The following is a 72,089-nucleotide window of genomic DNA, read 5'->3' on the forward strand; positions in this document are numbered from 1 at the left end:
TCACACACAACCATGCCTGGCTTCAGGTTCAGCGGTGCCAGCCACAGATCAGTCTGCGCCGTGATGCCCTGTAATAGTTCTTGGGTGGTGTGCCTTTTATCGCCTAGGCTCAGCAGTTTGAGCACCGCCTGCTGTCGCTTAGCGACGGCACTGCTGCTGTGCCTAGAGCTAGCGACTGATGGCGCCATGCCCACGGATGGTAGTTCGGAGGAGGAGGTGGAGGAGGGGTGGGAGGAGGAGGAGGCATAGTAGGCCTTTGAGACCTGGACCGAGGTAGGCCCCGCAATCCTCGGCGTCGGCAGTATATGACCAGCCCCAGGGTCAGACTCGGTCCCAGCCTCCACCAAGTTAACCCAATGTGCCGTCAGCGATATATAGTGGCCCTGCCCGGCAGCACTCGTCCACGTGTCCGTGGTCAGGTGGACCTTGTCAGAAACGGCGTTGGTCAGGGCACGGATGATGTTGTCTGACACGTGCTGGTGCAGGGCTGGGACGGCACATCGGGAAAAGTAGTGGCGGCTGGGGACCGAATACCGAGGGGCGGCCGCCGCCATGAGGTTGCGAAAGGCCTCGGTCTCTACTAGCCTATAGGGCAGCATCTCCAGGCTAAGCAATCTGGAGATGTGGACTTTAAGGGCTTGGGCATGCGGGTGGGTTGCACTATATTTTCTTTTCCGCTCCAGCGTCTGGGGTATGGAGAGCTGAACGCTGGTGGATGCTGTGGAGGATCGTGGAGGCGACGATGGGGTTTTTGTGCCAGGGTCCTGGGCAGGGGGCTGACTATCAGCTGACACAGGGGAAGGAGCAGTGGTGTGCACGGCCGGAGGTGAACGGGCTTGGTGCCACTGATTCGGGTGTTTAGCATTCATATGCCTGCGCATACTGGTGGTAGTTAAGCTAGTAGTGGTGGAACCCCTGCTGATCCTGGTTTGGCAAAGGTTGCACACCACAGTCCGTCGGTCATCCGGTGTTTCCTTAAAGAACCTCCAGACTTCTGAAAATCTAGCCCTCGCCGCGGGAGCCCTTGCCACGGGAGCTTCACTACGTGACACATTTGGCGCTGATGCACCTGCTCTGGCCCTGCCTCTCTGTCTGGCCCCACCACTGCCTCTTCCAACCTGTTCTGGTCGAGGACTCTCCTCCGTCTCAGAAGCACTGTGTTCACCCGGCCTCTCAACCCAGCTTGGGTCTGTCACCTCATCATCCTCCGATCCCTCAGTCTGCTCCCCCCTCGGACTTCCTGCCCTGACAACAACTTCACCACTGTCTGACAACCGTGTCTCCTCATCGTCGGACACCTCTTTACACACTTCTTCCACTACGTCAAGAAGGTCATCATCACCCACAGACTGCGACTGGTGGAAAACCTGGGCATCGGAAAATTGCTCAGCAGCAACCGGACAAGTGGTTTGTGACTGTGGGAAGGGTCCAAAAAACAGTTCCTCCAGAGTATGCCGGTTCAAATGCCAAATTTTCCTGGGAGGGGGCAGACTGGGGGGGAGGAGGCTGAGGTGCAGGAGCTGTAGGAGTGCCGATTTCGGTGACATGGGTGGACTGCGTGGAAGACTGACTGGTGGACAAATTGCTTGAATCATTGTCGGCAATCCACGACATCACCTGTTCGCACTGTTCTGGCCTCAACAGTGCTCTACCACGAGTCCCAGTAACTTGAGACATGATGAAGCTAGGGAGTGTAGCTCTGCGGCGTTCCCCTGCTCCCTCATCAGCAGGTGGTGTCTCACCCCACCCAGGACCACGGCCTCTGACCCCTGCAGTAGATGGACGCCCACGTCCCCGCCCTCGTCCTCGTCCTCTACCCCTAGCCCTCGGGTTAAACATTTTGAAAATGAAAGTTATATAACTTTAATTTTTTTTTTAACTTTTTTTTGTGTTTTTTAGTTTTTTTTTGTGTGTTTTAGTTTTTAAAACCAAACAATGCTATCCTATTGCTATGGCTATTTTCTAGCCAAGTATGAAAGCACACTGCTATGCCAGATGAGATGACGCTGAGTTATGAAAAAATAAACGTAAAATAAAAAGGAAATGGCAGACTGTGCCTAATTGAAATTCAACCCCTAATAAATTTTCCCACTTCGGTCTTTGCGATGGATATGTGCGTCACTAAGCGCTAAACACAGCGGTCGCAGGTCTCACTCCAAATTCCTCACAATTGGCTAGTATATGCACTGCAGCAAGGACAGCCACCAGCAGATCAACCAGAAATAAAATATATATAACGCTATTGTAGGCGTAAGTAAGCCGTTTGGATTCTCCTTTGGCTATTTTCTAGCCAAGTATGAAAGCACACTGATGAGATGACGCTGAGTTATGAAAAAATAAACGTAAAATAAAAAGGAAATGGCAGAATGTGCCTAATTGAAATCCAACCCCTAATAAATTTTCCTACTTCGGTCTTTGCGATGGATATGTGCGTCACTAAGCGCTAAACACAGCGGTCGCAAGTCTCACTCCAAATTCCTCACAATTGGCTAGTATATGCACTGCAGCAAGGACAGCCACCAGCAGATCAACCAGAAATAAAATATATATAACGCTATTGTAGGCGTAAGTAAGCCGTTTGGATTCTCCTTTGGCTATTTTCTAGCCAAGTATGAAAGCACACTGATGAGATGACGCTGAGTTATGAAAAAATAAACGTAAAATAAAAAGAAACTGCCAGACTGTGCCTAATTGAAATCCAACCCCTAATAAATTATCCCACTTCGGTCTTTGCGATGGATATGTGCGTCACTAAGCGCTAAACACAGCGGTCGCAAGTCTCACTCCAAATTCCTCACAATTGGCTAGTATATGCACTGCAGCAAGGACAGCCACCAGCAGATCAACCAGAAATAAAATATATATAACGCTATTGTAGGCGTAAGTAAGCCGTTTGGATTCTCCTTTGGCTATTTTCTAGCCAAGTATGAAACCACACTGATGAGATGACGCTGAGTTATGAAAAAATAAACGTAACATAAAAAGAAACTGGCAGACTGTGCCTAATTGAAATCAAACCCCTAATAAATTTTCCCACTTTGGTGTTTGAGGTGGATATGTGTGTCACTAAGAGCTAAACACAACGGTAGCAAGTCCCCCTGCAAATTCCTCACAATATGGTACTAGCTGCACTACTAGTGCCAGCAAGCCCAGCCACAAGCAAACAAAAAAAAAAAAGTATAACGTTATTGTAGCCCTAAGAAGGGCTGTTGGGTTCTTGTAGAATCACTCCTGCCTAACACTATTCTAATAGAACACCCTAACGCTTTCCCTGACCAGCAGCAGCTCTCTCCCTAGCGGCATCCAGACACAGAATGATCCGAGCAGCGCGGGCAGCGGCTAGTCTATCCCAGGGTCACCTGATCTGGCCAGCCAACCACTGCTATCGACGTGTAAGGGTACCACGTCATGCTGGGTGGAGTGCAGAGTCTCCTGGCTTGTGATTGGCTCTGTTTCTGGCCGCCAAAAAGCAAAACGGCGGGAGCTGCCATTTTCTCGAGCGGGCGAAGTATTCGTCCGAGCAACGAGCAGTTTCGAGTACGCTAATGCTCGAACGAGCATCAAGCTCGGACGAGTATGTTCGCTCATCTCTAGCGTGCATACTTCTTCATATTTTCATAAGTTACAAAAACATGATGCTGATACTATAAAATGTATTGGCCAAGTGAGTTTGAACAGCTTATCAGAAATTCTACATATACATATTTGTACACATACTCATATATACACACATTTATATACTTGTCTAAACAAACATGGGGCACATTTACTAAGGGCCGTGCACTAGTTTTCTGTCGGACTTTACACATTCAGGTGCAAACTGCTTGCACAGGTATTTAAGAAGTGTCGCATGTAACCGTTTTGTGGCGCAACTGCACCAGTCTTTATATGACACACATTAGGGGGCGTTCCGGAGTTCAGTCGGACAGTATGGCAAATTTAACATGCAAAATCTGACAGAATTGTGTTGCACGCCCCATTATAAAGGTGGTGCACTCAGCCGGAAGAGTGCAGGGAACACCAGATTCAAGAAAAACGGGCGCCGGAAATCCTGAATCAGGCACCCCCTGCACTATACACAGGCAAACTGTTTTTGGTAAATGTGCCCCATAAAGTTCCACACTCATTCACACACTTTTATATACTCTTAGACACAAACATACATGTATACATTCATACGCACACATTTATGTACTCATGTATACATACAGCATATACAAACTCATACAGTATAAACACTGTATAGCAAATAAACACATATATACAGTATATACTGCATATGTACACACATACAATATATACCCTCATACAGCAAAAACACACATACAGCATATACATTATTTATATATTACCGTATGTACTCGTGTATAAGCCGAGTTTTTCAGCACCAAAATTGTTGGTGCGGGTCCCGATCTTCACCGCGAGGCTCCTGATCTTCGGTGCGGTTCCCGGCGGCTCCTCTTCTCTCTTCTTTCTCCTCTAGCTGGCAGAGTCACGTCCATGCGATCTGCCGGTGGGCACACACTATAATGCGGCAGTGCTGCCACTGATGACGTCATCCCCGGCGACACCGCTACATTATAGTGTGTGCCTGCCGGTAGATCTCATGGACGTGACTCTGCTGGCTAGAGAAGAAAGAAGAAAAGAGGAGCCGTCGGGAACCGCGCCGAAGATCGGGAGCCTCGCGATGAAGATCGGGACCTGCGCCAACGATCTGGACACCAGAGGGTGAGTATTAAGTTTTTTATTTTTTATGCGCTTGGCAGGGGGCTGGCTGTATACTACTTGGTGGCTGGCTGTATACTCTATGGGGGTTGGCTGTATTTTATATGGAGGCTGGCTGTATAGTACATGGGGGTTGGCTGTATACTACATGGGGCTGGCTATATACTACTTGGGGCTGGCTGTATACTACATTGGGGCTGGGTAGCTGTATACTACTACTCGAGTCAATAGGTTTTTCGAGTTTTTACCGCCACACAGTGAGGAACACTACCTCCATACAGTGAGGAACACTACCTCCATACAGCGCAGAATACAGCCATACAGTGAGTAACATAACCCCCACACAGTGAGGGACACTATGGCCACACAGTGAGGAAAACTACTGCCACACAGTAAAGGACACTACCGCCACACAGTGAGGGACACTACCGTCACACAGTGAGGAACACTACCACCACACAGTAAAGGACACTACCGCTACACAGTGAGGGACACTACTGCCACACAGTGAGGGACACTACCCCCAGACAGTGAGGGACACTACCGCCATACAGTAAAGGACACTACCGCCACACAGTGAACACTACCGCCATATAGTGAGGAACACTACCACCATACAGTGAGGAACACTACAGCCATACAGTGAGGAACACCACCACCATACAGTGAGGAACACTACCGCCATACAGTTGGGAACACTACCCCCATACAGTGAGGAACACTACCCCCATACAATGAGGAACACTACCGCCATATAGTGAGGAACACTACCGCCATACAGTGAGGAACACTACAGCCATACAGTGAGGAACACCACCCCCATACAGTGAGGAACACTACCGCCATACAGTTGGGAACACTACCCGATACAGTGAAGAACACTACCGCCATACAGTGAGGAACACTACCCCCATACAGTGAGGAACACTGCCGCCATACAGTGAGGAACACTGCCGCCATACAGTGAGGAACACTACCCCATACAGTGAGGAACACTATCGCCACACAGTGAGGAACACTACAGCCATACAGTGAGGAACACTACTGTCATATAGTGAGGAACACTACCCCCATACAGTGAGGAACACTACCACCACACAGTGAGGAACACTACCGCCATACAGTGAGGAACACTACCGCCACACAGTGAGGGACACTTCCTACATACAGTGAGGAATACAACCCCCATACAGTGAGGAACACTACCCCCATACAGTGAGGAACACTACCACCACACAGTGAGGAACACTACCCCCATACAGTGAGGAACACTATCGCCACACAGTGAGGAACACTACAGCCATACAGTGAGGAACACTACTGCCATACAGTGAGGAACACTACCGCCATACAGTGAGGGACACTACCCCCATACAGTGAGGAATACTACTCCCATACAGTGAGGAACACTACCGTCACAAAGTGAGGGACACTACTGCCACACAGTGAGGAATACAGCCATACAGTGAGGAACCCTATCGCCATACAGTTAGGAACACTACCGCCATACAGTGAGGAACACTACCGCCATGTAGTGAGGAACACTACCGCTATACAGGGAGAAACACTACTGCCATACAGTGAGGGACACTACCACCATATAGTGAGGATCACTACTGCCATACAGTGAGGGACATTACCATCATACAGTACGGAACACTACCACCATACAGTGAGGAACAGTACCGCCATGTTCCTTTCTTCTTGCCAGAGTTCTTTGCCCCATGTAACACATTGTGCTTGCGGCCATTTTGCTACTAAAGGAAAGATATATACATACTATTTAAAGATACATCCATTTTTGGTGGGCTGGCGGGTAGCTCTGCTGGCTGCTGTAGCATGCAGGTGAGAGGCTCTGCAGGTTGGTGTGCTGTGCAGGCAGGTGAGCGGATGGATCTTCAGGGGTCTTTCCATGCAGGCGAGGGGCTCAGTGGGAGGCCGTGCCCACAGTTCAGTGGGCAGCATTGCCTGCCGCTCGGTGGGAGGCTGTGCTCACAGCTCAGCAGGTGGCAGTTCCCATGGCTTAGCTTGCAGATAGGCAGGTGTGTTGTGGGGGTGGGCAACGGGCTGGCCAAGCGGACAAATATGCTGAGCAGGCAAATGTGCTTTGCAGGCGGGTGGATGGGAGGGGTTGCTGTGTGAGCAGGCAGTGGGCCCCTGTTACTGCTGGGCTGTGATGGGCCGGGAGAATGGCATTAATACATTTTTGCTCCGCTGTCCATCCTGGGCCCCTTGGCAACGCAGGGCTGTTGTTACGCCACTGGAATGATGCTTTTATTCCCTCTTAGTTCTGTATGTATATAAAGTTTCCAAATGCTAGCATCACTACTATGTGAAAATTGCTAAATCCTCTTGACTTTGGCTTTAGAGTCTTGATTATCTTCCCCTTTACGCTACATCCATGCCAAGTGAACATGAAGGGGGGCACAGACGTCGGCGGGTTAACAATTGCTGGTTAAGAGTTGAAATCTATGCCAGGGATTAGTCGTATATTGACTACAAGAAGATGCTACACTTTACAGATCATGAAAGATCATAAGGAATCCCTGATATGTGACATATCACATAACTATAACATATTATATAACATAACACATATTCTATAACAATGAAAGTCCCCAGTGTGAATATGGAGATTCCAACAACTGGTTTATTATTGTATTTTACACAACATGAATACCCAATTTTAAGAGTTAAATAATAGTTGTGTTCAATTTTACTTGTTGTGTACATTATTAGGCTGGAATTATTCAGGGGCACAAGGTGCCTTTATTGTCTGTAAGGTTAAATGTGCATCCTGACCTTCTCAAGACACTTGGTGAAAGATGATTCAGCAGTAGAGCTTTGTTGATAATCAGGGGCTATGTGCATACTTAAAAATAGCTTGCCTCTTGTGTAGAGCAGGAGGTCAAACTTTGATGAGCGGCCCCAGCTGTCCAACCGTCTGCATCATCCAAATACAAAGGTCATGGCAACAGTTGCTAGTATCATATTCATGGAAGGGACCAACATGTGATGTCTAATATTGATGTGGAACAGTATGCTGCTGATCTCATACTTCCAGCTAGCAAAAATTCATGTCAAATAATACATTCTAATATTAACATTCTAATAATACATTCTAAGTATCATGACATTCTTTTTTTCATTTTACCATTTGATTTTTAATTTTAATTATATGTAATTTCCTGCTGTCTTAAAGGGATTTGATGTAATCTATATATCCATTTTATTTATCTGCGCTTACTCTTATAACTAGCCATAGTGTATATTACTCAATTTCTGCAATAGAATATCAATATATCAATATACTGTTAGTACTGTATATTAATATTACAAATTCACTTTACCTAACATTTGCCATATGTTGCTTATTGGGGAAATGTGATGCCTCCTAAAAGAATTTACTGTATATGAAGTACAAATTGATCTCTATTTTGGACTTTGTGTATAGACCATGATAGACATTGGATGGGCTGCTACAATATTTGCTGTGTACATTTACCATTCGAACCCTTTAATGAATGGGTTATCCCAAATTTATATGTATCCCAATCCACAGGATAGGATATAACTTGCTGATGGTTGGTAGTCTGGTTGGTAGATGGTTGAAACTGAACACTAGAATGGTGGTCCCATTCTTGTATTTAATGTAGTTCTGGAAGAAACATGCTCCTATATTTACTGACTTCACTTTACTGAGTGCTGTACTCCATTATCTCCAGTAGTGTCATAGAGAATGATTAGAGCAGAAAATTACAAGCTTTGTTACTCCATTTTTTTACTTTATTAAGTTTCGCTATTCACAATTCTAGTGAAAATTTTAGTGGTAGTGGGTGCATTAGCATAATTCCCTATCCCCTAACTTGCAACAAATGTTTAATCACATGCAGATGGTCAACACGCAGGATAACATTTGTACAAAAATTTGTCTAAAACTGATTTACAAGAGAACTCACAATTAAAACGAAAAGATGTACAGTACATGAATGGTTCCTGGATCTAAATTTTAAGTGCCTGCCATTGTCGACCTTCATTGTCGTCCAGATAAATGGTAACAACTACTTCAATGGAACCTGTCACCAGATTTTACCGCATTAAACTACTAGCACCTAAAAGTAGGGTATGAACTGCCTGAGATGAGTACTGTTTAGAGGTTATTGGGGCAGCATCACTTCAGACACTATTATCTTGGTCCTGTAGTACCTAGAATTATACTTTGGTTGTCATATTAAATAGTAGGCTTGTGGTTCTGCGATCTACGGAACAGGAGACGCAGGCAGTTAAAGACATGAAAATCCAATTTGTATCTATGGTTCTGTAGCTTCAAGAACTACAACCATGTGCAATCTGAAAGATTGGATTCTTATTTTTAATATGACACCAAAATCATGTTTCCAGGTATATAACTTAAAATAAACCACTGAGATTTTAAATAAAAATTGAATTCGAGAAAGGACATTTCATACCCTTTCTGAGTGGGCTAGTATTTTAATGTGGTAAAAGTTGGTGACAGGTTCCCTTTAAGAGTGACATTTTATACAGTTCTTTTTTTGCATTAAAAGTATAATACTGTCTATATCCTAAATTATAATGTATATCACTGATCATTTCAGTTGTAGGCATAACACTACACAATTTCTATTTGATTTTTTATTGAAATGTAACATAGACAGAAATGTTTTCATGACAAAGCAACACTAATAAATTAAAAAATATCAAAGAAATATGTAGAACATGCGCCAGTTCATTAACTTGTAGCACCTAAATAATCATCTAAACATTAAAATATGTGAAACTGTCTAACCTGTTTACTTTCAATCATTCATCAAAGTAATCTAGCACATTTACTTTTAAGGAATATGAAAAATGATAGCCATCCTTGTGATTGTAAGATCATTATAATTAGTTTTTTCTAAGGTACTGTTTTCTGGTGCACTTGTAAAAATGTATTTCTCCTGATCCCTGCTGGTCCACCTAAAATAATTAAATGATTTACATGATGAAGAGCGGCATTAAGAAAGCTATTTTTGAAAGAAAGTCATGAGACGTCCTGTCTGCAGTTTGTAGTTTATATAGGGGACATAGAAAACATACGGAGGAAGATGCTCTGGTCAGATGAGACCAAAATATAACTTTTAGACCACAATTCCAAAGCCTATGTGTGGGGGAAAGTCAATACTGCACTTCACCTATTTTATTTTGGCAATGGGAAGTTGGTCGGAGTAAATATGAAGATGGATGTTGCTAAATATGAAGATGGATGGTGCTGAATACAAGGCAATCCTGTAAGAAGCCGCTTAAAGACTGCAAAAGATTTCAAAGTCGGGCATAGGTTCATCTTCCGGCAGGACATCAACCCTAAACATACAGCCAAAGCTAAATTGGAATGGTTTAATTCAAAGCATATTCAAATGGACCAGTCCAGACCCAAATCCCAGAATGTGTGGCTTGATTTCATTGAATTCTCTGACCAATATGACTTCACTATATGAGCTAAAATTCCAGCATCTAGATATGCAAAACTGGTATCCCAACAAATTTGCAGGTAGCATGGCAGCAAAAGGTGGAGGCTGAATAGATTTGCATGACACACTTATCAGTTTTTTTAATTTGCAAAAATTTGCAAAAGCACATTCACAAATACTTGATATTTTATGTGATAGAACAACACAAAGGGGGTAATTTATCTTATCTCAGTTTTTTGGCTACTTTTTGCCTGTCTTTTTGCAACTTTGGTAGTTTATCAATCTCATTGTTTCTTTGTGTTAAATGGGTTTATTTATTCAGATCTCTTTTTGAGACATTTGTTACAAATGTCGCAAGTCATTTCTTTACATTTTCTAAGTTTTCCTTAAGTATGGTTTTGTCTGGAGTTTTTTGTGCCAAAATATGTTGCAAATATAAGACAACTTGAAATGATAAATGTCATTTGCGCCATTTAGCACATCTGGAATAGATGATAAATGTGTCTTACTGATAAAAAACAAATGTCCGGCAGACCTTTCAAAATGTCCCCAAAAAGGCGCAAAAATTGCAATGCGCCAAAAATGTCTCAAAAAAAGACAGAAAAAACAGAAAAATAAATATAAATGACCCTCAAAATATTAATACATTTTAGTTTGTGGTTGTAAAATTTAGGAAACGTTTAAGGGATATTACTACTTTTTCAATACACTGTTCCTTTATAACACTAAGACAAACAGCAGGTGAACATGGTCATATTTTGTAGCATGAATCTTCCAAATGTCATTGATTTATTTCTGTGAATGTGATGGGCCTGCAGATGGATGAAGGGAGTATTTTAGTACCATACAGTAAAGATAACTTTAACTATAGACATTGAATAATGTTTTAGAATGGTGTTTATTCTAAGCCACTTTTCTAAAGTGTTTGCTTTCGGTTGTTCTGCTTTTCCTCTGTCCAATATGTCAAAATTCGTCATGGCTGTTGAATTTTGTCTCATCAGTTTAAGGCTTCATGCTCATGACCGTATATGGTGGTTGTGAGCTAGCCGCACAATGATGCACTGAAGCTGCTGATTTTCCCTGCAACATGACCAAGCCAGACGGCCAATTGTGGAGCCGGTCCTATTCCTGCCAATGTAGCAGCTTTTCGGATCCTCCCCCAAACGCTCTTATCTTCATCTGATCAAATTGGACTGCAAACATTCCCCTGTTGTGTGCATGAGGCCTAAGAGTAATGCACATTTTAAAATTGGACTGCAAACATTCCCCTGTTGTATGCATGATGCTTAAGAGTAATGCACATTTTAAAACTGACCACACTGAACAAGTGGGGCAGAGAGTCTTATTTACTAACTGTGGATGTCTTGCATTTTTTGTGTGTCAATTTTTGGTTCTTCACTTTCCAAAGGTTGTGTCAGTGTTTAATATTCCATGTCATGTAAACCTGTAAAAGAATTCCAAATTTGGTGAAACTGGCGAAAAAAACCCCTTATTTGCAAAATCTTTGTGCAGGCTCCATTTTTTACTATTTTCACCCAATGCTCCCCTTTTATTCTTTGCGTCAGTACAATATTTTGTACAAAAAAAAAAATCAGTTTCACCATATTTGAAGACCATACCTCAGTGAGGTGTAATTTTTTGTTGGACAAGTTGTCACCATTTTGTAGACTGTACAACCTTTTTTTTCATTTTTATTCCAAATTTTATTGGAATTAACTTTTTCCATTTAAATTTTTACTATTTTTAGGCACCCTAGTGTACTTCAACCCTATGGAGTCTAATCACTCTAATCACTAGTACAACAGTATTGAAGTATATGGCAATTTTACTGATAATCTGTGATGTGGGCACTCTTCATACCACCTACCCAACACTGCGCCATAATAGTACATCACATAGTTAGAAGGGGTTAAAGCCAAGTGTTTTTTTATGTGCTTTTGGAACTTTTTGTGTAACTTTTCAAAGTGTTGCAAATCGTAAATCAAACTCTAAGCAGATTGCAACACAAACCCTACCCACAAAACACACAAAATAAAAAAAATATTTAAATGGCGTGAAAATACCAATAACTTGCTGAAAGCAATAATAAATCAGACAAATAAAATTAAATAGGTGTGAAAACAGCCAAAACACTCATTTAACTCTAAGATTGATACATCAGCTCCATTATTTTATGGCGTCTTCAATTTTTTGCCCAACAATACAGTTTTCTCTTGATTCCTGCATGTGGCTCCTTGTCTCTTGGTAGTTGCATATCATATTGTATAAAAAGCACCAGGATTGCAAAATTGCAAACCTTTGCTTAAAAGTAAAATAAACAATAATGTAGTTTTAGGTGTTGGTAAACTAGACAGCCTCTTTAACTGAACCAAAACATTTAACCTCATGACTTATATTAAAAGAAGAAACAGCAGTTTGACATAAATCATTCTCTCACAGAAGAAAATATACCATTATTAAATATGTAACAAAACACTTATTGTAAAAGTTTTTCTTATTCAGCAAAAAAAGCGTTTTGTTGACTATGTTCTTCAGGTTATTTCAACTTGATTTTAGGAAATTGTTAGACATTATTGCTACAAATGGATCTGACTAAAGGAAATTACAGTATGTGAGAAGGAAATAAAGGTGGTGTTCACAGAACTCATTTAAGTGGAATTTCATTTTGAATTTTGGATTTCTTTAATTAACAAGATATCACTGGGTCCAGGACCATAGTATAGATGCTGTTTTTTTTGTAACACAAACTATAAAAGTTTTAGCTGGTTCCTTTGACCAATACCTTTTATGTTCTGTGTATTAGAAATAACTGTATTTTGTTTTTTTGCAATTTAAAATATGAAATGTTTTTCATATTCACTTTACATATAAACAAAAACATTGAGTAAATGTCCCAGATATTTTCAGATACAAGTTCTTAACAATTCCAGGTATTGCTCTCATATGGTCCTATCTCAAATAACAATCGAAGCTTTCAATAAGTATGTAACTCTAATAAGGTCCACTTGTCACTTGATGTCTCTTTGTTAAACTTTTGAAAAACATTGTCACTCCTTTCTAACAGAATTTTTATTTTTGCCACCCTCCCAGTATAACCAGTATAATGAGAAAAGGTAGAGGGCAAAACACACCAGAAAATCAAAATGATACATGAGGCCAGCAAACACCACAAACATTATAAAGCATAAGACCTTGGATTTTACATGGCCAATACCTATGGACTCTGTTGGCATTGTACCAGTCTCAGTCTGCTGGTCAGGACATGTTGTGTTATCATGGTGATAATAATGCTGTAAATCCTCAAACATACTATGTTCTTCATCTGAGCATTGAGCTTCCCCTTCATCATCTGGTTCACTGATTAGAATAGATGGGCTTGCATATTCCTCTTTATTTGGCTGTACATTACCACATTTTTTATCCTCTGGTTTATGCAGATGTGAAAGATCTGTGACATCATTAGTTTCTTTTTCAGATGCCATATCATCCTTTGATGTTAAAAGCCGATCCTGCCCTAGTTGTGTAAAGCTATTACTTGACTGGATAATTTTAGCATCATTTTCTGCATTGCTTTCTCTAATTAATTCTTCTGAGCTGCCTTCATAATGTTCTACTCCATATCGGCTTTTGTAGTTGTATACACAACCCCCTTCTGTAGATAAATGTGGAATTTTACTGGTGTTTAACTTCTCTGTAAAATCTGCAACCTCTTTGTTAACAGATTGAGTATTTTCAATAGGGAGCTCAATGTTCTTCGCTGAAGTCTCATCAATCTCTTGTTGCAATCTAACATTCTCATTCTTACCAATATCCACATAGGAACTCTTGTTACCCTGTCTATCTTGAACACTTTTTTGACTTTGACCTTTTTCTTCTGTTATCTTAGCAATGATGACCTTGTATTCCGGTGTCTGCTCACTTGGAAGACTTCCCAGCATTGCATTCCGTTCATGAAATGTGCCCTGGACAACAGTTTCAGCTGTAGTGTGAGCTTTTGAGCAGTCGACCACTGATGATTCTTTTTCTGAACAATAAATTCTATGTGCACTTCTTTTATCATCTGTTTTCGATACCACATCTTTATCATCAATAACCTGTATTTTCTTATGTATCTGATCTAAGTGAATACCCTGGACTGTAAGATCATATTGTTTGGACAAAGCAGGTACAATGTCAGAATCAGAGAATTCGTCTTCCTTAGCAGTAGTAATATATTGTTTGTCTGCTGATACGTCAGTGACATCATATCTATGTTTTGTATTTTTGCACAAAGAAGGAATAATATTTGTATTTTCAGTTTCCTTTTCTTCTCCTTTGTCCTCAACTTGTCCCTCACTAAACAGACAAGTTTCCCCTGAAGATATAATGCTATAGACCTTTTCATTTGGTTCAGTATTTTCCTTTTCAAGGACACTGCTACCAGAAGATTTACATTTATATAAAAGATCCTGAAAGTCTTCATGCTGTAAAAATAACATGGGATGTTTTGGCTCTGTATGTTCTTTTGTTGTTAGCAGTAGTGTGTCATCCTCAATTGTTTCAGTTTCACTTTTCTTACTTTGCTCATCTTTTATTCCCTTTGTATCATATGTTGAAAAGTGTGGCAAAGTACTTGTGCTTTGGCTGTAATTTGGATTGGCATTATCATCCAAAAATTCTATTATTTCTGTTAACTGCGTGGTGTCAGGCGGTACAGTACATGGAGTTTCAGAAAATTTTAGGCAGCTGTCACTTATGGGGTCTTCACATTCCTCTTCAGTTGATGACCATTGACATGATTCCCCATGTGATGCTTCATCTATAATCACTGGTGAGATTTTGTCTTGTTCACTTAATCCAGAGTCCTGTAAATATATATCAGCTTTTTCACTCTCTTCCAAACTTTGATGTGTTTTTGTGACTGCTCCTTGATGTTCTGAATGATCAGCACTACTTAGCAAAGAGCTAAAGTCCTTGGTGTCCCCAGATGGGATGACCTCATTGATAGGTCTATATTCCCTACTATAATCACATTCTTCTAATTGTTGTGAATATTCTGATACTTCAGAATAAGTATTTGGTAAATATTTAATTCCTTCATTCAGCTGTTGATCATTTGGTGAAATAATTTCGTTAGAATGTCCTGTGCTGTATTTTTCTTCAGAAGAAGTGATTCTTGCATTCATGAGACGCTGGCTTAACTAAAATATATAAAAAACAAAAATAAAAAAGTATAAAATATTTAATCAATGGTATTTCTTCTAAATGTTGATATAAAAAACAAGCACAATCATGTTGTAGATACTGTACACTGTGCAATGTAAATTTGTAAAGAGGTACAACCATGCTCCAGTGCTTTACAAAATAGGGTAAGAATCAAGCAGTTAGATACATTTTTTTCTAGCAGGATGCAATGATTATGTGATAGTTATGTTCACATTCACTGTTCTTCAGTGACCTATACATAACAAGCAAGTTAATGTTTATCAATAAATTCCTGTAGGTAATAGGTAATACCCAGAATCATACCTGTCATTATATCCCAGGCACTCTGAATGTTGCCCTTGGTGCGTGTAGGAGAAGTTTTGCAGCTCATAGAAGTAAGGGCAGCATTTGCCTGGGCTGGATAGCTGAGGGAATTGAATGCACTTGGCTTAATGGAATATAGATGTAAGCAATATTAAAATATGTGTTACTATAAGCCACATGCATATATTAAGGTAAATACTTTTTTTAATGATGTCTTTCATAAAATTATATTTGACTCATACATTAACAAAAAAAACTATATTTTTTGTGTATTATAATGGTACATATAGTATTGGGCATCATACTTATAGGTAAGAAAAAGGTGTAAATGCAAAGACAGGATGATTCTGTAAACTAAGCTGTCATAGCGACAGCCCGATCTTACCAGCATTTTGTAAGATAATTATATCACTACTAATGAGTAAATGTTTTTTCACATTTCTAAATAAAAAGGAAAACCATAAAAACAAAAATAAAATGAATCAAATGCCTAAAATATACAATAGATTCCCCTATAATAAGGTTCTTTGTTTTAGTTCATAAGTATTGCTTCAGGCATAAAACCAGCATATTACATCAAGTCATCAAAAATCTATTTGTACTAACTTTCTGTAATATGCTGGTTTTATGGACTGATGACCTGCATGCTTTCAAGAAACTTTGTAGAAAGTTTTAGGCTTACCGGTGAAAAAAACTTAACGCGTATCAATTCTACTGATAACTGTGCATGTGGAAAACAGTAATCCATTCAATTTATAGCTAATGATATACTTTTTAAGCTATTGACCTAGTCTCTTTTAGATAGTGTTAGGTCCAAAAATATGTGGACTTAGAAAACAAATATTATTCTAATTTTGGTGGACACAGACAACATTTTCTAATTTTGTTAATGTACAATTCAGATGCAGTAAAAGTTCAGACTTCCAGGTTTAATTCATCCCTTAATTTCAGGTGCTTAAAAGTAATTTGACAAATGAAATAATTGACTGTCTGAAGTCTTGAACTCATCACCAAACGCTGTATGACTGACCTTGTGATTCAAGAATATTACAGTTCTTTGCTTTAATAAATTTCTGGGTTGCTTTGGCTTTATGTTTTGGGTCATTGTCCATCTGTATTATAAAATGATGACCCATCAGTTTGGTCGAATTTGCATGTCTCTGAATACCTCAGAATTCATCTTGCTGCTTCTGTTCTGGGTCACACCTTCAATAAATACTAGTGGGAGAGATTTATCACTTCTTTTTGGTGTAGAAGCAGTGAAATAATGGCAAATTCTTGCACAGTGCAAGATTTGCGATTACAATAGCAACTATACCACTTCCATATCAAGTTCCTGCCCCCTGCCTGCGTTCTTTTGAAAAACCTGGCGCAGTTTTGCTCGGCGGCCATGGCGTGACAAGGAGTGGGGCATAGACGCAATCATACACCAGTGCAGGAGCACTGGCATATGATAAATCTTCCCCTAGTGACTCTATACAACTGTCAGCCATGAATGCCCATGCCTATTACACTACCTCTGCCATGTTTTAAAGATGATGGATGACTTGTTCATCTACATAGACAGCGCATGCTTTCCATGCATGTTTTTTTTTTTACAACAAAATCTTCCAAATGCAAGCATCACACCTAAAATGAACTTTAGACTTTTTATCTGCTTCATTGAGAATGACATAATGAAGGAATTGCCCACACCTGCCCATAAAACAGCCTTTGAGTCAATTGGTCAATCACTTTTGGTCCCTTCAAAAAACAAGGTGGCACAGGTCAGGGGGCTTAAACTCCTAAACCCTTCATCCATTTTTAATGGACCCTCAAGTAGCGAAAAGTCTGGATTCTACATTGATGTCCATTCTAAAACTTGAATATGCTTTATAAACAGGTAAAAAAAGTATTTGTGTCTGTGTCTAAATATTTCTGAATCTAACTGTACTATATATGAAACCTCAGATAGTTCTAGAACAAATCTGTAATGTCTTAACATTTCTTTTGTTGTAAAGAATTAAAATTATTAATTAAAATAAGCAATTGTGATTCATAGTATGTTTATCATTCTTTTTACATACCATCTACAGTATGTGATTATAAAAAAATACAAAATTATCTATAAATACATTCTACAAGGTGCACAGAGATAATTCTCATAGCCTTTTGCTGTGACCTCTCTTTTAATGCACAGTATTTTTAAACCATTTACCCCTTGTATGAACTAAGGTTGGTATTATGTACTATAATACTTAATTGTATAATAAAACAATATTTGATAATTTTGTTTTAACAATAATTAAAACTAGATTTCACAGGAGACTTTCTGAGACTAAATAACGCAATTAAGCTACTCTATTTTTCATTTCCAGCCAGATATTATTTTGGCTACTTGTGTTGCTTCTACAGTACATGAAAACTGGGAATAAAAATGTTTAAATACTTCATTTGTTCAACATTTTCATTTCTTGGTCTTATTGCAGAAAAGCAATGTAGATTTATCTTCAGTTATACAACTATATGCATGTAAAACAATAATTGAAGAATAAAGTACACTATTTTAAATGTGAGGTATAAGAATACATAACTGGTTAAAATTTTCAATGAGATAATTGTGTTTTGTTTCCAATTTTGCTTTACATGCTAATATTTTGTGTTGAAGTAATCATCTCCTGCTCGTAAAATAAAAAAGAAATCAGCTCAGTCAGAGAGTGATTCAGAAGCTATTAGTTTGTTTTTTGCTCAGATAACTTACTATCTTGTGGCTATGCAGGTTATTGCCAAAAAGAGGTGTGTTAAACTGAATCAACCAATATGTTTAGCTATACATTCATGAATTTATTTAAAAAATTCTTAGATTTGTAGACATTTTTGAGTTAAATGAGTTACAATCAAAGCAGCCAACTTACTATTAAACATATCTCGGCCTTTAGCTCTAATGTAAAAAATCTGTAGACATCAGTACACGTAATATCACAAATGAGAATTCTAAATAAAAATGGTTTATTATGCATTATACATACATCTATGATAATTTTCTTAACAACACAGATTATAGAGATAACTATAATGCTATGAATATAATGTGACATTTGGAATCTTTTATGTTTCTTAATTTATAAAGGAAAACAAGAGTAATAAATAATATTACTTTAACAAGAAATTAACTGTATTAGTTCCTTTTCTGTATATTTTTTATTGTATATTTATCAAGAATATCTGCACTTGCGAAATGATCTTGTTATAGCCTAATGACACTCACTTTCTGTACTATTTTGCTTGTTTTGGTTTTTTAATGTATTGAATTCTTAACAGGTATTCATGAGTCAGAGATGATTCTAAATTCCTGCTTTTTCCAATGTGTTGCCTTAATTTTAAGAAGTTTTGCCAACTACTATTTTTTTCTCTATTTTTTCAATAGCTTTTGTTGGTATTCATATGGAGGCAGTTAATTTTGTCATTCCAATGGAAAATCTCCAATCATTTCGGTCTTTTTTGTCTCAAATGTCAGAACCATCATTTCGATCTCAACTTTATGCATACGTACTGTATATTGATAGCTTCTTTCAAATCAATTAAAAAAGGCTCAATGTCCCCATACTTCTCCATGCAATTTTTATGTGGAAGCCCACTACAACTTATCGTGCTAGTATGTTTTCTGGAAACTCTCAGCCAACTATAAATAGCAAACTATCACTCAAAGAAAAGTGAGAGTGTTAATGTATCTGCAAATTCTGTTTTAATGACCTTCTGCCAACTAGTACTCAAATGCATTTGAGCTTTTCAGTGATGCCAACTGTCAGGATTTAACAGTGAAATGCCTGTGTTTTTTTATATTCATAACTGACATTTGCATGATCTCAGTAATTATATGCAAATCTTACAATTTCTTCTTTTTCTAACATAAGGTTCATGCTACTTGTCAACTGCTCAGCTGTCTAGTGAGCTAATGCCTGTGGGTTTCAACCATCCTAGATGGCTGTATTTCAAGGTCTTATATTGCTTCATTGTTTAAGTCATTAAAGTGTTGGAAGTACAGATCTAAATTACAAATATCTAAAGAATATACCTCTAGGAAATCAAATGAGATGGTCAAAATTTGCTTTATTACCTCATTTAAACCATATATGCTACAGAATATGTATTGATAACTTCCTTTGGCAAAGTAATGTCACATAGTATATATGATTATCATTGGAGTTTAAACATTTTTTTAAATAGGTGAAACAGAGGTAAAACATGAATATAGCATATCTGACTATAGGATATCTTAAGGGAAGTTAACTAAATCTCACTTGACTTTATAAAGTCTTATAGTCAAAATTATAACATTTAGTAAATTAATGTGTAGTAATTTAATAAATAATTGTACAGACTTCTGCTGCATGATTTTACACTCTTACCTTACCCAACATAAAATAACATGAACTAAGTAGTGATTTCAGACACAGCTCATAAAAATAATTGATTTTTTATTTAGAATTTTTCACCCCCATTTGCCATTTTTTAAGTGGGTTTAGTAGGGCTTGGAGAGGAGTGGCTGAAGATAATCTGGCCTGACAAATTTAGGCTCAGTTCACACTACGGTTGTGCTTTCCATTTCTAGTATCTGGCTAGAAAAGTAAAAAACTGAAAGAGAACGGATCAGTGTTGAATCCCATTGAAATCAATGTAAATTTTTATGTCATCCGTTGTCATTAGTTGTATAGTGATCTAAAAAATATTTTTTTTCCATAAAAAAAAACTGATTCAAAACTGATGGTGCCAAATTGACCACAACGGATGACATTATTTTTTTTTACATTGAAGTCAATAGCACAGATTGTAAGTGTCAGTTTTTACGCTTTTTTTATAGATGAAGAAATAGACAGATACACACAGAAATAGTTAATAGTTAATAAACAGTTAATATTAGCTATATAGATATAAAAATAGATGATGGATAGATCAAGGTGAGGTATAGAAAGAAAGGTAGGTAGGCAAATAGAAATAAGAGATCAATAGGTAGATAGAAATGAGAGATCGATAAGTCGGAAGGTAGGTGGATAAGTAGGTAGATAGATAGGTCGATAGTTAGGGAGATGGAAAGAAAAGCTAGCTACCTAGATAGATAGAAGATAGATAGAAAAGCTAGATAGACAGAAAGATAGAGATGGATAGGTAGGTACAATTAGACATTTATAGATGGCAACTATTATGAGGCATAGATAGATTTGTTTGAGGGATGGATAGATAGATATGTAGTTATAGGAAAGGCAGCAGCACTCCAATTAGTCTGCCTTTCCTATAACTATCATTAGATCCTTTGCCACATATTTACAGATTTTGCACCCAGATACACAGGTTGTGCTGCCTTGGACTTTCTTATTTTAGATAGATATATAGATAGATATAGAAGCTATAGATCAATGTATTGAAAGTGAAAAAGTGTAATTAAAAAAACAGATTCTTCAAAAAAAAACAGATACTAACTTAGATTTACTGAAAGACAAGTGTCCATTTTTTATCAGTATCCGTAAAATAAATGGACACAATGTCATCAGTTACTACTGTCAGTTTATCTACCTTTATTTATCACCAGTTTTTTTTTAAATGGACATAAAGAACAGATATGCTGACGGTAGTGTGAACTTAGCCTTAGGCATCTTTCACACTTGCGTTGCAGATATGTCAGAATCTGATCAGAGAGCAACTAGGGTTTGGTCAGTGAAAAACTAACATTTTTCATCAGAGTTTTAATCAGTTTTCAGTCAGAGTTTGTTCAGTGTCTCATTTTTTTTTGTGTTTTCAATGCTTTTTCAAAATGCTTTTGGCATTTAACAGATTAACACCAGCAATCAGTGCCAGCTGTTTGAAGCGGGCAATTATCATAGTATATGCATGAATGTTACAATATGTTGCAGTGGGTTAGCCACCAGTAATTCTGCTGTGGCAAACCTACGTGTGTGTCATTGACCTATGCTGATTTATGTTATCATTTTAGAGCAGTGAGTACCATACACTATTCAAAGATGAGTTTCAATCTATGATATGTGATTTTGACACATTTTTTCTTTAGAAATCATTACTTCTGTGGTGTGTCTTAAGCAGTATTTTATGGCTCTAAAAATAAAACACATTCTAAATGTAGAACACAGAAACCATTTATGTCCATTGCACAGGCTGCAGTGGCTTCTCTGCTGTGTGACAGTAAGTGTAGGAGGACATGTATTCCTACTACATTCAACCTTTAAAAGAACTCTTTCTAAAACACATAAAAAAGGTCTTTTGTAGCATGCACTATAAAATAATAGAAATTAACTAATTTTATGTTAGTTTCACTTTAACATTTCAGTCATTGGTACTGAAAAACAGCAAAATAGAATAAAAATAAACTATAATTAACAAAGAACCGAACAAAAATATGAGCTGAAATACAATTATCCCTTGTGTGAATAAAAATATAAAGTGAACAATAGATCCATTCCCTATTAAACATGATAAATAGAAAGAATATATTTAAACATGCATATTATAGCCCACACAATAAAGCCAATGCTTTGTAAAGATGTAAAAAGAATCCAAGTGTACAAAATTAAATGACAATGGAATACCTTTTCAACAAAGAACGGAATGTGGTAAAAAGCATACTATCTTTATCTTTTCAAAACTACATGTATATGAAAGAAGAGTAAATTACCCCAATTTGTTAGAATTAAAACAAGAACATTGACAGATTCAATATCCACAAAAAAAGACTTACAAACAATTGCATATCACTTTCATCCTCTTTGTTCTTTTCTTTTTCTTTACTTTTATCCGCTGTTTCTTCATCATTGTTGTCTTCAGAAAACTCATCATGTGAACAAATTATTCTGGGAATATATTTCTCTGGAACATAAAGATATTTTTAAAGAATTGTATAAGTTAAAAGGGCACAGAACATATAAATGTAAGTTATGTGGTCATTTTTGGATTAAGAAGGTACCTGTTGCCGCAGGTGTTTCTGCTTGTAATATCTCAGCATCTTCATCTTCTTTGCTACATAATGATAAATAAACAGTCACTAATGTAATGCATAAGGCACAAGAGAGACAACATATATAACTATTTTACATATTTTATTTCTTTTATTCATACGAAAATCTTTCCAAGCATACATATTATTTCACTGAACTTTATATGCAATCCCAGGACTAATTTGTAGCTAAGAAACAGAACAAACATTAAAAAATAGACAGAAAGAAAATGTTACTTAAAAACTAAGGCATTTTTTCCAAATAAAGTCACACCAAATAAGTGACGCTGCTAGGAGGAAAAGCAATATCCATGGCATCTGGTAACACCCCTCAGAACAATTCAGGCTCATTAGCGTAACTTTAAAAGTTGATTTTAGAGGGAAGGAGATCATGGTTAACAAATATAGGAAGATTACCACAGTCATGATGCCTGGATCTATGAGTAAGTGGCCCTCGCTTATCAAGCTTGATTTTGATGGTATGTTTCCTTTAAGGTTAAAATGTCATCTAATGTGTTTCATGTACAGTACTCCTACATGCCCATTCTTTACCTTATATCAAATTGTGGAGCTGTTTTGTGCAAGATGGATTCCACTGTTGTTGTGGCCTCTAACCTGACTATGTTAGCTTTGGATTTGAAACATTTGCAAATTTAAATTCCATTCCAGAAATAAATAAATATATATATATATATATATATATATATATATATATATATATATATATATATATATAAGCCTTTGCAACAGTATGAGCCCATCATACTTTTGCATAGGTGCATAGGGTCTTTCCCTTTCCCTGACAAGATTGTATCTTGTACATCCTCACATGGTGGCACCTCTTTGGCCAAGGACATATGTGATATGTCCCCTCTTCAGAGAGCTATAACTTTGGATCCCTTCTATAATGTCTCATTTGATATGAATCTAAAATTGTGTTTCTAGATGCCAGAGAACTGAAGATATTCACATTTTAAGTGAGAATTTCTGGTGTGATATTTCTACATAAAAATCACTCCCAACACTACTTATTTAGTTAATATCTCTGGTTCCCTGACACCTAGAAAAACTTCATAGAGATAGAGATAGATACAACGTAAATGGATAATGTAACTAATCTTTATGTTATTAACCCTCTCCTACCCACAATAATCTGAATGTAAAAATTGCTCTGGCCAATAATGCAAAAAAAATTCCAGAAATGCCTGGAAGGGCATTAACTGATTTAATGAGCCATTTGCAGTTTCACCGTAAAGAATAGTCAGTACTTAGACATGCATGGCTTAATCTTTAAAACAAGCATATACTACTGGCAGGATCAACCGGGGAGTTCTCCCATTAATAGTTCTCGTTTTTTATTCTATCACTATTAGGTTACTAGCAGCTACCTTGATTTAGTCACATGTCCCGACACAAGGCGGAGGATTATGACTTCTCCTTCCTTTACACCAGTTGCAGTGGTTCAGCCTGTGCACTGCATATAGCCTGCACCTCAGGCTCAGACCTGGTGTTCAGGTTCAGACCTGGCGTAGAAGAGCCCTGGCAGTGCATCATTGTGCTGCACTGCTGGGATGAATCAGGAGGGCGGAACCTCCTTAAAAATCGAGTGAGTGTAGGGGACAGGGGCAGCATCATAAGCTTGCACACTTAGAGCCAGCCTATGATTAAAGTTCCCCAGTGTCTTTTGCTTAGGCAGAAAGTCAGTTTCATTATTTAGTCAGAACCTTGATGTAGTTCTTAGGGCTCTTTCACACCCATGGTTCAGTGATTCCCACAGATGCCTCACAAAGCCATTGATTACTATGGTTGTTTTTTTTACATTGCCTTGTATTTTCACTGTATTTTTAGTTTTTTTCACAGTTGAGGCTGAAAAACCAGGTGTGATGTTTGCAGTTATTTTATGGACATGGAGACTAAACGGATGCATCATGGAGAGCGGTAGAAAAATGAAGACAATACCAACAGATGCGCAACTGAAGCTGAGAACCAACGCTAATGTAAAGGGGCCCTGAGGGTGCAGTCACACATCGCAGTGAAAGAGAACCTGTCACCAGATTTTGACCACCCTGACTAACAATGCCTGCTGATAAAGGGTTACAATCCTCCCTATATCACCTAAAATTAGCTGCCAGTGAGGCACTGTACCTTAATTACAGTTGTTTTTTCTAATATGCAAATTAGCTTTTCTAGGTTATGAATCACATCCAAACTTTTAAGAATTAAACAAATATTTTTTCCCTATAACCAGTAATATTTTTGGTCTCCAGAAAGGCATCTAGGCCACTTTTGAACATGTACATAGAGTCCGCCATAACAACCTCCTGCGGCAGAGAGTTCAATAGTCTTCACAGTGGTTAAAACAAAATGGAGACTTAATTTACAAGCTGTAATTTTTTTGGACAATGTATTCATTTTGGCCAAATCCATCACAAAGTATTAAATGATGAAAAACTCCACAAAGTCTGATACCCAATTTCTCCTGAGTATGAGGATGCCCCATATGTGGTGGTAAACTGCTGTATGGGCACAAGGCCGGGCATAGAATTTTGTAATTTGGACATATGGGTATTATTTTTTGTGGATGAGATCCACTTTTCAGGTACATCATTTACGGGGGTGCTCAATAGCTAATAATCAGATTTTATTAACTCTTTCTTGGTGGTGGTTAAATAAAATCATTACTTCTTGTTTATGGTTTTTAGCATTTTTTCTGCCGGACGTTCACCATACCATAAAAATAATGTGTTAACTTTATTCTATGGGTCATCACGATTACAGCAATATCCCATTTATATGGCTTTTTTTATGGTTAACTTGTTTTGCAGAATATAGAACTCATTTTGTGAGAAATTTGTTTGTTTTTATATCGCCATGTAACAATGGGCAGAACATTTATATATTTTTGTTTACAGAGCTGGTTTAGAGCTTATTTTTTTGCGGGACAAGCTGTACTTTTTCTTGGTATCATGTTGGGGTAAATTTTACTTTTTGATCACTTTTTATGCTATTTTTATGTGGTCAGATTTTTGTGAGGTTTTTTTTGTGTATTTTTTACGGCGCTCCCCATACGGGTTCCGTGCCAATTTTATTTTATTGGTTGTTACGGACGTTGTGATACCCAATATGTTGTGTTTTTTTTAGTGATTTTCATTTTTTTAATGTTTTATTTGATTACTGCATGGGGACTTTTATTCTTTTTTAATAATTTATTTTAGTTGCACTTTTTTTTTTAACTTGTTTTTTACTGTTTTATTTTGTCCCAGGGTGGGGCATGAACAAGTGATCATTTGATCACTTGTTCATTGTAATATACTGCAATGCTAATGTATTGCAGCATATTACATAGTCAGCCTATGCAGTCAAATAGGCTGACAGCTGCACTGTTATATCGTGCACAGTGCACAATCCTAGCAGGCAGCTACCATAGGCAGCCCTGGGGTCCTTATCGGAACTCACGATTGCCATGGTAACGATCGGCACCTCTGTGCCCTGCTGTTACTGCGGGATCCCGGCTACCGCATACCGCCGGGATCCCGCGGCGACCGCCCGGGTTCAGCTTCAGCTTAGGTCGGGAACGACCCGCATCCTATGACGTAGTGTCACGTCAAGGTGCATAAAGGGGTTAAAAGATATCAAGTGCAAGACTGAAAATTTGAAGTGCAGCTAGCTTTGCTCTGCGAGTGGAAAAGTTGCAAATTTGGTGTATTTATACAAATGTTCTGATATAAGAGAAAATCCTAAGATAAGTGTCGCTCAATGGAGAAAATTTATCATTAGGCAGGCTCTTTGTGATAGTTCTATGTCTGCCTTTGGAGCCCCAATGCTCCAGATTTCTTAGAGTGGTGTTGACCTTTTAATAAATCTCTCTGGGATTTTTTTAAAATAATCTCAAAATAATCGCTAGTAGAGTAAAATAATTGCAACATCACATACGCCAGGAAGGGAGTGGAGAGACCTTCAGACTTTTTTGGAATTATTTTTAAAAAAAAAAACCATAAATCATAAATCTGGCTTTGCACTGCATTGCACTTGCAGTGATTCTATGTCAAAGGCACTATTTATGAGTGGCAGGAAAAGGCCCTTGCATTTTTTTTCCACTTTTTTACACCAAGTCAGTGATACATTTCCCCAAATGTTCATGTGCATGAGGGCTTACTCACTAACAATTCACTGATAACAATTAGGAGAGGCTGGGTCCCATGACAAACTTCTGTATGGGGCCCCCCTTCCCCTGAAAAAAATATATACATATTTGTACAAATATGTTTATACAAATCCACACATTTATTTACTTATATGGGACAGTGGTCTCCGAAGAGTGTGACGAGGCTGAAACTTTGTAGGTTGAAATTCAAAGCCAATTTTAGTTTAATTTATAGATCCCCTAACATCTCTGAGGAAATAGAGGGTCACCTATATAAACAGATGGAGCGGGCTGCGCGCGCGCGGGGGGGGGGCAGTAGTGATAATGGGAGACTTTAACTTTCCAAATATAAACTGGGGTCAGGGCTCTTCTTCATCTGTGAAGGGGAAACATCTTAACAACTTTCTGCAGGATAATTTTATAGTTCAGCTTGTAGAAATTTTTTTTATGTATATCAATGCAAAAAAAAAAAAGTGGGTCAGAGCAGTTTGGACCCCTTTATTCTGAAAATGAGGCATCGGTGACTGGAGACCAAGAAAAGATACTAAAAAGCTCCATTTATACAATAGAAGAAAGAACTTCTGATGTGGGTAGTGCCAGTGCACATATTAGTTCATACTGTAGGTTGTTAGTGTATAATAATAATAATGTACAACACAGTTTTCATAAAAAAAAAAGTTACTTGTTGTTAAGGTTATATTAAAGATATTAGCGGGTATAATACATGTCAACTTTTTATAGTTAGTTTTTAGCGACTCTTTGGGGTATGTGAAAAAAACCACAGACAACACTCTGATATGTAACTACTGCTTTTCATGCATGTGTTGCAACTACATAAGATGGTATCATCAAAGACAATATTGAATACACATGGACTTCAAAAACTAATAGTTGGATAATACTAGGATAGCACCCTGACCAAACTTCCCAAAATGAACAGGTTTGTGTGTCAACTTTTTTAAGAGTAGTCACTTTGAGGTTTTTTGTTATGCTTTGGTGCAATTTAGTGTAATGGCAGTGTGGTGTCAGAAAGCCAGAAATAGGAAACGCCTCCAAAATCCATAATGAGCTCATTCTGGCAAGAAAATGTTTTGGTATGAGTACATAAAAAGGAAAAAGGTTGTTTTTTCAATTCCACAAAAGTTAAAAAGTCCAATTTACCCAAAAGCGAATACATTTGGGGGTCAGAATTTTAAAAAGTAGTTATTTTGAGGTTGTTTCTAATTTTTTGGGGCCCTACAACATGTGTAATTACAATGCGGTGCCTGAAAATCCAGCAATAGAAAAAAAAAGCCTCCAAAATTCCTTAATAATTCAAACTATGAAATTAATGATTCAAAGTACCTTAGTACTTTTGATTTATATAGTAAGAGCATAAGGGTATGGTTTCCAAACCAATTTTTTCTCAGAATGTTTTTTTAGCACTTAAAAATACTAAAATTGGGGGGGGAAAACGAAATATACAAATGCTCCATTTCGATTATCCTGTTTTCCTTTTCTTAACTTCATTTGTTTTTCTAACTACAGATAATTTAAAATGTCAAAAAAACATGTACATAGTTTAGTCTATGCAGAGGCCTGCATTATAAATAGTCTATATGTTACTGCATAATATTTCAATCATGTTTACTGTTAATGCATTTGTGAATTACACTTACACGTACAGGCAGTACCCGGGTTACATACAAGATAGGGTCCATCGGTTTGTTCTTAAGTTGAATTTGAATGTAAGTCAAAACTGTATAATTTATAATTGTAGTTCCAAACAAAATTTTTTTGCCCCAATGACAAAATTTTATCTGCAATGGGACCAAGGATTAAAGTCATAACATCCAGAGACTTCACCAGAGGCCACAGTGGGCAGAGAGGTCGACCTGTAACTAGGGGTCGCCTGTAAGTCGGGTGTACTTAAGTAGGGGACTGTCTGTACTCTCCTTTGTTATGAATCACTACAATATTCATAACCAAACATTGGAAGTTTGTAACAGTATATGCAGCTATCTCTACTTGTTATTTTCAGGATCATTATGAGTTTGTGTGCTCACGGGATAGATTAGCAAAGAACACGTTATGAAAGCATTCTTGCTCTGTATTAAATTGTATCACATGATATCAGAAAGAAACACAACCTCCAGAAATTCAGGGCAGACAGAACAAGGGATTATCACAGTTTTATTATTAGTAATTGTCTCACTAATATGCAGCATACGCCACATTCATGAAGACAGGAGCAATTCCTTTTTCTTGGTGCACTCAGTTTAAGGGGCAGGTGGCACATTTATGTTAGACTTATGACTTACATGCGGCGTATGTTGTGAATTTGCACTGGAACAACCCTTTCTGTGCACAGTTTTGTGTTGCAAGGTGCACAGTGCAGCAGCTACACAGTACTAGCACAGACACTTCATAAATACTCGTCAACCAGTTTGCATATGTATTTATGTGCAATCTACACCAGTTGCTTCATATGTTTTAACCTAGGATTACAAAACAAATGTCAAATATCTGATGTCACTCTGACGTGATCTGCAACGCAAGTGTGGAAGGGGCCTAAGATTGAGTTGTTTTGCTTGTGCAAAACTATCCAGTTTTTCCTCTCTGCTCTTACTTTTCTCAGCTATACTGAATGTTTGACCACAAAACATGATTATGATTAAAGACTGGTCTAGGACATCTGTCCTCAGGTCTGTCACTATTTCTGTCACCTCTACCTGTTGGAGCAGCTCACAAGGATTCCATCACAGCCTTTATCTAGTCAGTTCATACATTAACCCCTTCCCGCCAATGCCCTTTTTCGTTTTGCGTTTTCATTTTTCACTCCATGTAAAGAGCTCTGTGATGGCTTATTTTCTGCATAGAAAATTACACTTCAAAATGGTGTATTTTCCCGCTTCCCCAAAATGGTGGGAAGCGGAAAAAAAATTCCAAATGCAGTGAAATTGGTAAAAAAAAACATTTGTGCCGTATTCATGTGGGCTTGGATTTCACGGATTTTAGTGTACGCCCAAAATGAAATGTCTACTTTATTCTTTGGGAGAAGCACGAAAAACATATGTCAAGCAGCCAAAAATGATAATAAGCAATATTTATTAAAGTACAAATACAAACAGGAAACTCAAATGGACAGACAATATAAAAACATTTAAAACACGAAAGTGCAGATCCACTGCCTTCTGTGATATTCATTCATGCAGTGGATCTGCACTTTCGTGTTTTAAATGTTTTTATATTGTCTGTCCATTTGAGTTTCCTGTTTGTATTTGTACTTTAATAAATATTGCTTATTATCATTTTTGGCTGCTTGACATATGTTTTTCGTGCTTCTCTCATGTGTTACTTGCATATGTGTAGCTTTACAGATCCCTCTCTCTATACCAGTTTAGGGGTCAGATTCTGCTGCCCCATCCTACTTTATTCTTTGGGTCGCTATGATTACAGGGAAAACCACATTTGTATAGGTTTTATAATGTTTTCATACATGTACAAAAATTAAAACCTGTACAAATTTTTTTTTTATGATTTTGCCATCTTCTGGCGCTAAAAACTTTTTTTTATACTTTGATATACAGAGCTTTGGGAGGTTTAATTTTTTACTACTACTACATTTACAATGTTATAATTTCTAGGACTGTACAACCTTTTGATCACTTTTAACCCCTTAACGCTCTGCGCCGTAGCTCTACGGCGCAGATGTATAAGGGATGTATGAAGAGGGCTCACGGGCTGAGTCCTCTTCATACAAAGGTGGGGGTTTTTGCATAATGCATAAAACCCCCACCGCTAATAACCGCGGTTGGTGCTAGCACCGATCGCGGCTATTAACCCCCCCGTTGCCGCCGGCAAAGTCGCCGGCGGCATTTAAAAGACGGCGGCGCGCGGGCGCCGCCATCTTTTTTTTCCATCGCCACGCCCCGAACGTCATCGGGGGGGCGGCGATCGATTGCCATGATAGCCTCGTGTCTTCTTTTGACACGAGGCTATCTGACAGCTGCAGATTCGTTACAATGAGCCAGTGGCTCATTGTAATGAATGTGCTGCAAAAATGCCATATATTGCAATACAGAAGTATTGCAGTATATGGTAGCAGCGATCTGACCATCTAGGGTTAAGAAAAAGAAAAAAAAAAGTTTAAAAAATAAAAAAAATTAATAAAATATTAAAAATTCAAATCACCCCCCTTTCCCTAGAACTGATATAAAACATAATAAACAGTAAAAATCACAGACACATTAGGTATCGCCGTGTCCCAAAATGCCCGATCTATCAAAATATAAAAACGGTTATGGCCGGCGGTGACCTCCGAGGCGGAAAATGGCGCCCAAATGTCCGAAATGCGACTTTTACACCTTTTTACATAACATAAAAAATGAAATAAAAAATGATCAAAATGTTGCACAGACCTCAAAATGATAGCAATGAAAACGTCGCTTCATTTTGCAAAAAATGACCCCTCACACATTTTCGTGCGCCAAAGTATGAAAAAGTTATTAGCATCAGAAGATGGCAAAATTTTTTTTTTCTTTTTTGTACACATTCGTTTAATTTTTGAAAATGTATTAAAACACAATAAAACCTGTATAAGTTTGGTATCACCGTGATCGCACTGAACCAAAGAATAAAGTAGGTGTGTTATTTGGAGCAAAGAGTGAAAGTCGTAAAAACTGAGCCCACAAGAACGTGACGCACGTGCGTTTTTTTTTTCAATTTTTCCACATTTGGAATTTTTTTTCAGCTTCGCAGTACACGGCATGTTAAAATAAATAACATTACGGGAAAGTAAAATTTGTTACGCACAAAATAAGCCCTCACACAGGTCTGTACACGGAAAAATGAAAAAGTTATGGATTTTTGAAGTTGGAGAGCGAGAAATGAGCCGAAAAACCCTCCATCCTTAACCCCTTAACGACTTGGCCATTTTGCACCTTCCTGACACGGCCCTTTTTTTGAAATCTGACATGTGTCAGTTTATGTGGTAATAACTTTGGAACATTTTAATATATCTGGGTGGATTTGAGATTGTTTTTTCGTGACACATTGTACTTCATGTAAGTGGATAAATTAAGGCAATATGTTTAGTATTTAGTTATAAAAAAAATGGAAATTTGGTCAAAATTTTGAAAAAAATGATGTTTTCCAAATTCAAAAATTTACACTTTTTGGAAAGTTAGTCATATCACCAAAATAACTTGATAACTAACATTTTCCATATATCTGCTATAACTTGGCATCATTTTTCAAACATTATTTCCTTTTTTTTGGATGTGAGGAGGCTTATAACGTTAGGTGCTATTTTTCAGATTTTCACAAAAATCGTCAAAACCTATTTTTGCAGTGACCAAGTTAGTTAGAAGTCACTTTTTAAGGACTTTATGATAGTACTCCCCCCACAAGTGATACCATTTTAGAAACTGCACCCCTCAAAATATTCAAAACAACCTTTGGAAAGTTAGTTAACCCTTTGAGCATTTCACGAGCGTGAATAATAAATGAACGTGAAATTACGGAAATCTAATTTTTTTTAACAATATATTCATTGAACACTAAATTTTGCGCCTTCACAAGGGGTTAAAAAGGAAAATGCATCTCAAAATGTTTGGTGCAATTCCTCCTGAGTATTCCAATACCCACTGTGTCAATATACACTGCTGTACGGGCACAGGGTGGCACTTGGTAGGGAAACAGCGCTGTTCAGTTTTTAGAGGACAAATTTTGTTGAAATACTTTCCATGTGTCAGGATACAATTGGAGAGCCCTAGTGGTACAAAACAGAGGTGAACCCCAACAAGTGACATCATTTTGGAAAGTACACCCCTTGGAGAATTTAGCAAGGTGTAATATGTGTATATACCCCTAAAGGTGTATGATCCAATCAGACCCCAAAAAGGAAAAAGGTGAAAATTTTCCCCAAAAAGTCACTTTTGCCCCAAATTATTCTAAGCCAAAAGTGTCAAAAGATGAAACAATCCCACAAAATGTGTACAACTATTTCTCCTGGATGTAGAATTGCCCCACATGTGCAGATAAAATGTTGTATGGGTACACAGTAGGGCTCAGAAGGGAAAGAGGGATGTGTGTCTTTTAGAAGCCAAATTTGACAGAAATCTTATACATGGGTTAGGATGCATTTGGAGAGCCCTAGTGGTACAAAACAGAAGGGAACCCCAACAAGTGACACCATTTTGGAAAGTACACCCCTTGGAGAATTTAGCAAGGTGTAATATGTGTATGTACCCCTAAAGGTGTAGGATCCAAACAGACCCCAAAAAGGAAAAAGGTGAAAATTTTCCCCAAAAAGTCACTTTTACCCCAAATTATTCTAAGCCAAAAGTGTCAAAAGATGAAACAATCCCACAAAATGTGTACAACTATTTCTCCTGGATGTAGAATTGCCCCACATGTGCAGATAAAATGTTGTATGGGTACACAGTAGGGCTCAGAAGGGAAAGAGGGATGTGTGTCTTTTAGAAGCCAAATTTGACAGAAATCTTATACATGGGTTAGGATGCATTTGGAGAGCCCTAGTGGTACAAAACAGAAGGGAACCCCAACAAGTGACACCATTTTGGAAAGTACACCCCTTGGAGAATTTAGCAAGGTGTAATATGTGTATGTACCCCTAAAGGTGTAGGATCCAAACAGACCCCAAAAAGGAAAAAGGTGAAAATTTTCCCCAAAAAGTCACTTTTACCCCAAATTATTCTAAGCCAAAAGTGTCAAAAGATGAAACAATCCCACAAAATGTGTACAACTATTTCTCCTGGATGTAGAATTGCCCCACATGTTCAGATAAAATGTTGTATGGGTACACAGTGGGGCTCAGAAGGGAAAGAGAGATGTGTGTCTTTTAGAAGCCAAATTTGACAGAAATCTTATACATGGGTTAAGGTGCATTTGGAGAGCCCTAGTGGTACAAAACAGAAGGGAACCCCAACAAGTGACACCATTTTGGAAAGTACACCCCTTGGAGAATTTAGCAAGGTGTAATATGTGTATGTACCCCTAAAGGTGTAGGATCCAAACAGACCCCAAAAAGGAAAAAGGTGAAAATTTTCCCCAAAAAGTCACTTTTACCCCAAATTATTCTAAGCCAAAAGTGTCAAAAGATGAAACAATCCCACAAAATGTGTACAACTATTTCTCCTGGATGTAGAATTGCCCCACATGTGCAGATAAAATGTTGTATGGGTACACAGTGGGGCTCAGAAGGGAAAGAGAGATGTGTGTCTTTTAGAAGCCAAATTTGACAGAAATCTTATACATGGGTTAGGGTGCATTTGGAGAGCCCTAGTGGTACAAAACAGAAGGGAACCCCAACAAGTGACACCATTTTGGAAAGTACACCCCTTGGAGAATTTAGCAAGGTGTAATATGTGTATGTACCCCTAAAGGTGTAGGATCCAAACAGACCCCAAAAAGGAAAAAGGTGAAAATTTTCCCCAAAAAGTCACTTTTACCCCAAATTATTCTAAGCCAAAAGTGTCAAAAGATGAAACAATCCCACAAAATGTGTACAACTATTTCTCCTGGATGTAGAATTGCCCCATATGTGCAGATAAAATGTTGTATGGGTACACAGTGGGGCTCAGAAGGGAAAGAGAGATGTGTGTCTTTTAGAAGCCAAATTTGACAGAAATCTTATACATGGGTTAGGGTGCATTTGGAGAGCCCTAGTGGTACAAAACAGAAGGGAACCCCAACAAGTGACACCATTTTGGAAAGTACACCCCTTGGAGAATTTAGCAAGGTGTAATATGTGTATGTATCCCTAAAGGTGTATGATCCAATCAGACCCCAAAAAGGAAAAAGGTGAAAATTTTCCCCAAAAAGTCACTTTTACCCCAAATTATTCTAAGCCAAAAGTGTCAAAAGATGAAACAATCCCACAAAATGTGTACAACTATTTCTCCTGGATGTAGAATTGCCCCACATGTGCAGATAAAATGTTGTATGGGTACACAGTGGGGCTCAGAAGGGAAAGAGAGATGTGTGTCTTTTAGAAGCCAAATTTGACAGAAATCTTATACATGGGTTAGGGTGCATTTGGAGAGCCCTAGTGGTACAAAACAGAAGGGAACCCCAACAAGTGACACCATTTTGGAAAGTACACCCCTTGGAGAATTTAGCAAGGTGTAATATGTGTATGTACCCCTAAAGGTGTAGGATCCAAACAGACCCCAAAAAGGAAAAAGGTGAAAATTTTCCCCAAAAAGTCACTTTTACCCCAAATTATTCTAAGCCAAAAGTGTCAAAAGATGAAACAATCCCACAAAATGTGTACAACTATTTCTCCTGGATGTAGAATTGCCCCATATGTGCAGATAAAATGTTGTATGGGTACACAGTGGGGCTCAGAAGGGAAAGAGAGATGTGTGTCTTTTAGAAGCCAAATTTGACAGAAATCTTATACATGGGTTAGGGTGCATTTGGAGAGCCCTAGTGGTACAAAACAGAGGGGAACCCCAATAAGTGACACCATTTTGGAAAGTAAACCCCTTGGAGAATTTAGCAAGGTGTAATATGTGTATGTACCCCTAAAGGTGTATGAGCCAATCAGACCCCAAAAAGGAAAAAGGTGAAAATTTTCCCCAAAAAGTCACTTTTACCCCAAATTATTCTAAGCCAAAAGTGTCAAAAGATGAAACAATCCCACAAAATGTGTACAACTATTTCTCCTGGATGTAGAATTGCCCCACATGTGCAGATAAAATGTTGTATGGGTACACAGTGGGGCTCAGAAGGGAAAGAGGGATGTGTGTCTTTTAGAAGCCAAATTTGACAGAAATCTTATACATGGGTTAGGATGCATTTGGAGAGCCCTAGTGGTATAAAACAGAAGGGAACCCCAACAAGTGACACCATTTTGGAAAGTACACCCCTTGGAGAATTTAGCAAGGTGTAATATGTGTATGTACCCCTAAAGGTGTATGATCCAATCAGACCCCAAAAAGGAATAAGGTGAAAATGTTCCCCAAAAAGTCACTTTTACCCCAAATTATTCTAAGCCAAAAGTGTCAAAAGATGAAACAATCCCACAAAATGTGTACAACTATTTCTCCTGGGTGTCGAATCGCCCCACATGTGCAGATAAAAGGTATGGGTACGATGTAGAGGGAATGGGGGATGTGTGTCTTTTAGAACCCAGAAATCTTATACATGGGTCAGAGTGCATTTGGAGAGCCCTAGTTTTACCAAAACAGAAGAGAACCCCAACAAGTGACCCCAATTTTGGAAAATACACCCTTGGAAAATGTTTCAAGGTGTAATATGTGTATGTACCCCTAAAGGTGTATGATCCAATTAGACCCCAAAAGGAAAAAGGTGAAAATTTTCCCAAAAAAGTCACTTTTACCCCAAATTATTCTAAGCCACAAGTGTCAAAAGATGAAACAACCCCACAAAATGTGTAACCATATTTCTCCTGGATATAGAATCGCCACACATGTGCAGATAAAAGGTATGGGTATGATGTAGAGGGAATGGGGGATGTGTGTCTTTTAGAACCCAGAAATCTTATACATGGGTCAGAGTGCATTTGGAGAGCCCTAGTGTTACCAAAACAGAAGAGAACCCCAACAAGTGACCCCAATTTTGGAAAATACACCCTTGGAAAATGTTTCAAGGTGTAATATGTGTATGTACCCCTAAAGGTGTATGATCCAATTAGACCCCAAAAGGAAAAAGGTGAAAATTTTCCCAAAAAAGTCACTTTTACCCCAAATTATTCTAAGCCACAAGTGTCAAAAGATGAAACAACCCCACAAAATGTGTAACCATATTTCTCCTGGATATAGAATCGCCACACATGTGCAGATAAAAGGTATGGGTATGATGTAGAGGGAATGGGGGATGTGTGTCTTTTAGAACCCAGAAATCTTATACATGGGTCAGAGTGCATTTGGAGAGCCCTAGTGTTACCAAAACAGAAGAGAACCCCAACAAGTGACCCCAATTTTGGAAGATACACCTTTGGAACATTTTTCAAGGTGTAATATGTGTATGTTCCCCTTAAGGTGTATGATCCAATTAGACCCCAAAAGGAAAAAGGTGAAAATTTTCCCCAAGTTATTTTAAGCTACAAGGGATAAAAGATGAAACAATACCCCAACATTTGTAAGACTATTTCTCCCAAATGTAGAATTGCCCCACATGTGCATATCAAATGTGATTTGGGTGCAAAGTAGAGGAAAAGAGTGATGTTTGTCTTTTAGAACCCAGAAATCCTTTACATGTGTCAGGATGCATTTGGAGAGCCCTAGTGGTACAAAACAGAGTAAAACCTAAAAAGTGACCCCTTGAAGAATTGAGCAAGGTGTAATATGTTGTGTAGTGTAATACAAGTGGTGTAGTGAGCATTTTGAACATACAGGTGGTTTTCCCAATATAATGTGCTATGGATGCCCAAGAATTTTTATTAAAATTTTATTACTCAGGAGTTGTATGGTATATCCTGAAACACTCCTTCATGCAGAGGCCAGGTTTCTCAGGGCAGGTTTCGCAATGGTATATAGTGTCTTTCCTAACCCCTCTTTTGGAACAGACTCTGCATCTTTTCTGAGTCCTTCCTTTAGATGCAGTCTGGGGCACTTCACCGGGAAAATGTTGCCCTGGAACAACACGGGGGACATCTAATCCAGAGGTACTGGGGACCTGTCCTTCCTGTCCAAATACTAATGCCTTAATCACCACCTCTTGAAAATGGAGGAATGATACAGCATGGCCTGCACATTGGAACAGCACGTAAGAGTTGTACAGTGCCATCTGTACAATGTACACAGCCAGCTTTTTGTACCATATCTTCGTTTTCCGTAGAGCACTGTACGGCTTCAGCACTTGATCTGACAGATCAACCCCACCCATGTATTTATTGTAAGCCAGGATGCAGTCTGGTTTAGGGGTAGTGGTGGTGGTACCTCGTACAGGGGTGAGGGTGCTGGAGTTCCCATGAATGGTGGTCAGAACAAGGACATCCCTTTTGTCCTTATACTTTACCAACATCATGTTCTGATTGCAGAGTGCCTTTATGTCCCCCTTTCTAAGTGGCTGCCTAACAAGGGATCCCGGGAGGCCTCTCTGGTTTTTGCGTACAGTGCCGCACGCTACAGTACCTCTGGAGTTTAGGGATTGGAAAAGTGGAATGCTGGTATAAAAGTTATCCACGTAGAGGTGGTAACCTTTATCCAGAAGTGGGTGCACCAAATCCCACACAAGCTTCCCTGTAACTCCTAGGACAGGGGGGCATTCTGGAGGGGTAATTTGGGTGTCTTTTCCCTCATAAATCCTAAACCTATGGGTGTACCCTGTGGTACTCTCACACAACTTGTACATTTTAATTCCGTACCTGGCCCTCTTGCTGGGCAGGTACTGGCGGAATTTTAACCTGCCTTTGAAATGTACCAGTGACTCGTCTACACAGATGTTTTGTAAAGGGGTGTATGCCTCGGCAAATTTTGTGCCAAAATGGTCGAGGATTGGCCGAATTTTATATAGCCGGTCAAATGATGGATCACTTTGAGGTGGACATTGTGCATTATCGTTGTAATGCAAAAATTTAAGAATTGCCTCAAAGCGTGGCCGCGTCATTACGGTGCGGTAAATTGGAGTACTGTAGAAAACATCAGTACTCCAATACTGCCTAACCTCTGGTTTTTTAACAATGCCCATGTGGAGCACAAGACCCCAAAACTTCATCATCTCTACTGCATCTACAGGGGTCCACCTAGAAAATGATGAAGTGGGGTTTTGTGCAAAAAATTGTTGGGCATATAAATTTGTCTGTGACACCATGAGATTTAGGAGGTCCTCAGAGAAAAAGAATTTGAAAAAATCTATTTCAGTGAGGCCGTCAGTGTCAAAATGAATTCCTGAGCTGCCCACGAACTCAGGAATTTGGGGCACATAATTTTCAGGGGGTGGGTTCCATGATGAATCACTTGCGGGCTGGGGAACATGCTCGGCGGTGGTCCTGGGGCGCCTTCTTGAGGGCCCCTCATCACCAGATGAAGAGGAAGGGCAGTAGGAGGAAGAGGATGAAAAATAAAGAAATGGGGCATCCTCCCCTTCTGAATCAGTCTCGGCAAGGAAGGCATAAGCCTCCATTGCTGAAAAAGATCTTTGGGATGTATTGGACATTTTTATTGGGGTGGGGTTGGGGCGTGTATAAATGTTGTGCTTTTAACACGTGTAAACTTTATTCAAGGGGGTGTGTATGTTGTGCTTCAACACGTGTGTGGCGATGAAAGAATAGACTGTAACCGTAACTAGAACTTTTACTACAGGAAAAAAAAAATTTACAACAAAAAAAGCGACAAAAAAAGGAGCAAGTGCTGAACAGTAAGATGCTACTGATCAGCGCTCAGTTGTCGCAGCGCACTCACAAGATGGATTGTGTGCGCAAAAATTATTAAAAAAAAAAACTTTTTTACAACCAAAAAAAGCGACAAAAAAAGGAGCAAGTGCTGAACAGTAAGATGCTACTGATCAGCGCTCAGATGTCGCAGCGCACTCACAAGATGGATTGTGTGCGCAAAAACTATTTTAAAAAAAAAACACTTCTTTTTTACAACCAAAAAAAGCGACAAAAAAAGGAGCAAGTGCTGAACAGTAAGATGCTACTGATCAGCGCTCGGTTGCCGCAGCACACTCACAAGATGGATTGTGTGCGCAAAAATTATTTTAAAAAAAAACCAATTCTTTTTTACAACCAAAAAAAAGCGACAAAAAAAGGAGCAAGTGCTGAACAGTAAGATGCTACTGATCAGCGCTCAGTTGTCGCAGCGCACTCACAAGATGGATTGTGTGCGCAAAAATTATTTTAAAAAAAAACTTTTTTACAACCAAAAAAAGCGACAAAAAAGGAGCAAGTGCTGAACAGTAAGATGCTACTGATCAGCGCTCAGATGTCGCAGCGCACTCACAAGATGGATTGTGTGCGCAAAAACTATTTAAAAAAAAAAAACACTTCTTTTTTACAACCAAAAAAAGCGACAAAAAAAGGAGCAAGTGCTGAACAGTAAGATGCTACTGATCAGCGCTCGGTTGCCGCAGCACACTCACAAGATGGATTGTGTGCGCAAAAATTATTTTAAAAAAAAACCTCTTCTTTTTTACAACCAAAAAAAAGCGACAAAAAAAGGCGCAAGTGCTGAACAGTAAGATGCTACTGATCAGCGCTCAGTTGTCGCAGCGCACTCACAAGATGGATTGTGTGCGCAAAAATTATTTAAAAAAAAAAACACTTGTTTTTTACAACCAAAAAAGCGACAAAAAAAGGAGCAAGTGCTGAACAGTAAGATGCTACTGATCAGCGCTCAGTTGTCGCAGCGCACTCACAAGATGGATTGTGTGTGCAAAAACTATTAAAAAATCCCTCTCTTTTTACAACCAAAAAAAGCGACAAAAAAGGAGCAAGTGCTGAACAGTAAGATGCTACTGATCAGCGCTCGGTTGTCGCAGCGCACTCACAAGATGGATTGTGTGTGCAAAAACTATTTAAAAAAAAGCAGCAGTAAAAAATTGGCACTGTGCAAGCACAAGTGCCAACCAGTGATGTGTGTCACCGATCTGCACTTGGCGGTCACAGGACACACAAAACTGAGCAAAAAACAAAAAAAAAAACCCTCCTGTATAAAAAAAAAGCTGAAGCTAAAGCTGATCAGTGATGCAAGTCACTGATCAGTGCCCAGCTTACAGGATGCAACCACGAAGGTGGTGCAGGGGAAAATAGGAGGAAAAAAAAAAAACTGCGACCAAAAAATGAGCACACGTGCTCGGCGTCGCAGGACGCACACAGGGAAGGGTGGGAAGGGATCAGGAACAGGGATTGATATAGGGAAATTAGGGATCACACAAAAAAAAAAAATAAGATCACACAGAAGTGAGATCTTACTGTAGTAGTCACAGCAGCAATTGAGGATCACACTGGTGGTGCCCAGAAAGGTGCCAGCCAGCAATTCTAGAGGGTCCAGCAACACAGGGGGGTGATATACACTGTTCTGCACGCTGTCTCACACTAGAATGAGACGTGCAGAACAGTGATCACTAATTTGAACTTCCCATCTGAAATCCGATTGGCCGATCTGTATAGATCGGCCAATCGGATGTCTATGGGAGGTGGCATGATGCCACCAGACATGCCCCCTAATGATGATGATTGGTGCTGTCCTAGACAGCACCAATCATCATCCTGTGTTAACCTACAGGACCCCCTGGTGACGTATACTGCTGCTATTGGTCGGTCGCATCGACCAGCCAATAGCAGCGATCGCGGACGAGGGGGGGGGGGGCGAAACCCCTCTGCACCACGAGGCAAGATGTCGGCTGTCAGGGACAGCCGCCATCTTGTCCCGATCGCCGTGTCTCTAGACACGGCGATCGGTAATAGCGGCATTCCAGCGCTATCGGCTGGTCTGAACTGACCAGCCGATAGCATCGATCGTGAACCGGGGGGTGCGACGAAACCCCTCTGGTCCACGAGGCAAGGTGGCTGGCTGTCAGGGACAGCCGCCATCTTGCCGCGATCACCGTGTCTGCAGACACGGTGATCGGTACATCGCGCGCCGTAGTACTACGGCGCGCGTCGGGAAGTCACTTCCCGCCGCGCCGTACTAGTACGGCGCACGTCGGGAAGGGGTTAAAGAGAACCCGTCATGCAAAATAACCCCCCTAAACTAAATATATATTCATAAACTGCCATTAGAGAGCATTGCATCTATCCCTTCATTGTCCCTCTATATGCCTGTAAACCTAAGCAATGAGGTCCTAAAGCTGTATGCAAATGACCTGTGAAATGTCCAATGAAGCATTAGCATATTCAAGCTGTCCACTCTATTCATGAGTGGGAGGCACAGCCACACCCCCAGTGCATGACTGACAGCCTGTATAATGATGTGAGGCTGTATAATGGTGTGCTTCCTGGTGCTGGTGACCACGCCCCCTGCAGCGTGTGTGTACATGTGTGTGTGTTTAGGAGAGATACAACAGCTCCAGGCAGCCATGTTACAGCAGAACATGTCAGATTCATGTGTAGCTGATGTCTGTGTCTCTCACCTGTATATTAGGAGGATGCAGAATGTCAGCAGGTACAGCACTCACACTAGCCATGCTTTACTATACATTACACACAGACATGAGCAGGGGGAGGAGTAACAGGGGTGACATCACTGCTTCTGACCATGTGACCAGCCTCATTTATATGATAAAGAAAAGATAATTTTATAATGATTAATGTATGAAATAACTAGATAAAGGCTGGGATGGGATCCTTGTGAGCTGCTCCAACAGGTAGTAGTGACAGGACAAGTGACACAGACCTGATGACAGGTGTCCTTTAAGGGGTTAAAAGAATTTTTAATATTTTTTAAAATGGCAAAAAAGTGCTATTTTCGACTTTGGACGCTATTTTCCATTAAGAAGTTAAACGCAGTGAAAAAACGTTATTATATTTTGATAGATCGGACGCGTCGATACCTAATGTGTGATTTTTACTGTTTATTTATATTTATATCAGTTCTTGGGAAAGGGGGGGAGGCTATTTGAATTTTTATGTTTTTTTTTATTATAGTTTTTTTAAACCTTTTTTTATTTTTACAAATTTTCTGATTTTCTGAATTCCCTAGGGTATTTTAACCCTAGGTGGTCTGATCGATCCTACCATATACTTTCATACTACAGTATGGCAGTATATGGGGATTTTCCTTCTCATTCATTACAATGTGCTGACAGCACATTGTAATGAAAGGGTTAACATGAAGCAGCCTCAGGTCTTCAGAAGTCACAGGGAGTGAAAATCCTTGGCGCGACCCTCGGCGCCCATGCGGTGCCGTCTTTTTTAAGCCACCGTCGGTGATTGGCGGAAAAGCACCTGTGATCGGTGCTGGCTCATGGGCTGAGCCATCTCCACAGCTGGTAAGTCTTTGCTGCATATTGCAGCAAAGAGTTACCGGTAACACCCACAATCAATGCTAGCACCAATTGCGTTTGTTCTGCTTCAAAAAGATGGCAGCGCATCAGGGAGCAGCAAATCGTTGCCATGACAGCCTCGGGTCTCCCAAAGACCCGAGGCTGTCTCATTTTAACCCTTTCAATTACAATGTGCTGTAAGCACATTGTAATGAATGATGAGGAAAATCCTACAGTAGTATGGCAGTATATGATAGGATCGATCAGACAACCTAGGGAGTCTGAAAAATAAAATAAAAATATAAAAAAAAATTAAAGAAAAAAATTATAATAAAAAATCCTAAAAATTCAAATCATCTTCTTTCCGTAGAACTGATATAAATATAAATACCGTAAACAGTAATAACACATTAGGTAACGATGCATCTGAAAGTGCCCGATCTATCAAAATATAATAATGGTTTTTCGCTGCATTTAATCCCGTAGTGGAAAATAGCGCCCAAAGTCGAAAATTGCACCTTTTTGCTATCATTTGCTATAAAAATGATATAATTGAAAACATCATTAAAAGTCGCAGAAAATGACATCATCCACAGCTCTGTACAATGAAGTTTGAAAAAGTTATTAGCGCCAGCAGATGGCAAAATAAAAAAAATAAATAATTTGTACAAGAGGTTTTAATTTTTGTAAATAAACCTATACAAGTTTGGTATCGCCGTAATCGTAGCAACCCAAAGAATAAAGTAGACATGTCAATTGGGGCACACAGTGAAATCTGTAAAATCCAAGCCCACAAGAAAACGGCGCAAATGCGTTTTTTCACCATTTTCAATGCATTTGGAATTTTTTTCCGCTTCCCAGTACACGGCATGGAATATTCAATACCATCTCTATGCAGTGCAATTTGTTATGCAGAAAACAAACCATTACAGAGCTCTTTGCATTATAGATTTTTGGTGGGGAGTGAAAAATGGAAATGAAAAAACAAAAAAGAGCCTGGTCCTTAAAAGGTTAAATAAAAGTGATTGTGAGTTCTCTATATAAAGAGCAAAAACAAATAAACTCCAATGATGTGGCAAATGGTAAAAGTATGGGCAAGTTTAAATGTTGCAGATTTTATCATTATGTTGGTACTTATGGTATTTACAGTTGAAAGAAAATGTTTTGCTGATTTGAAGCAGATCATGTATTGTATATTGTATCACTTTATGATTTGGAAAAAGTATGTAGAAAAAATTGTGTGGGCAATAAACATACTAATGAAGTGGTGACAAACATTTGAGCACTTTTAAAACTTTTAAACGTTGTATCTGACTTTACAACTAGTTAATAGTAAACTATGCAGCACTATCACCCAGTACCTTTGAGTCAGATAGAATGGGGAAATCTCTATGTTGCTTTTAACACCTACCCATCTTTTCTGGGATGTAGCATAACAGGCGATAGGTCTTTGTTTTCAACATTCAGCAGTAAGTTGTTTTCCTGATACCCTGAATAATTGGATCCTGGCTATCACTGACAGACACTTGTTAATTGGAACTTGGCTCTCAGAGACAGCTACTGTTTCAGATTCTGAGTCATTTAGCATATCTCCATTTCCCCATTTTGGAAATAATACTTCTCCCCTGTGAGTGCTATGAGAATTAAGTGATTTGGTTTAGTTTAGTTGAAACTTAAAATTAGAAAAAAAACACCAGCCCAGCAATTGCATATATACACAGTAAATACACTTATTAGTCATTAACATGAATAATTTCAAGACATTTTGGCACTTGACATCAAGAAACATTGATTTTTAATTTCTGCTATGTTACATTCAGTGATGACATTGTAAGATTTCAATGATGTAGTATAGCTCTATGAGAGGTTTTTTTTGCAGGATGAGTTGTGTTTTTCAAAGGCATCATTTTAGGGTAAATGCAAGCTATAGATGAACTTTTATTTATCTTTGTGGGGAGTGTTGGATACAGATACTAATGAACATGAGAACAAAAAAGAAACTTAGGGACTCCAGCCAAACCTTTGCTCTGGGATCCATGAGTCTTTAGTTAAATCCCTGCCAACATGTATAGTTTTAAATATTTACTATTCCTTCCACCACAACTTACTGTGGGGGAGATTTATCATTGGTTTTGCTGGGCTTTTTTGACATAAAAAGATGAAATAAAGTTGCATAGAGGGTTTTTGTTACTTTTCGTTCATAAATATTTGCACAGGACTATTTCCGCCTCTTCACTATACTGGGGTAAACATAGAACTACTGCTAGTGCAACACAGTGCAAAACCTGATTCATGACTTGTGACTTTTTAATAAATTTTGCTTCTTTTTTTGCAAATTTTTGAGGAAAATCCCAGACATAAGTAGAGCATAAGAACATTTGTTAAAGGGCCAAAGCCACTTTAATGAATCTGACAAGCAGCGAAGCTCCAAAGACAGGCATAGAACTGTCCATGGAGCTTGCCTAATGATAAATCTCCCCCGTGTGTTTAAAAGGCACAGTAAACATGTAAAATATAAAATGTTTGGAATTTTGGATTTTGGTTGGAACCACACATGATGGGAAGTTATTAAATATATTACAGGAAATCTACCATCAAAATTTGTAATGGATTTTTAAATCTCTAGTTGCTGTCATTCTAATGAAAGCTTAAAAGGAATGGCCCATGATCACACAGGTGTGCTTCTGTGACATCACATGAGCATAAAGATTTCTACTTAATGGAAGTAAACATAGAAACTTTCTATAGAATGGCCATAGAATATTGAATATGGAAGTAGCCGAGTAAAATTGGAAGAACAATTCCCAACAGTTAACCTATCACCAATGTAACTGTTCGTTTGTAATTTCAAGATACCAGAATACGGAGTAGCAAGATATAAAGCAATCTTACACAGCAGCCCGGATGATTGGCCTGATAATTTTCCTAGGTAAAACGGTTTGAAATGGTGTCTGTCAGGCCCAAAATGGCAACTAAACCGATAACAGAGGTCATTAACTGGAGCAAAAACATATGTTGGTGGCAACAAACTAATAAAGCAACGTAGAACCTATTTTTATGGATATGCAATACAGTCTGCTAGTGCAATGCATTAACTATTTGCCTAATTAGCCTCCAGTCAACTCCAGTTTAGCAGGGATGTTTTCCTATTGAATGCAACTGTAAAAAAAAAAAAAAATCATAAACTGATGTTTTTGCAGATGTACACATGCAGGAGTTTAGCAAAGGTGAATTATCTCTGAAAAACACAGAATATTTTTACATAAACTGATAAGCTGTGTGGGTAACAATGTCCTTTTAGGATTTTCTTGTGACATGCGGATGATATTTGGTGAAATTCCTGAATCCAAAATGCAAGGTACAGCAGGTACATTGCTGCCAGTTCTCAGAATGTAACCAACCATGTGTTCACCCTGTGTGACCCATACCATATGAGTCTTATTCCGTCTTGTGATAACCTATTCATAGTTACTTTCTGACTAACATTGCTTTGAGAATATATGTCACAAACATTTTCAGTGACATACAGTGACCAATAGTTTGAACACACTTTCTCATTCAAATTTTTTTTTTATTTTTACAAATATAGAAATTCACACTGAAGGCATCAAAGCTATGAATTAACACATGTGGGTATATACTTAACAAAAAAGTGTAAAAACAACTGAAAATATGTCATATTCTAGGTTCTTCAAAGTAGCCACCTCTTGCTTTGATTACTGCTTTACACACTCTTGGCATTCTCTTGATGAGCTGCAAGAGGTAGTCACCAGAAAAGGTTTTCCCATCACAGGTGTGCTCTGTCAGGTTTCATAATGGGACTTCTTGCCTTATAAATGGGGTTGGGACTATCACTTGTGTTGAACAGAAGTCAGGTGGATATACAGGTAATAGTGCTACTGAATAGACTGTTAGAATTTGTCTTATGGCTAGAAAAAGCATCTAAGTAAAGAAAAAATGAGTGGTCATCATTATTTTAACCCCTTCACGACTTGGCCTTTTTTAGTTTTTTCACTTCCATTTTTCACTCACCAACTTCAAAAATCTATAACTTTTTTATTTTTCCACATAAAGAGCTCTGTTATGGCTTATTTTCTGCGTAACAAATTGCACTGCATAGTGACGGTATTTAATATTCTATGGTGTGTACTGGGAAGCGGGAAAAAAATTCCAAATGCAGTGAAAATGGTGAAAAACCACATTTGTGACGTTTTCTTGTGGGCTTGAATTTTACAGCTTTCACTCTGCGTCCCAAATGACATGTCTACTTTATTCTTTGGGTCGGTACGATCACGTGGATACCAAATTTGTATAGGTTTTATAATGTTTTCATACATTTAAAAAAATTAAAACCTCCTGTACAAAATATTTTTTTTTTATTTTGCCAATAACTTTTTCATACTTTGGTGTACGGAGCTGTGGATAGTGTCATTTTTTGCGAATTTTGATGCCGTTTTCATTACTATAATTTTTGGGACTGTTCGACCTTTTGATCACTTTTTATAAATTTTTTTATATTTTTCAAAATAGCAAAAAAATGCCATTTTCGACTTTGGACGCTATTTTCCGTTACGGGGTTAAACATAGTGAAAAAACATTATCATATTTTGATAGATCGGGCATTTTCGGACGCGGCGATACCTAATGTGTTTATGATTTTTACTGTTTATTTATTTTTATATCAGTTCTAGGGAAAGGGGGGTGATTTGAATTTTTAGGGTTTTTTATTATAATTTTTTTTTTTTTAACTTTTTTTTATTTTTACTTTTACTATTTTTCAGACTCCCTAGGGTACTCTAACCCTAGGTAGTCTGATCGATCCTATCATATACTGCCATACTACAGTATGGCAGTATATGTGGATTTTACTCCCCATGCATTACAATGTGCAATTAGCACATTGTAATGCATGGGTTAAAACGAAGTAGCCTCGGGTGTTCGGAACACCCGAGGTTCCATGGCGACGATGGTGACGTCATCGGGGAGCAGCGATCCACGACAAGATGGCCGCCGGCAGCATTGCTAGCACCGATCGCGGGTGTTACCGGTAAGCCTTTGCTGCAATATGCAGCAAAGACTTACCGGCTATGGAGAGGGCTCGGCCCGCGAGCCCTCTCCATGCACCGGGACCCGGCGCGCGTCGGGAAGGGGTTAAGAAATGAAGGTTAGTCAGTCTGAAAAAATTGTCAATCTTTGAAGGTCTCCTCAAGTGCAGTTGTAAAAACTATCAAATGCTACAAAGAAAGTGGCTTACATGAGGATCGCCCCAGGAAATGAAGACCAAGAGTCACCTCTGCTGCAGAAGATAAGTTCACAAAAGTCACCAGGTTCAGAAATCTCAGGTTAACAGCAGCTCAGATGGTCAATGCCACACAGAGTTCTAGCAGCAGACACATCAGGCCTTTTTGATAAAATAGCTGCTAGGAAACCACTGCTGAGGACAGGCAATAAGCAGAAGAGACTTGTTTAGGCTAAAGGCTTTTCTGGTGACATTGTTGGGGAGTTATTTACTGTTGGGGAGATTATTTACTGAACCAGCATGGTTACCACAACATCTTGCAGCGGCATGCTATTCCATCTGGTTTGAGTTTAGTTGGACCATACACAGCTCTAGGCTGTGTAAGGGATATTTTACCAAGAAGGAGAGTGATGGGGAGGTACAACAGATGACCTGGCCTCCACAGTCATCAGACCTGAACCCAGTCAAGATGGTTTGAGGTGAGTTGGACTGCAGAGTGAAGGCATAAGGTCAACAAGTGCTAAGCATCTCTGGAAACTCCCTCAAGACTGTTAGAAGACCATTTCAGGTAACTACCTCTTGAAGCTCATCAATAGAATGCCAAGAATGTGCAAAGCAGTAATAAAAGCAAAAGGTGGCTAGTATATAATTCCACATGTGTTAATTCATAGTTTTGATCCCTTAAGTGTGAATCTACAATTTGTGTAGTCATGAAAATACAGAAAACTCTTTGAATTAGAAGCTGTGTCCAGACTTTTGATCTGTACTATACATTTTTAAATGATCTTTCTCTAATTTCTAACAAGTTAGCTGCTAAAACTGTTCAGTCTTGAGTAGTAATAACCTATGGCTTGTTTGTTCACTGGTTTAAATATGTATGCCATATAATATGGTTTGGCATGTAATATATGCCCATGTAGTTTACTGTTTGACAATCCAGAAGGAAGAATAGATAGTACTGTGGAACTATGCCCTGTACATCAAGTCCCTGAATGTGAAGGTGCCTGGTCTGTTGAAACAGACCCATGTGGTAGTCAGATCCAAATACTAAGCAAAGTACAGTGTAAGAGATTTCTTGCATCATAGTGAATTAGGATGCAAGGAGTCCCTGTCTGTTTAGCCAGCAGACAGGGGTTCTTTGCATCCACCAGCAATTCACTATGATGCAAAGATACACTGCACTGTGCTCAGTCTTTGGTATCTGACCGGGACACAGGTCACTTTCTGTAGACTTAATTTTATCACATTTTCTATGTCTGTTTTTGGAGCTCAGCTGTCCATGAGATTCATTAAAGTGGCTTTAGCCTTTTAAATGTTAATTTGCTCTTAATGCTGTGTGGGATTTTTTTTCAAAAAGTCCCAAATAAATTTCAAAATTCAAAACAAGTCCCCGCACATACACCAGCAGGAGAATGAAGTAACTAAAAGACTTTAGTCATAAGTCTGGCTTTGCACAGTGTTTCATGGCATTAGTTTATGTTTATGCCAGATTAATGAAGTGGCGGAAATAGCCCTGTGAAAAGTAGAACCCCCCCCCCCCATCAATGTGACTTCTTTGCGACAAAGCAAATGATAAATAACTCCCAATCTGTTTTTACAGTTTTTACCTTCAGACAGACTAATTAATGGGGCTTCTTCTTTTGGAATACCCCAGCCAATACAATGAAGTACAATGGGGCTTATTTACTAAGGGTCCCCCGATCACACTTTTGTCAGATTTTTGTAATTTTTGGGATTTGCGCCGCTGGGACAGGTATTTAACTGGGGATTGTGGCATGCAATAGGATTGTGGCGCAGCTGTGCTGGCTTACATGCGACAGATATTGGGTGCGAGCCATCAGACGATCCGACTGATTCAGACTGAGCGCGGGATTTAACATTCAATTTGTGTCGCAAGACAATGCGCTTACATACATAGGGTAGAAGAACGTGAACTCCGGCGGACCTGAGCGGGGATGCGACAGGTGTAGGATATCGGGGGCATGATCTTCATGAATCGCAGCAGATGTGCATTCCGTTCGGACAATGCACTTTCACGCAGGGCGGGTAAGTAAATGTATCCCACTGTGTCATGATAAAACAATCTCAAAATCCCTTGGATTTTGCAAAATTATAACCACTTATAGTGACACATGTCGGAATTTAAAATACCCTATATACTCAAGTATAAGCTGACCCAAGTATAAGCCGAGGACCCTAATTTTATCACAAAAACCCGGGAAAACCTATTAACTCGAGTATAAGACGAGGGTGGGAAATGCATTGGTCAGAGCCTCCCCATTTTATAGCCTGCCGGACCCTGCCCCATAGTATATAGCCTGCACCTGCCCCCAGTATATTGCCTGCCAGCCCATATCCCCCAGTATATAGCCAGCCCACTGCCCCAGTATATAGCCAGCAGCAGGGGAAGCTGGAGAGAGGAGTTTTGATATATTTTTTTTACTCGAGTATAAGCTGAGTTTGGGTTTTCAGCACATTTTTTTGAGCTGAAAAACTAGGCTTAGGATGGTGCCACACGTAACGCTTTGTCTGCATTTGCGATCGGGAATGAACCGCCGGTGTTTTGCATGAAATTAACGTGAAACACCGGTGGCTTGTTCCTGATCGCAGGCGTTTCCATACAAACGCCGATGCGATCTGGCCACGGCCCACCCCGGTGGGTGCGGCCTTGTCTGCGTTTGCGAGTGCAGACAAAGCGTACCGTGTGGCACCAGCCTTGTACTCGAGTATATATGGTAGTTTAAAACTGGCTGTTGAGGCAAGGGGCTAATGAGAAGTGTGTAATCATTACAAAAAGTCAAAATCAAGTCAAAATCTAATTCAATGCCAACAGTGCCCCAAATCTTAGCTTCATGAACGCCTGAGAATATTGTAGCAAAATAGGTTGTACTCACAAACAGTATACCTTCTGCATTTTTAGAAATTGAAAGAAAAACCAAAGTAACTTGATATACCTTATTCCACATATTGCACAAACAAGGACATCATAAGGTTAGATCCTCAACTATTTGTTTGGCAACAAAGAAGTAGTGATTAAGAAATAAAAGATCTGGTGACACCTTTATGTCTTTTACACAGTAAAATAGATTGTTGTATATTGGAAGAAAGGAGTTATTCAGATAGTATTATCACTATATCTATAATCCTTTCAATTCAGAGGAATCACTTATTAGTAGCAAAGCAACCTTTGATGGGTCAGACTTTGCGAAGGGTGTGAAATATGTTCTTTGATGTCTGCAATGTCAGTGATTGTACTTCCTATGTCATGAAGACCTAATTATGTTTGAACTGAAGTATGGACATCTTTTTTGTCTTTAAACTGACAATGGAAGCAAAAGTAAAGAAAAAAAGAAAAAACTGACATTACTTCAAGACATTTTCTTAATTTCGAAATACAAAAATCACATAATTCTTCCAACAAAAACAAATATCGAGAAGGTAATTCAAAGAGATAAGTGCTGATTGTATAAAACAAAATAATTATAGAAAATTATGCTTTATTCAACTGATGCGGACATAGAAATGTAGTTTATTGCATATGAGAAAGTGAAGGTGACTTTTCTGGAATATACCTTTGTAGGGAGAGGATATGATCAAAATTTGGAAATGCAGTCAGATATTGTAAATAAAATACAGACAAAAAATTTTGATTGATGACCTCTCTTCTTTCTGTATGACACAAAATCACACAGTAATCAACTAATTACTAGTCTAGTAAAATAAAATTAGAAGGAAAGGGGTTGTACAGGGGCTACTAAAATTAAAAATTAAAAACAGCATCCCAACCACTCCTCACTGTTACCAACACTTCTGGTTCTCACTGTTCTTGACTTCATCTTCCTTGACAGAGTCTTTTTTAAGGATGACTTACTATGGGTCTAAATTGGGCAAAATGTTGGTGTGAGGTAAGCCTGTCATCCGAAAGATAGATAAATAACTTTTTTAAAACTTTTTTTTTATTATTATGAGGTGAAGGTCTGCACTGTCTTAATATTAGACATGTTTAGTTAGACCCACCAACTTAGTTTTACAACGATACTTCTTTTACCTATCTACAGTAAAATGCCTGTCCTTCAGTCTTATGTTACTACCCCTTTGTCCAGGGGTGAACTGGACACTGAACCCACTGGGGGAAATCCAGGTAAGCCGACTGGCTTGGGGCTGGTGCGGGCCATTCTGGGACTGGTGGAGCAAGTCTAAAAATAATAAACCATGAACTCACCTTTCCGACGCTGCCCCGCAGCTATGCTACTCGATGTAGTCCAGCCAGCAGTGACAGTTTCGTGAGCACCGGCGTCACATAGACAATGACCGCATAGACTATGACTAAAGTAAGCAGGTCCTAGTGAAAGAAGTAATGTAGAATCAATTCACTGGGATTATGTTTATAGAAATATTGTTCGGTGTTCTTTAAATATGAATCATAGAATGATTCAATTAAATTTTATTCACAGCTTATATTACACCCCTGCATTATTGGGGAAAATGGGGTGTGAGTGAAAATCTATATGGCCAAAGTCTAGCAAAAAAGGACCAGATTTTACACATATGTCCTGGAGTTGTCCAACACTGGATTCATTCTGGAATGACGTACATATTAAGATACAAGAAAAAATGGAGATGGCATTGCCCTTCTCTATGGAAATAATGATATTAAATGATTTAGACATGGTGAATTTGCCTAAATTATTAATCTTTCAAAAATATATTATTTGTAGGTTATCTATGATTGCTTAAACATTGATTGTAAGAAATTGGATGAATGCCAATTCTCCAAAGCTAAATTAGCGTTGATGGACAAAATTAGGATCATTGGGGGAAAATCTGGGGGGTGTAGGTGGAGTGGTGGTGGTGGGGGGGGGGGGGGAGTGTGAGAGTTTGATTTTTAATTTTATTTTGGCCCCTGGGTATTGTGGGTTAGGGGTGACAGGGTTATTTATGGTGAAAGAGAATGATATTACATAGAACTTGGAGACAAAGAATCTAGGATAAGGGCAATATATTTGGAAGGAGTCTCATTTTATATTGTTATATTGGCAGTGATATGGTTAAACCAGTAGTCTTGTCTTCTTTTGTTGTCTTTGGAAAGGTAATCTCTGTTGTTGTATTTATATTTTTATGTTGTTCCTTTGTATATATGGAATTTGAAAATAAAGAAATTTTAAAACATTTTTTAAAAAAGGAAGAAAGGAAAACTATTTGTTTTTTCATTATATCACCCACTAGCTGTAGATCACGGCGCTGCCTGGGATAGGAAATAACTGCTCTTAGATATAACAATATAGAATGGATTAACAAAAATATTTTATATGTATCTCTCTCTCTCTCTCTGTGACTCTCTCTGTGTTTCTCTGTCTCTAACTAACTGTCTCTGACATTCTCTGTCTCTGACTATCTCTTTCAGTGACTGTCACTGACTGTCCCTGACCTCTGTCTTTGGCCGTCCCTGAGTGATTGTCTCCGAAGTCTTTTTTAGTGACTGTCTCTAACAGTCTCTCTCAGTGATTGTCTCTGACCTTCTCATTCTTTGACCATTTCTGAGTGACTGTCTCTGACCTTCTCTTTAAGTGACTGTCACTGACCGTCTCTTTCAGTGACTGTCCGTGACCATCTCTGTCTTTGGCTGTCTCTTTCATTGACTGTCTCTGACAGTCTCTTTCAGTGGCTGTCTCTGACAGTCTCTTTCAGTGGCTGTTTCTGACAGTCTCTTTCAGTGGCTGTCTCTGACGGTCTCTTTCAGTGGCTGTCTCTGACGGTCTCTTTCAGTGGCTGTCTCTGACGGTCTCTTTCAGTGGCTGTCTCTGACGGTCTCTTTCAGTGGCTGTCTCTGACGGTCTCTTTCAGTGGCTGTCTCTGACGGTCTCTTTCAGTGGCTGTCTCTGACGGTCTCTTTCAGTGGCTGTCTCTGACGGTCTCTTTCAGTGGCTGTCTCTGACGGTCTCTTTCAGTGGCTGTCTCTGACGGTCTCTTTTAGTGGCTGTCTCTGACGGTCTCTTTTAGTGGCTGTGTCTGACGGTCTTTTTCAGTGGCTGTCTCTGACGGTCTCTTTCAGTGGCTGTCTCTCACTGTTTTAGACCGTCTCTTTTAGTGACTGTCTCTGCCAATTTGTCTATGGAGAAATTTATCAGAAGTGTCTGAGAGCAGAACTATTTTAGTTGCCCATGGCAACCGATTTGCTCAAGTTTGATTTTTGCACAGCTGTTTATAAAATTACAGCCGATCTCTGATTGGTTTCCATGGGCAACTGGAACAGTTTTACCTCAGACATGTCTGTATCCCTATCCATCTTACCTCACACATACGCATCTTATACTCATTGCCTATAGTAATCAATCACATCTAAGAGCTCATATTAATGACCTGTGGCAGAAAACCAACCAATTATGGCTCGGCTTCCAACTGCCACAGCAGCAACAGACAATGGCTCCTATATATGGTGGTTAATAAGGGCTTTTTGGAATGTGCAGGGTTAAAATTCCGGCTCAAAACCGGGTCTATGATGTTTCCTGTGTCACAGAGAGCGACTGTGCAATAGATTGTTCAATTCAGTCCAAGATCTAGCTAAACAAACTACATCAACATCTACATGTGCAGTTCAATTCTTATGCAATTATTTCTATTTTATTATTGACAAGAGAAAACATCTTCAGTGTTGTAGCATTTCAATAAAGCTCCAGCATGCATAAAACCTTCAGATTTAGTGCCAATGTATTCCCCAAATACAATAGTTTTCCCCTTAATACAACAGTGGGGCAGATTTATCAAGTGTCTGAAAGTCAGAATATTTCCAGTTGCCCATGCCAACCAATCACGGCTCAGCTTTCATTTAACCAGAGCTCATGAATATTTTAAAGGGGAGCTGTGATTGGTTGCCATGGGCAACTGGAAATATTCTGACTTTCAGACACTTGATAAATCTACCCCAGTGTATCTAAATTTGTCCAGGAGCGCTGTCCAGTGCAGTCACTATTGACCTTGCTCAAACACCCTTTTTACCCTCTCTTTTTTAACTACCTAAGTCTGACAGAACTTGGTCTAGAGAAAGGTGATCCAAACACACGTTCTCAATGACATTTATGCTAAATCACATCACCATATATTGCTAGATATGGTATCATTAACTAAGCATATAAATAAATAAGCCTAAGTATAATAATACATTTTCAATTACTTAAACATATAATTTCACACTATTACTTATAAAAAGTTTGATATTTTGAAGTTTCTTGCAGCTACAAAAGAATTTATGTTTATGTTACTTCTGATCTTTATATTATAATGATGCAACTAAACTGCAGAAGTGACAAGTGACACAGAACTGTACACCTGATATGTTGACAATCTCATAAATAGTATTTATTTAAAAATAAATGTATAAAGTTCAATGATCAGACTTACCTAAGTGTTGGCTTTAAACAGCTTTTCTTATTTTTGTCTATTACCTCATCTGACTGGTTACCAATTTCTACAATTTGTTCCTTCTTTTGACATGTTAGCACATAATTGTGTCCACCATTGTTATCCCAAAAGGTACCAACAGATGTTTCATAGCAGATACAAAAATCCACTCTTGCTCCTTCTTTTTGATACGGACTGACCAATGATATTGTAAAGAAGAATTGATCTGTTTCACCATTACAAGAATCAGGTACATACTCAGCCAAGAGGTCGTAATGACTTTGCCAACAATCGAGTGACATTCTAACATAGACCTGTTTTTCAAAAGAAAGATTGAGAACTCGAATAATTCCCTTCATGGATGGCGTGCCTGGTATGAAATCCATGGATTCCAGGGTCACTTTATTTGCATTCAGCCTCTCCATAATAGTACTAACAGGAGGTAATATAAAGCTTGGTGTTAAATAAAATTCCTCAATTTTTATGCTTTCCATGACGAAGTTTGGAGTTACCGTTGGTATTTCCCATGTGTCAAACTCTTTAACTGATACCAGATCAAAACCAAACGCATCAGCAAAGGACACCTTTCTTGCAACTGTAGGTGGTGGCTCCAGATCTCCATCATCTGAAGACACAGAGCTACGTCTTTTAGGAAGTGGAGATAAACGAGGTTTGATTGTAGCTTTTACATCCTCCTCGTCTGTAGAAGAATCATTTATACTTGGGGGTTCTAAAAGGTTATCTTTACTTGAATTCATTTCTTCAAAACTCTCCATCTTTCTCCTAGATGTGTACAGGAGACAAACAGGACAGCTAATGACTGCTGACATTTGAGATAGTGTGACTTAGGATGAGGATTAGCATTACACATGACATTGCAAAGGGTAGCCAGACCTATTAATAAGTGTGGTGGCTTGTAAACTATGTTGGCCTTGCACCTAAAGGTTTAAATTCTTAAATCCTTAGTATTTTTCTGTGTATTAAAACCCAAACTAGTTTCTGCATATTATTTTTATAATTTACAAACAATTTACATAGTATAATTAAGGAGCACATAAGACTGCCTATATGTGAATTACAAACAAGTGAAGAGAGCTCTAATTGACACATATGTAAATATTAGACAAAAGCAGCAATTGTAATCGAAATTAATAATAATAATAATAATCCTTATTATTATTATCCCCAAAGAGGATATACAGTTATTGCACACTATTTCATAAAAAGAGCAATACAATGAATGACATAATATTAATACATATACACACATCCTGATAAAAAATAAATACAATTCCCCTAAAAAAACATAAATTAGTACACTAATATGCATCAAATAATTACTGGATACAGGTTTTACCATCACTGTTTCTCATTCTATCCGTCTTACACATCCAGTGATGAAATCTACAGCTGAACATACTATGCTGACTAGCTAATATGGCATGATTTGCCATAATCTTATTGAACCTGCCAAGCTTATTCAGAACTAGCTCCCAGGACTCCAACAAGATTCCTACTACAGACCTGACTTTCCTGATCTGACTATCTAGTCTAGACTTGTCACAAGTTGTGATTCCTGTATCGCATGCTGTGGCAGCAAAAAATAACACGCTTTCCATGACTGATCGATAAAAACTACACAACAAGCAACTACGAACATTGAAGGATCTTAGAGAGTGCAAGAAGTACAACCTGCCTTGAAATTTCTTCAACTGTTGATTGACATGAAAGTGCCAATCAAGTTTCTTATCTATAAAGACCCCCAAGTACTTATATTCAGAAACTTGTTCGACTACAAGCTCATCTAAAATTGATAACTAGTTCTTTAGTTTTCCCAATATTAAGCAGTAGCCCATTTTCCTTGCACTGTCTTGCATAACAGCTCACTGTACTACGATATACTGACTCATCATTATCACAAATACAACCTACCCAAACCGTATTGTCACTAAATTTCTGCAGAAAGTACTCCCTGCTATCGTGCCTTATGTCAGCCGCGTAAACACAAAACAGAAAAGGTGCTAGGACTGTCTTATGGAGCATAAGATAAATAAAGTAGCTACATAAAATCTGTCCTATTAAGACCCTTTGGATTATTTATTTGAAGTTGTAGTATCCAGTATACCTTGCTGTTTCGAAATTTTTGTAATCTATTCCTGCCTCTGGTGGGAGGAGTTACCTTTTCAATGTCTGCTACTTTTAAACTCAATGGCCCACATTTATTAAAGTGTTTGCACCAGTTTTCACTTTGCACTAGAAAGAGAGTGTCTGCGGCAGTTTTTTTTTTGCGGCTGCACTGTGTCTGACAAGACAGAAAAAAATGTGCACCAAAAGGGACATCTTATTCTGAGCAAACAAATTGTGGGTCAAACCTTGGGCACAAAATGCATAGTGAGCTTGCAGACCTATTAACCCTTTCACGACCCGTGACGTAATAGCACGTCACGGGTTGGCCGCGGGTGCATGGAGAGGGCTCACGCGCTGAGCCCTCTCCATAGCCGGTAAGTCTTTGCTGCATATTGCAGCAAAGGCTTACCGGTAACACCCGCGATCGGTGCTGCCGGCGGCTTCAAAAGGATGGCGGCTCGTGGGCGCCGCCATCTTTTCGAGGATCGCCGCTCCCCGTGACGTTATCGGGGAGCGGCGATCCGTCGCCATGGTAACCTCGGGTCTCACGAAGACCCGAGGCTACTTCGGGTTAACCCATGCATTACAATGTGCTATCAGCACATTGTAATGTATGAGTAGTAAAATCCCCATATACTACCATACTGTAGTATGGCAGTATATGATAGGATCGTGCAGACACCCTAGGGTTAAAGTACCCTAGGGAGTCTGAAAAGTACTAAAAATAAAAATAAAAAAAAGTTAAAAAAAAAAAAATTATAATAAAAAACACTAAAAACTCAAATCACCCCCCTTTCTCTAGAACTGATATAAATATAAATAAACAGTAAAAATCATAAACACATTAGGTATCGCCGCGTCCGAAAATGCCCGATCTATCAAAATATGATAACGTTTTTTCACTGCGTTTAATCCCGTAACAGAAAAATCGCGCCCAAAGTCGAAAATGGCACTTTTTTTGTCATTTAAAAAAATTAAAAAATTCTATAAAAAGTGATCACAGGGTTGAACAGTCCTAAAATTGATAACATTGTAAACGTCATCAAAATCCACAAAAAACTACACCACCCACAGCTCCGTACACCAAAGTATAAAAAAGTTATTAGCGCCAGAAGATGGCAAAATCCCCCAAAAAATTTTTGTACAGGAGGTTTTAATTTTTTAAAATGTATGAAAACATTATAAAACCTATATAAATTTGGTATCCCCGTAATCGCACAGACCCAAAGAATAAAGTAGACATGTCATTCGGGGCGCACAGTGAAATCCGTAAGATCCAAGCCCACAAGAAGACGGCATAAATGCGTTTTTTTACCAATTTCACTGCATTTGGAATTTTTTTCCCGCTTCCTAGTACACGGCATGGAATATTCAATACCATCTCTATGAAGTGCAATTTGTTACGCAGAAAATAGGCTGTCACACAGCTCTGTACATGGAAAAATAAAAAAGGGCAAGGTCCTGAAAGGGTTAATGACTTTCAATTGTGGGCCCAAGTAGCAATATCTAACAATATCAAACAATAGCCAACTGTGTAAAAATTGGGTTACTGGCAGGTCACTACTCGCTACACATCAAGACAAAAAAAGAAATGGCATAGCAGAGAGGGCATTTAGCAAGATCACAGAGATATACCACAATAAGGTCTCAGAGGTCTCAAAGGACAGATTCCTGCATGGTCTCTGGTATTGTGAGCACGGAGAGTCTACTTCAGCATTTCAGACTGTAGAGCCTTTCAGTCGTTGCTTGGGGTCCAGCACCAGGGCGTTCCAATCAGGTTAATGGGAGAAGTAAATTCAGTGACTGCAAGAAAGATGGCAGTTCTTCATGTATGGAGAGAATGAAGGATTTGTTTCCTGCTCGGGCATGGAGGGCAAAAGGGAAACCCCATTAGTACGGAATGGTCTTGAACCATAGAGAGCAGTGGGTGAAGAGTAGACCTTTGACACAGAGTGCAGTGGGAGAGGTCTGGGAATAGAGAATTCTGCGCTCCATCTAAATCACATGCTTCCCTGTCTCTTGCCTTCTTCATAATTTGTTCTTTAAAGGACATCTACCACCAGGATGAAAGACTGTATGCAAACTGTATGTTCCAGGCTCAATTTACACCTATGGAGCCCCCTTCCTCCTGGTGGCAGATGTTCTTTAAGCAGGTACTCTACAGATCATATACCTCAAATGAGTCAGTACTCTTCGCCGTCAGGGAATTGAGAGAATAGTCTAATTTGATGGGTGCGCCAGAAGTATATTAGATCCAGATCCATAGTTTGCGTAACTTCAGGAAGTCCATTAACATGAATGTTATTGCGGTTGTTTCTGTTCTCCAAATCATCTAGATGCACAGCTAGTTGTGTTGGCAAAGAGTTTTTGCAGCAATCTGATGCTAAAGATCCAGAAGGGTGGATGCATTTTCTTTCTTAAATGTGTCTCATTCATCCAAGATGAATGACTTCTGTTTGTACATACTGAAGATTGTGGTACCATGCACCTTTCTGATCAGAGGATAAGACATCCATATCCATCTTTGGGGGAGGAGGGCTATAAGGGCCTGTAATTCTGTGTGGCCCTTAAAGGTATTGGTAGCCAGTTCTGGTAGGGGAAGATCAGGTTGAAATGGGGGGATCCCCTAGTGTGTCAGTGGTGGGGGCAGGAGTGTACAATGAATAGGCCTCAGCTCAGGGCTCTGTCCCTTTAAGAACATTTCCTGAGGCAGCTGCTCCCTGGGTTGTGCCCCAAGTTGTGCCCTCAGGGTCCATCAATGAATGCTTGGAGGGAATATAGTTGGGCTGGGAGAGGGACTTTCCTGAACAGTTACCAAGGGGAAGTGTGTTCCCTTTTGCGGCAGCACCATATTGCCTCCCACGTGGTCCAGACCTCTTGCAGGGAGTGCAGCAGCCATAGGAGACAAGAAGGGTGGCCTGGCAGTGGCCTGGGCAGGCAAAGCTCTGCGGTGTTTGGGAGAAAGAGGGAGCGAGTCACTAGTAGGAGAGTGCAGATGGCAACCAGTCCTGGAGGAGTGAGAACTAGTTGAAAATCGGCGTGACCAGCGCTGACCAATCCTGGAGCCTTTTGGAGGTGTGCCTTTGCCGCAATGTGCCCATAAGGGTGATTTAATTTGCCCCTACATTTAGAAGATCTAGTAGGGACAGCTGGGTGGGACTAGCTTTAGGGCTCACTGTTCGTTTATGTCCTTTCATTTTCCATTGTATGATGCATTCTCAAACAATAGCATTATAATACAGTCATGGCCATAAATTTTGAGAATGATACAAATATTGATTTTTACAAAGTCTACTGCCTCAGGTTTTATAATGGCAATTTGCATATACTCCATAATGTTATAAAGAGTGATCAGCTTAACAGCAATTAATTGCAAAGTCAACATTTGCCTAGAAAATGAACTTTTTCCCCCAAAACACATTTCCACTTCATTGCAGGCCTGCCTTAAAAGGAGCAGCTATCGTCGTTTCAGTGATTGCTCCATTAATACAGGTGTGGGTGTAGATGAGGACAGGGCTGGAGATCCATCTGTCATGATTAAGTAAGAATCACACCACTGAACACTTTAGGGTGCGGTCACACGTCGTGTTTACTGCATGCGTTTAAAAACACATTGCTTCAACTGAAGGGAGATTTGCCTAATTAAACAGCTGTTAACGCTTGCCTTTACAAAGCGCAAGTGTTAACGCATTGTTAATGTATGTGTTAACATCGCAGTTAATGCATGCATTTTGTAAACGCAGGTATTAACAGCTGTTTAATTAGGCAAATCTCCCTTCAGCTGTAGCAATGCGTTTTTAAACGCATGCAGTAAACGCGACGTGTGACCGCACCCTTAAAAGGAGGCTGGTGCTTGGTATCATCGTTTCTCTTCTGTTAACTATGGTTACCTCTAAAGAAACATGTGCAGTCATCATAGCATTGCACAAAACTAGCCTAACAGCGAAGAGTATCAGAGCAAGAAAGATTGCACCTTAGTTAACAGTTAGAGATGAGCGAGCACTAAAATGCTCGGGTACTCGTTATTCGAGACGAACTTTTCCCGATGCTCGAGTGCTCGTCTCGAATAACGAGCCCCATTGAAGTCAATGGGAGACTCGAGCATTTTTCAAGGGGACCAAGGCTCTGCACAGGGAAGCTTGGCCAAACACCTGGGAACCTCAGAAAAGGATGGAAACACCACGGAAATGGACAGGAAACAGCAGGGGCAGCATGCATGGATGCCTCTGAGGCTGCTTAATCGCACCATTATGCCAAAATTATGGGCATCAGCATGGCCATGACAGAGTGACAGAATGAAGCTAGATAGCATCTAAAACATCCAATAATTGACCCTGACACTATAGGGGACGGCATGCAGAGGCAGCGGCAGCAGGCTAGAGAGTGTCATGGCGACATACCCTAAATGGACTCAGGCTTCAAACCAATGGGTGGCAGAGAGGAACCAAAGGAGGTGAGCAAGAAGCGCTCAAATAATATCGGTACATGATAAAAGTTTGTCAGTATATTTTGTGGATTACACAGCAGGGTGGCGACAAAGTTAACATGGAAGCCATGAAAACAACCCAAAATTCTGCCTGACACAGCTCGTTTGATAAGGGGACCATGTATGGAGGCAGTGAACTAGTAGTAGATTAAAGGTGCTGCAGTTAAAACTATGTTAGTTGGATCTTGGCATGGAGCTGGCGCTCCGCTGCCAGGCTACTCCCCAAACAGCACTTCTAAGAACCTTTTGTATAAGATCAAGTGTAGTAGCGTTCTTATAAGTTTGGGATATGGCGGGTGAGGGGAATGTAAACAGATGCGCAAGAAGCGCTGAAATAATATCGGTTAATCATAAAAGTTTGCCAGTATATTTTGTGGATAACACAGCAGGGTGGCGACAAAGTTAACAACTTTGATGTGGAATGCCCTGTAATAGCTCTTGGGCGGTGTGCCTTTTATCGCCTAGGCTCAGCAGTTTGAGCACCGCCTGCTGTCGCTTAGCGACGGCACTGCTGCTGTGCCTAGAGCTACCGACTGATGGCGCCATGGCCACGGATGGTAATTCGGAGGAGGAGGAGGTGGAGGAGGGGTGGGAGGAGGAGGAGGTATAGTAGGCCTTTGAGACCTGGACCGAGGTAGGCCCCGCAATCCTCGGTGTCGGCAGTATATGACCAGCCCCAGGGTCAGACTCGGTCCCAGCCTGCACCAAGTTAAGTGTAGTAGCGTTCTTATAAGTTTGGGATATGGCGGATGAGGGGAATGTAAACAGATGCGCAAGAAGCGCTGAAATAATATCCCTAAATGGTAAAAGTTTGCCAGTATATTTTGTGGATAACACAGCAGGGTGGCGACAAAGTTAAAAACTTTGATGTGGAATCCATGAAAACAACCCAAATTTGTGCCTGACACACCTCGTTTGATAAGGGGACGATGTATGGAGGCAGCTATATGGACGACTTTTGGAGGTAGCAATGGAGACAACGTGTGGAGGCTGCTATGGAGACAATTTAATTTGGATAGTGCCTGTATGTGGCAGTCCAAAAAAGTTTTCAAATCAGAGGAGCAGGTAGGTGGCCCTCCAGAAAAATGGAATAGATTGAGTGCCTGTATGTGGCAGTCCAAAAAAGTTTTCAAACCAGAGGAGCAGGTAGGTGGCCCTCCAGAAAAATGAAATAGATTGAGTGCCTGTATGTGGCAGTCCAAAAAAGTTTTCAAACCAGAGGAGCAGGTAGGTGGCCCTCCAGAAAAATGAAATAGATTGAGTGCCTGTATGTGGCAGTCCAAAAAAGTTTTCAAACCAGAGGAGCAGGTAGGTGGCCCTCCAGAAAAATGAAATAGATTGAGTGCCTGTATGTGGCAGTCCAAAAAAGTTTTCAAACCAGAGGAGCAGGTAGGTGGCCCTCCAGAAAAATTGAATAGATTGAGTGCCTGTATGTGGCACTCCCAAAAATTGTTTAAAACAGAGGACCGGGTAGGTGGCCCTCCAGAAAAATTAAATGCATAAAGTACTATAGCTAGAGCCAGTGGGCCCTGTCAAAAAATAGCCAGTTTCCTCTGCTTTAGTGTACAAAGAGGAGGAGAAGGAGGAAAATGAGGAGGAGGAGGAGTGCATAAATTATTCAGGTTGAGCTTCCTTCACCTGGTGGAGATTGGAAATTATGAGAAATCCAGGCTTTATTCATCTTAATAAGCGTCAGCCTGTCAGCGCTGTCAGTCGACAGGCATGTACGCTTATCGGTGATGATGCCACCAGCTGCACTGAAAACCCGCTCGGACAAGACGCTAGCGGCAGGGCAGGCAAGAACCTCCAAGGCGTACAGCGCCAGTTCGTGCCACATGTCCAGCTTTGAAACCCAGTAGTTGTAGGGAGCTGTGTGATCATTTAGGACGATGGTATGGTCAGCTACGTACTCCCTCACCATCTTTCTGTAAAGATCAGCCCCACTCTGCCGAGACTGGGGACAGGTGACAGTGTCTTGCTGGGGTGACATAAAGCTGGCAAAAGCCTTGTAAAGCGTACCCTTGCCAGTGCTGGACAAGCTGCCTGCTCGCCTACTCTCCCTTGCTACTTATCCCGCAGAACTACGCACTCTGCCCTAGCGCTGTCAGAAGGGAAATACTGTTTCAGCTTGTGCACCAGGGCCTGCTGGTATTCATGCATTCTCACACTCCTTTCCTCTCCAGGGATGAGAGTGGAAAGATTTTGCTTGTACCGTGGGTCCAGGAGAGCGAATACCCAGTAATCGGTGCTGGAATAAATTCTTTGAACGCGAGGGTCACGGGATAGGCAGCCTAGCATGAAATCTGCCATATGCGCCAGAGTCCCAACTCTCAAGAATTCACTCCCCTCACTGGCCTGACTGTCCATCTCCTCCTCCTCCAACTCCTCTTCTTCTGCCCATACACGCTGAACAGTGAAGGTCTGAGCAATGCTCCCCTCTTGTGTCTCGCCAACATTCTCCTCCTCTTCCTCCTCATCCTCCTCCACCTCCTCCGATATGCGCTGAGAAACAGACCTGAGGGTGCTTTGGCTATCAACAAGGGAATCTTCTTCCCCCGTCTCTTGTGACGAGCGCAAAGCTTCCGACTTCATGCTGATCAGAGAGTTTTTCAACAGGCCAAGCAGCGGGATGGTGAGGCTGATGATGGCGGCATCGCCACTGACCATCTGTGTTGACTCCTCAAAGTTACTCAGCACCTGACAGATATCAGACATCCACGTCCACTCCTCATTGTAGACTTGAGGAAGCTGACTGACCTGACTACCAGTTCTGGTGGAAGTTGACATCTGGCAGTCTACAATCGCTCTGCGCTGCTGGTAAACTCTGGATAACATGGTTAATGTTGAATTCCACCTCGTGGGCACGTCGCACAACAGTCGGTGAGCGGGCAGTTGGAGGCGGCGCTGCGCTGCCCTGAGAGTGGCAGCATCTGTGCTGGACTTCCTGAAATGCGCACAGATGCGGCGCACCTTCGTGAGCAAATCTGACAGATTGGGGTATGTCTTGAGGAAACGCTGAACTATCAGATTTAACACATGGGCCAGGCATGGCACATGTGTCAGTCTGCCGAGTTGCAGAGCCGCCACCAGGTTACGGCCGTTGTCACACACAACCATGCCTGGCTTCAGGTTCAGCGGTGCCAGCCACAGATCAGTCTGCGCCGTGATGCCCTGTAATAGCTCTTGGGCGGTGTGCCTTTTATCGCCTAGGCTCAGCAGTTTGAGCACCGCCTGCTGTCGCTTAGCGACGGCACTGCTGCTGTGCCTAGAGCTAGCGACTGATGGGCCATGCCCACGGATGGTAGTTCGGAGGAGGAGGTGGAGGAGGGGTGGGAGGAGGAGGAGGCATAGCAGGCCTTTGAGACCTGGACCGAGGTAGGCCCCGCAATCCTCGGCGTCGGCAGTATATGACCAGCCCCAGGGTCAGACTCGGTCCCAGCCTCCACCAAGTTAACCCAATGTGCCGTCAGCGATATATAGTGGCCCTGCCCGGTAGCACTCGTCCACGTGTCCGTGGTCAGGTGGACCTTGTCATAAACGGCGTTGGTCAGGGCACGGATGATGTTGTCTGACACGTGCTGGTGCAGGGCTGGGACGGCACATCGGGAAAAGTAGTGGCGGCTGGGGACCGAATACCGAGGGGCGGCCGCCGCCATGAGGTTGCGAAAGGCCTTGGTCTCTACTAGCCTATAGGGCAGCATCTCCAGGCTAAGCAATCTGGAGATGTGGACATTAAGGGCTTGGGCGTGCGGGTGGGTTGCACTATATTTTCTTTTCCGCTCCAGCATCTGGGGTATGGAGAGCTGAACGCTGGTGGATGCTGTGGAGGATCGTGGAGGCGACGATGGGGTTTTTGTGCCAGGGTCCTGGGCAGGGGGCTGACTATCAGCTGACACAGGGGAAGGAGCAGTGGTGTGCACGGCCGGAGGTGAACGGGCTAGGTGCCACTGAGTCGGGTGTTTAGCATTCATATGCCTGCGCATACTGGTGGTAGTTAAGCTAGTAGTGGTGGAACCCCTGCTGATCCTGGTTTGGCAAAGGTTGCACACCACAGTCCGTCGGTCATCCTTAAAGAACCTCCAGACTTCTGAAAATCTAGCCCTCGCCGCGGGAGCCCTCGCCACGGGAGCTTCACTACGTGACACATTTGGCGCTGATGCACCTGCTCTGGCCCTGCCTCTCCGTCTGGCCCCACCACTGCCTCTTCCAACCTGTTCTGCTATAGGACTCTCCTCCGTCTCAGAAGCACTGTGTTCACCCGGCCTCTCAACCCAGCTTGGGTCTGTCACCTCATCATCCTCCGATCCCTCAGTCTGCTCCCCCCTCGGACTTCCTGCCCTGACAACAACTTCACCACTGTCTGACAACCGTGTCTCTTCATCGTCGGACACCTCTTTACACACTTCTTCCACTACGTCAAGAAGGTCATCATCACCCACAGACTGCGACTGGTGGAAAACCTGGGCATCGGAAAATTGCTCAGCAGCAACCGGACAAGTGGTTTGTGACTGTGGGAAGGGTCCAGAAAACAGTTCCTCAGAGTATGCCGGTTCAAATGCCAAATTTTCCTGGGAGGGGGCAGACTGGGGGGGAGGAGGCTGAGGTGCAGGAGCTGGAGGAGTGCCGATTTCGGTGACATGGGTGGACTGCGTGGAAGACTGACTGGTGGACAAATTGCTCGAAGCATTGTCGGCAATCCACGACATCACCTGTTCGCACTGTTCTGGCCTCAACAGTGCTCTACCACGAGTCCCAGTAACTTCAGACATGATGAACCTAGGGAGTGTAGCTCTGCGGCGTTCCCCTGCTCCCTCATCAGCAGGTGGTGTCTCACCCCACCCAGGACCACGGCCTCTGACCCCTGCAGTAGATGGACGCCCACGTCCCCGCCCTCGTCCTCGTCCTCTACCCCTAGCCCTCGGGTTAAACATTTTGAAAATGAAAGTTATATAACTTTAATTTTGTTTTTAACTTTTTTTTGTTTTTTTTTGTGTTTTTTAGTTTTTTTTTGTGTTTTTTAGTTTTTAAAACCAAACAATGCTATCCTATTGCTATGGCTATTTTCTAGCCAAGTATGAAAGCACACTGATGAGATGATGCTGAGTTATGAAAAAATAAACGTAAAATAAAAAGGAAATGGCAGACTGTGCCTAATTGAAATCCAACCCCTAATAAATTTTCCCACTTCGGTCTTTGCGATGGATATGTGCGTCACTAAGCGCTAAACACAGCGGTCGCAAGTCTCACTCCAAATTCCTCACAATTGGCTAGTATATGCACTGCAGCAAGGAAAGCCACCAGCAGATCAACCAGAAATAAAATATATATAACGCTATTGTAGGCGTAAGTAAGCCGTTTGGATTCTCCTTTGGCTATTTTCTAGCCAAGTATGAAAGCACACTGATGAGATGACGCTGAGTTATGAAAAAAATAAACGTAAAATAAAAAGGAAATGGCAGACTGTGCCTAATTGAAATCCAACCCCTAATAAATTTTCCCACTTCGGTCTTTGCGATGCATATGTGCGTCACTAAGCGCTAAACACAGCGGTCTCAAGTCTCACTCCAAATTCCTCACAATTGGCTAGTATATGCACTGCAGCAAGGACAGCCACCAGCAGATCAACCAGAAATAAAATATATATAACGCTATTGTAGGCGTAAGTAAGCCGTTTGGATTCTCCTTTGGCTATTTTCTAGCCAAGTATGAAAGCACACTGATGAGATGACGCTGAGTTATGAAAAAATAAACGTAAAATAAAAAGGAAATGGCAGACTGTGCCTAATTGAAATCCAACCCCTAATAAATTTTCCCACTTCGGTCTTTGCAATGGATATGTGCGTCACTAAGCGCTAAACACAGCGGTCGCAAGTCTCACTCCAAATTCCTCACAATTGGCTAGTATATGCACTGCAGCAAGGACAGCCACCAGCAGATCAACCAGAAATAAAATATATATAACGCTATTGTAGGCGTAAGTAAGCCGTTTGGATTCTCCTTTGGCTATTTTCTAGCCAAGTATGAAAGCACACTGATGAGATGACGCTGAGTTATGAAAAAATAAACGTAAAATAAAAAGGAAATGACAGACTGTGCCTAATTGAAGTCCAACCCCTAATAAATTTTCCCACTTCGGTCTTTGCGATGGATATGTGCGTCACTAAGCGCTAAACACAGCGGTCGCAAGTCTCACTCCAAATTCCTCACAATTGGCTAGTATATGCACTGCAGCAAGGAAAGCCACCAGCAGATCAACCAGAAATAAAATATATATAACGCTATTGTAGGCGTAAGTAAGCCGTTTGGATTCTCCTTTGGCTATTTTCTAGCCAAGTATGAAAGCACACTGATGAGATGACGCTGAGTTATGAAAAAATAAACGTAAAATAAAAAGGAAATGGCAGACTGTGCCTTATTGAAATCCAACCCCTAATAAATTTTCCCACTTCGGTCTTTGCGATGGATATGTGCGTCACTAAGCGCTAAACACAGCGGTCGCAAGTCTCACTCCAAATTCCTCACAATTGGCTAGTATATGCACTGCAGCAAGGACAGCCACCAGCAGATCAACCAGAAATAAAATATATATAACGCTATTATAGGCGTAAGTAAGCCGTTTGGATTCTCCTTTGGCTATTTTCTAGCCAAGTATGAAAGCACACTGATGAGATGACGCTGAGTTATGAAAAAATAAACGTAAAATAAAAAGGAAATGACAGACTGTTTCTAATTGAAATCCAACCCCTAATAAATTTTCCCACTTTGGTGTTTGAGGTGGATATGTGTGTCACTAAGAGCTAAACACAACGGTAGCAAGTCCCCCTGCAAATTCCTCACAATATGGTACTAGCTGCACTACTAGTGCCAGCAAGCCCAGCCACAAGCAAACAAAAAAAAAAAAGTATAACGTTATTGTAGCCCTAAGAAGGGCTGTTGGGTTATTGTTGAATCACTCCTGCCTAACACTATTCTAATAGAACACCCTAACGCTTTCCCTGACCAGCAGCAGCTCTCTCCCTAGCGGCATCCAGACACAGAATGATCCGAGCAGCGCGGGCCGCGGCTAGTCTATCCCAGGGTCACCTGATCTGGCCAGCCAACCACTGCTATCGACGTGTAAGGGTATCACGTCATGCTGGGTGGAGTGCAGAGTCTCCTGGCTTGTGATTGGCTCTGTTTCTGGCCGCCAAAAAGCAAAACGGCGGGAGCTGCCATTTTCTCGAGCGGGCGAAGTATTCGTCCGAGCAATGAGCAGTTTCGAGTACGCTAATGCTCGAACGAGCATCAAGCTCGGACGAGTATGTTCGCTCATCTCTATTAACAGTCTATCGCATCATCAAGGAATAGAAAGAGAGAGGTTCCATTGTTGCCGAAAAGGTTCCAGGGCCCCCAAGAAGGACCAGCAAGAGCCATGACTGCCTCTTAAAGTGTTTCAGCTTCAAGATGGGGCTACCAGCAGTGCAGAGCTTGCTCAGGAATGGCAGCAGGCAGGTGTGAGTGCATCTGCACGCACTGTGAGGCGGACACTCTTGAAGCAAGGCCTGGTGTCAAGGAGTGCAGCAAAGAAGCCACTTCTCTCCAGAAAAAAACATCAGGGACAGACTGATATTCTGCAAAAGTTACAGGGAGTGGACTGCTGAGGACTGGGGTAAAGCCATTTTCTCTGATGAATCCCCTTTCCGATTGTTTGGAACATCTGGAAAACAGCTTGTTCAGAGAAGACAAGGTGAGGGATACCACCAGTCTTGTCTCATGCCAACTGTAAAGCATCCTGCAACCATTCATGTGTGGGGTTGCTTCTCAGCCAAGGGAATAGGCTCTCTTGCAGTCTTGCCTAAAAACACATCCAGAAATAAAGAATGGTACCAGAATGTCCTCCAAGAGCAACTTCTCCCAACGGTCCATGAGCAGTTTGGTGATCAACAATGCCTTTTCCAGCATGATGGAGCAGCTTGCCATAAAACAAAGGTGATAACTAGAGATGAGCGAACACTAAAATGCTCGGGTACTCGTTATTCGAGACGAACTTTTCCCGATGCTCGAGTGCTCGTCTCGAATAACGAACCCCATTGAAGTCAATGGGAGACTCGAGCATTTTTCAAGGGGACCAAGGCTCTGCACAGGGAAGCTTGGCCAAACACCTGGGAACCTCAGAAAAGGATGGAAACACCACGGAAATGGACAGGAAACAGCAGGGGCAGCATGCATGGATGCCTCTGAGGCTGCTTAAACGCACCATTATGCCAAAATTATGGGCAACAGCATGGCCATGACAGAGTGACAGAATGAAGCTAGATAGCATCTAAAACATGCAATAATTGACCCTGACACTATAGGGGACGGCATGCAGAGGCAGCGGCAGCAGGCTAGAGAGTGTCATGGCGACATACCCTAAATGGACTCAGGCTTCAAACCAATGGGTGGCAGAGAGGAACCAAAGGAGGTGAGCAAGAAGTGCTCAAATAATATCGGTACATGATAAAAGTTTGCCAGTATATTTTGTGGATTACACAGCAGGGTGGCGACAAAGTTAACATGGAAGCCATGAAAACAACCCAAAATTCTGCCTGACACAGCTCGTTTGATAAGGGGACCATGTATGGAGGCAGTGAACTAGTAGTAGATTAAAGGTGCTGCAGTTAAAACTATGTTAGTTGGATCTTGGCATGGAGCTGGCGCTCCGCTGCCAGGCGAGCTTTCGCCAATCCAAGCCCCTGTCTCTAGGCTACTCCCCAAACAGCACTTCTAAGAACCTTTTGTATAAGATCAAGTGTAGTAGCGTTCTTATAAGTTTAGGATATGCCGGGTGAGGGGAATGTAAACAGATGCGCAAGAAGCGCATGATGCGCATGGAGCTGGCGCTCCGCTGCCAGGCGAGCTTTCGCAAATCCAAGCCCCTGTCTCTAGGCTACTCCCCAAACAGCACTTTTGTATAAGATCAAGTGTAGTAGCGTTCTTATAAGTTTAGGATATGGCGGGTGAGGGGAATGTAAACAGATGCGCAAGAAGCGCTGAAATAATATCCCTAAATGGTAAAAGTTTGCAAGTATATTTTGTGGATTACACAGCAGGGTGGCGACAAAGTTAACAACTTTGATGTGGAATCCATGAAAACAACCCAAATTTCTGCCTGACACACCTCGTTTGATAAAGGGACGATGTATGGAGGCAGCTATATGGACGACTTTTGGAGGTAGGAATGGAGACAACGTGTGGAGGCTGCTATGGAGACAATTTAATTTGGATAGTGCCTGTATGTGGCAGTCCCAAACATTTTTCAAACCAGAGGAGCAGGTAGGTGGCCCTCCAGTAAAATGGGATAGATTGAGTGCCTGTATGTGGCAGTCCCAAAAATTGTTCAAACCAGAGGAGCAGGTAGGTGGCCCTCCAGTAAAATGGAATAGATTGAGTGCCTGTATGTGGCAGTCCCAAAAATTGTTCAAACCAGAGGAGCAGGTAGGTGGCCCTGCAGTAAAATGGAATAGATTGAGTGCCTGTATGTGGCAGTCCCAAAAATGTTTCAAACCAGAGGAGCAGGTAGGTGGCCCTCCAGTAAAATGGGATAGATTGAGTGCCTGTATGTGGCAGTCCCAAAAATGTTTCAAACCAGAGGAGCAGGTAGGTGGCCCTCCAGTAAAATGGGATAGATTGAGTGCCTGTATGTGGCAGTCCCAAAAATGTTTCAAACCAGAGGAGCAGGTAGGTGGCCCTCCAGTAAAATGGAATAGATTGAGTGCCTGTATGTGGCAGTCCCAAAAATTGTTCAAACCAGAGGAGCAGGTAGGTGGCCCTCCAGTAAAATGGGATAGATTGAGTGCCTGTATGTGGCAGTCCCAAAAATGTTTCAAACCAGAGGAGCAGGTAGGTGGCCCTCCAGTAAAATGGAATAGATTGAGTGCCTGTATGTGGCAGTCCCAAAAATTCTTCAAACCAGAGGAGCAGGTAGGTGGCCCTCCAGTAAAATGGAATAGATTGAGTGCCTGTATGTGGCAGTCCCAAAAATTGTTCAAACCAGAGGACCGGGTAGGTGGCCCTCCAGAAAAATGGAATAGATTGAGTGCCTGTATGTGGCACTCACAAAAATTGTTTCAAACAGAGGACCGGGTAGGTGGCCC

The 72,089-nt window shown here is 40.5% G+C and overlaps 1 protein-coding gene across 1 annotated transcript; it reads right to left on the reverse strand.

Annotated features, from left to right (window-relative positions):
* Nucleotides 1-8,503: 8,503 nt before the first annotated feature.
* On the reverse strand, nt 8,504-56,180 carry PPP1R3A (protein phosphatase 1 regulatory subunit 3A). The gene is made up of 4 exons (XM_072146927.1): nt 55,362-56,180; nt 22,654-22,706; nt 22,429-22,556; nt 8,504-15,373 (listed from the first exon to the last, which is right to left on the reverse strand). Exons 1-4 carry the CDS (start codon nt 56,135-56,137, stop codon nt 13,241-13,243), a joined length of 3,090 nt encoding a protein of 1,029 aa, XP_072003028.1. The 5' UTR covers nt 56,138-56,180; the 3' UTR covers nt 8,504-13,240.
* Between the last annotated feature and the right edge of the window lie 15,909 nt (nt 56,181-72,089).

The sequence above is a fragment of the Engystomops pustulosus genome, chromosome 4, assembly GCF_040894005.1.
Source record: "Engystomops pustulosus chromosome 4, aEngPut4.maternal, whole genome shotgun sequence".
Lineage (NCBI taxonomy): Eukaryota > Metazoa > Chordata > Amphibia > Anura > Leptodactylidae > Engystomops > Engystomops pustulosus.

Coding starts and splice junctions, on each gene's coding strand:
- PPP1R3A (XM_072146927.1), bottom strand. CDS start 56,137: ATGGAGAGTTTTGAAGAAATGAATTCAAGTAAAGATAACCTTTTAGAA. Junction 22,707..55,361: donor TGTTTAAAGCCAACACTTAG/GTAAGTCTGATC, acceptor ATCATTATGTAG/CAAAGAAGATGAAGATGCTG. Junction 15,374..22,428: donor AAAGTGATATGCAATTGTTT/GTAAGTCTTTTT, acceptor TATATATTTTAG/TTAAGCCAGCGTCTCATGAA.